Source organism: Falco peregrinus, chromosome 12 (assembly GCF_023634155.1).
Source record: "Falco peregrinus isolate bFalPer1 chromosome 12, bFalPer1.pri, whole genome shotgun sequence".
Lineage (NCBI taxonomy): Eukaryota > Metazoa > Chordata > Aves > Falconiformes > Falconidae > Falco > Falco peregrinus.
The window spans coordinates 8,199,459-8,271,547 of record NC_073732.1 but is presented as its reverse complement, the minus strand read 5'-3'; the positions used below and the strand labels follow the sequence as shown (position 1 = coordinate 8,271,547).

General features: G+C 41.6%; 1 protein-coding gene across 9 annotated transcripts; it reads right to left on the bottom strand.

The window, feature by feature from the left end:
* Positions 1-13,113: 13,113 nt before the first annotated feature.
* Positions 13,114-70,686, bottom strand: PXYLP1 (2-phosphoxylose phosphatase 1). 9 transcript variants are annotated; one of them, XM_027779501.2, is made up of 8 exons: positions 69,444-69,488; positions 68,927-69,089; positions 56,218-56,357; positions 53,258-53,389; positions 29,272-29,433; positions 28,257-28,383; positions 17,800-17,939; positions 13,114-15,449 (listed from the first exon to the last, which is right to left on the bottom strand). In XM_027779501.2, exons 4-8 carry the CDS (start codon positions 53,334-53,336, stop codon positions 14,518-14,520), a joined length of 1,440 nt encoding a protein of 479 aa, XP_027635302.2. In that variant the 5' UTR covers positions 53,337-53,389; positions 56,218-56,357; positions 68,927-69,089; positions 69,444-69,488; the 3' UTR covers positions 13,114-14,517. The 9 variants fall into 9 exon arrangements, with proteins under 9 accessions (XP_027635302.2, XP_055673299.1, XP_013150556.2 ...); XM_055817324.1 differs by lacking the exons at positions 56,218-56,357; positions 69,444-69,488 and adding an exon at positions 70,552-70,686; XM_013295102.3 differs by lacking the exon at positions 56,218-56,357.
* Positions 70,687-72,089: the final 1,403 nt, after the last annotated feature.

Below are 72,089 nucleotides of genomic sequence, written 5' to 3'. Positions count from 1 at the left end.
TCCTAAAGGAGCAGCACGGATTCTCTATTCAAACAATAAGATCTTTTTGCTGATGCTTTTACAAGAAGAGTTAACCTAAGCTCCAGGATACTGGATGTGTTCATATATTGATCATATGTATAGTGTATTTATGTTTTAAGTTTTAGCAAAACACACAAGAAAGCATAAAAATATAGGCTCCAAAAAAAGTTAACTCATCAACCAGGTTGACAAAAAGTCTCTTTTCAAATAGCATCTCATTTCTGCTCTGTATTTTATCCTGAGGAATCCTGAAGGGGCTTTGAAAAATGCAACAAAGCACTGTATAAATTACATAGATTATATTATCATTTACCTCTCAGATGAACTCTAGCACCAGTCTGACAGTGAGCAGCAAAGCTGCACAGCAGGCTACAGCTTGAAGCAGAACAGCTTTCTATACTAAAACTGCAGGTGGAGTTCAGAGCCGATGTAATTACAGAGTCTGGAATTTCATCAGAATGCTAAGGTTAAAATTCCTTTCACTACTTCTTGTAAAACTCTGTAGGACTTGAATTAATAAAAAGGTTTCCCTCTAGCCACTTGGACTTTGAATTTACATTTCTTCACTCAACTGGCAGTTTCAGTGGTCAGTAAAATCACAGAGGAATCTTATTCTCAGATAGAGCTTCCTGACAGACACTGCGTGTTGGAAGGAGTTCGGGATTTTTCAGTTGGGGTGCAGGTGAGCTTTTCAAAGTTTGGTTCACAGCTCTGAAGGGGCCACGCTCATTTGCCTGGACTGTTAGCATCCATCAGGAGAATGGCATGTGTCAATTTTTTAATGCAAATGCCATGCTAACACTTTCAGCAAGATTCATTTGAAATGGCTTCTTCTCTTGACACCAAGAAAGCAGACTTCCATGTCAAAAACATAATTTGGAACTTAGGCACCTGCTCTCCCTACATGCACTCTTCAGAGCAGATCAGCTGTCTGAGACTACAGGCACAGATCTGGAAATGCTCAGTTGCAGTACCTTTACGGACAAATGCCTATTGATAGAGAACAACAAAGAAAAAAAAAGAAGGTTCAGGATTTAAGAAGCCTGGTGTCTGGGCATTTTTATCCCATCTCTGATCAACTTCAGGGCCTTCAGAACATGCTTTAACTTCCCCTACAGATGGAGCAATTGGAGGATCTCTTTCCTCTGCCTGGTCATATACTGTCACAAAATCTGAACTTGGTGACTTCTGCATTCCTGTCAAAAGTTGTTGAAATCAGCCCGGGTTCAAAAGTTACCAAGGGGAGACCTCTCCCCAGACCAGTGCTGGGTGTGATTATAGAAAAGCCCTCCCTTCTGTGTTAAAATGCTAGCAGTAGGCCAGATACAGTCAAGTGCCAGATTAAAGCACCAAAGCTTTATGCTTTTCTCTCTTCCATACATCCAACAAATAGGCGATTTATAGAGCTGGCCTACCAGGCTAACAGCAGCACATTGACATTCCGACAGACCGAGGAAAACTCTTCAACAGAAAAGGCAGCTGCTAAAAGCGTTTGACAAGAGGCACCTAACTCTCCTGTACTGGCAAAAGTCATCTTCTGTTCCTGACATCTCAAGAAGGCAATGACTAGTATCTCTGTCTGGCTTTATATAGATAAACTATACACCTCTGAGTAGGTTTGGTAGGTACTGAATTGATATATGCTGTAACAGCTTGGAAATTTAGATCAATATTTAACAGGACAGACTGTAATCTCCTCTTGCAGGGAAGTGTTCTCATTACAAGATCTACTTTCTCTACAGAGAACATTGCTGGAAAAATCACATAATGAAATTTTTAAAATTCACATTTAGAAGGGCCTGAGGAAAGAGAACAGTACACACAGAGCAAAGTGTACCATTCAAGCCTGATTCTGACTTGACAGACTGGAGAGCCAGAGATAAAGCTTTTTTCCCCCATGTACTCATTTATGAGAAACCCCTATAAAGATCTGTATTTATATACAGACACACAAATGCACATGAACTCACAAGCACCATTTGGATTCCAGAAAAGCCAAACTTTGCAACAAGTTTAAATAAGAAGTTTAAAAATTTCTTAAAAGAGTGGATCAGGGATTCAATAAGCCCTTCTAAATTCTGTGTCTGGAGAAGAAACCTCCATACACACGCCAATATTTCGAAGTTGCTTGAGCTGTCACTGATTTAACAGAAAAATATTTCAACTTCCTTAGAAAGAGAGAATATGGGGGGCGGGGGGGGGGTGGGGGGTGGGTGTGTGAAGGGTGGAGGAAGTAGTGAAAGGTAACCGGTTAAGGAGATACAGATTTCTTCCTTGAAGATGTTTTTGGCAGGAATCTAGGAATGAAATCTACATTTGCACGCTCCAGTGGGAACTGAGAGAAACACCATCCCCGCCAAATTCAGTGCCTTTACTTTGATGGATAAGAAGTCATCATACAGCTAGCTGTACATGACTTGAAGACTTTGAAGAAGTGTACAACTTCCAAATATCCAAACTAATGTGTAGTTTGCCAGAGACTACCATTAATACATGCCAACAGTATTTTATGTGTTGGATATTAGGAACATATTTCCATAGAATCAAAGAAAAATAAAGGATGAAAGGGACTTGGAAGTCACCTGTTCATCTCCTAGTTGCCAAACAAAGTCAACAAATGCTCCTAGGGAGATGCTTGTACCTCCTGTTCCTAAAGACACTGAAGGCCTGTGACTTTATTCCCCTCTCACCAGTTCATTTCACCATTCCACTAGCCTTATTCCTGCAATTTTTTTCTTAAATATCCAAATTCAGCCTTTTTCACTAAAATTGGTTCTTATCTTAATCATACGAAAGAAGAGTTTATTTCCATCCTTTTCATAGTAACCATATTTGCACTTGATTGAATCCTTCTCCCCTTTCAGTTTTCTCTTCTGGAGTCTACTCTACTCTCAGCCTTTCAACCATATTTTTAAGCATCCTCACTGTTCTTGAGGTTGTGTGTCCAAAAGCGAACATGCCACTTGAGATAAATCCTTCACCGGTTCTGAGAATGTGGAAGGATTACACCATACATTTTGCAGGCCATACTACTTCTCTAGTATCCTTTTCTCCCTTTCACTCTCCCTCACGCAGTCCACACACAGTAACATCACTTGGCTCTGGTTCTCCTTCTCTCATATAACTCTTAGGGTCCTCAAGAACACAGCCCCATCCCCACTCTGCTAAAAAAAAAACCATTCCTTCCAAACTGTCCTTCCTTATCCATTTTATTGCAAAATATTTGTATTTTGCCTTAATTAGTAACATCTGCAGAGCCCTTAGCCTTTGAGTTATCTTTAGAGTTACTTTTAATAAATATAGATGAGAGAAGATTGCACAGTTAACATCTTTTCATACTGATAAAATAATACATTTAAATGTGCTCAAGAGTTTCAAGAGAAAAGGAATTGTGACTGTTTCCATGACAAATTGAAAGCTTAAGAAAATGAGGATGAAACTACAGCCATGTTTCATCCCATCTATATTCATTATTTAAAAGCACACAGGACTGAGAAAACATGACCTGGATTCTGTACTGATGAAACAGAATATCATTTTAAAAAGAAAAAAGAAACTAAACCAATATTACATCTCCTATTCCGGAGCAGTAAGTAAATTGCTCATAGTATATTTAGAGTTGGAGGTATTCATAATGAACCATTTATTAATCCATCATCTTTCCAGCCACAAATTAATCACAATCCAACTTCATATCTTAATTTGAAGTGCATCCAGAAGTATTCAAAAGGGATTCCATAACATATTTCAGTTCTGAGCTTTCATGCCAACTGTTCCCTGCACCTGCTGTTTCCAGTACTTAATATTTGACATTCTGTAGCTTTCTCATCTCATTCACATGCTATTGGTATTTCTGTTCCCTGAGCAGACAGGTTCCAAGTCCTCCATACAACTACCGAAATACCTTGATAATGGACAGAGCTGGATAAAATCCATACCCATATTTATAAGGAAATACACATTTGTACAAGAGCTGATTACTTTCTGTCAAAGCATGCCAGTGCTGGTTTACTCCCTTTATGGATACAGCATAAATACCCTCAAGCAATAAAAAAACATCATTTGAAGCTGGGGTACAACATCAGCACAGGACACAAATTCAACCTATACCCAGATTTTTTGGATGAAGCAAAAGGTTGATTGGGGTAGCATTCAAGTTATTTGGAAATACCTTCTGAGGATTTGTGGTTAGGGAGACAAGATCTTCTCTTTCTAGAGAACCCACTGGCTTGTACATTGCATCACAAATTATGGCTGCCAAGATTTCCCTGCACAGTGAGTAAACGTAAATACTCAGGACTGCAAATACAACTGCAAGGAGCACGCACCTTAGTCCATCATTCACCCACACGATCACATTCCAGTTTCTTTACTGTCACATCTTAAATGCCAGCAACTTTTTAACGTGCTCCATTAAGACATTACTATGATTTTTATACCAAAAAATTAAACCCTTGTTGACCTTAGCTTTGTTGCTGTTGTGCTTTTCGGCAAAGCTGTGTCAGTCTCTGCAGTGGTACTCCAAGTCCTGTGCCAGTCCCGGAGGTTAAAGCAGGCCTGGGTGATGCTCAGAGCCCTGGAGGAGAGGTGGGAGCTGACCAGGGGTCCCCCAGCCCACCTTCGCCCATGGCGGCTGGCAGAACCGTGAGCCCTCACAGGTCTGCCCGGGCCCAGCTCCCGCTTCACTCTCACAGTTCAGCAACAACGTGCCATGCTCCCCATGGCTTCACCTTTTGTGAGACCATCACCCTATTATTGCACATCCCACAGCCGCAGCAGCAGGAGGGACTACGTTTTATTCTCCTATTTACTTTCCCTACGCGTTCTCCACGTGAGGTGATGGCCGCCTGCCCACGGATGAGCCTCCCGGCCACTGGCCATGGCGCCTCAGGTGCCTGAGGAGTGGGGTGCCACCTCCCACCTCCCTCCCCTCCAGCCTCACCTCAGCACTTTCCAGCTGGAACTCGCAAGGGCCAGAGGCACCGGCAGGAGTGACGGCAATGGCGGGGCTGGGTGGGCGCCATGAGGTCCCTGCCCGCCAAGGGCCTGTGCCCTGCCCTGCGCCAGCCGTCCCCGCACGGCGCTGCTGGTGAGGTGGCACCGAGCCCTGTCCCCGGCGGTGGCGGGGCACAGCGTGGAGCCCCGTCACCAACAGCCCTGCAGCTGCCTGGCCTGGCACGGAAAGCCGCGTGGAAGGTGGCAGCAAGGACGAGGTCCATATCTAGCACTTCCCAAGTGCCCACGCAGACATCAGATGACGACAGGAATGAAAAGGAGGACAACCACAGGAAAAGCTGGAGCAAATAAGCCGGGTTTTAACCCTGGCAGCAGGAACCCAGTGGCGCAGCTGGTGAAGACACAGGGCGAGGTCCCAGCCACCGCTGCACATCACCACTCCGATGGCTGGCAGAGGGCCAGCCCTGTGGCAGGGAAAGCCGCCCTGCCCGGCAGCTATGGAGGGCAGAGAAATGCCGTTTTCCCTCCTGCCACATGCTTCCAGGATTTGCAGCATTTCTTCCATCTAGCGGGCTGCTGGCCCAACAGGCAGAGGTGAAGGTCTGCATCCCAACGGGCTGCTTTACAAAAATTAAGGAGAGCAATCAGTCAGTCCTTCATGAAATGGCAAGATTTGGTCAAATCCTGCAGTTTCTCGTGGCTAGCAGGACACACGGATACTGCTGTGACAATTAACTCCTATTCCATGGCAGCCCGAAGCAGCACAGACACTTAACAAGCCCTTAAGGTTAACGAGATCCTGCCTACCCCTGTGTTTAAACCGGCTGCCTTCCTCCTTAAAACCGCCACTTCAGAGCATGGCTGGCTGGCTCCAGTACCCTATTAAAAGCAAAAATATTTTTATCACTCTTCTACAGTCTGATGCATTTCAGCATTCTTTCTTACCAAAAATCCAATTACCACACTGCAGACTGAAGGAGAAGTTAATTATTAAGAGGTAAAACTTTCAATAAACCTACTTAACTGTGGGTTCACGTCTGAAGGGTTAGGAACACAGCTGAAAGCACAATAATTGCTGACAAATGCCCTCTTACACTAGCTCTATTACATAATAATGGACATCATTTAAACCCCTATGGAAGAGGTTTAAGCAAAAAGATACCTCTCTGGCACTTGAGATAGGAATAAGAACACACTCAAGACATTATTGTTGCCCGCTTGACAGCTAGCAATGTCAGTAGCCACTAATTATCCTTCTGATACCTGAACTGTGCATGTATAAATGTAGCAGAAAAGCACTGTAGCCTGCTGCTTGCAAAGGTTTTGTTTGGTTTGTTTTTTTGGTTTTTTGTTGGGTTTTTTTTGTTTTGTTTTTTTTAATGAAAGAGGTACTGAATTGGTCAAAGCCTGTTATAACTAGCATTGTCCAAGCATAGCATTAAGTATGTGACCAGTTCAAGGAGGAGAATGAAATTAGCAACCAGTGGGCCAATATCAGTTTGTCAGAAACTAGGCTTGGTTCCCTCTCTGTTGCTCACTGCTTTTGGGGTGGACAGACTTTTTTTCAGGAAGAAACACAGCTTTATCAGTATTACAGTCATCCCTCCCATCATTTCCATCTGCAGAATCCCCTTTTAGATGACTCTGTTTCTGATAACAAAACTGTTTGGAGCTGCCCAACCCAGCAGCCCTACAGAAGCAAGGCTGCTGCTGCTCTGCCTACCCCAGCCCCAACTGGCAGCCAGACAGCACCGCACCTACCCAGTAGGTGGTCCTGGACCCTTCGGTCTTCCAGTTACCTCACACACTATGTGCACACGCCAGCATTCCCGCGTACACACTATAGGTGCCCCTGTAACTGGCCTTGGGCATTCATTGCATCCCATAGCTGGGCCTGGATCCTCAGTCTCCTGGCCAGTGTGCTTAAAACAGCTGCCTGTTTGTACCTGCTCCAGGGCAGATACATGCAAGAATTTGCAACAGAAGCCACATTTTCTATTTGGGTTACCTATTTTTCTTCTTTTATCTTGTGTAGCCTTAAACAGCAACAACTTCAGCTCATAAACTTTTTCTCCCCACATTATCCAATGACCATTTTTCAATGGCATCTTAAATACCATAAAAACTATTCTTAGAGCAAGATCTGGACTGCTTTACGTTTCCAATGCTATTGCTCTTTTTTCACCCTTCTTTTTTACTTTTAATAGAAAAAAAACTTATAAGGATGACTTTTGTCAGGGGATCCTAAAGGAATAGCTTAAGAGTAGTTAGAAATCACTTTTGAAAATGGCTGTCCAGGACTTTCGGAAACAAAGGGCTTAATGGTATTTGTTTTCTGTTTGAAGGAACTTTGCAAAGTTCAGAGCCTGCCATAGCTCATCTACTTGAATAATGACATAGTACACACTTGTGACATGGCTCCTTTCATGTAGAAGAGGGGAAGCCAAACCACAAGACAAGCAAACTATCCGAGACCAAACCAGCAAACTGCCAGAGAAATAAATTATCTGCTTTATAACGCCATATACTATAGGCTTTGCTAACCTCAAAAATTGCTCTGCTGGAAAGCGCAGGACTGAATTTGGTACATAGGACAGCAAAGCTGTAACGACCTGGAGAACACACCTGTGTTTAGCAATGTGAATTACTTCAAACTAACCATCACAGGTGTCATCATTATTCCTACTTCACCCCACAAGATTTTAGGCATCTGCTATAAACAGCCAACCGTTCGTTTGAACCATGGAGAAGGAGGCCTCTTTTTCAGACTGCAAGATAAAATTCACCTACAGCTTACCTGGGTTTAATTCTACTTTTCCACAGTGTTGCAGTTTCAGAGCAAGTGCATAGTCTTCTCCAGTTTAATTCACACAAATCCATTTTCGTACAACAGAAATCCGCCACGAGAGGGCATTCTATTTTTTTTCTTCACATCTCTTACTCTCAGCATTTTCAAGAGAACCTTCTTTCTGTATTACTTCGCACCTGAGCATTTTGCATTTAGATGCCTTCTCAGCCACTCCCAAATACAAAAACGGGCTATGACAGCTCAAACTAAGACATTTGGCATTCTTAATGTTCAAGGAGCCTTTGAAACTAACGCTATTCTATCAGAACTGAAACAAATGGCAGTGGGGGAAAGAGACTGCCCGTCAGCACTGCACTGAGAAATAAGCTGAATTTTATGAGGAAACACTACACACATTTCACTCACACTACAAATACTCAACATGTTCAAACATCAGTACTGCAGTTCGCACACAAACAAAGCATCCCACTCCTACATCAGTTTCAAGGCAAGAACAAGATCTCAAGCAGCATTCCTTAAAGCAGCAGCTTCTATTTCTGCTCTGTCATTTGATTAAACTGTGCAACTGCACATGTCAACGTTTCCCAGACGGTAGGTCTAATTCATCAATGTATCCTTATAGAAAGAGTATTCATCAATTCCAGGATAAGTAAATTCCCACCAATTCCTCTTTCCATTGTTGAGGCAGTTAAATGTATTACCTTAGTCCAAATATAAATCCACTCACAACTGCAAACTGAATCAAAAATTAGGTCAAACTTTAAAACTCAATAATTAATCAAGTTTGATAATGCAGTTTGTGTATTTTTTCTCCATAGCCAAGTCAGAAGTTTGTCAGAAGGATCTCAGCCCCGCAGCTCACTCTTTTAGCTCTTTCAGTGGCACTGGAGAAGTATGAAGCATTTCGTATCCTCAGAGTATATGGCTTAGAAGAGACAAGCATATCTTAATGGACTATACATATACAGAAGAATAATTAGCTTTTTGGGTTTTGGGTTTTTTTACCTTAGAGATTTGGTAATGCCTGTCCCACTGACCCTCAGACATACAAGCAAGCAAGTCCTAGCAACATGGCAAGTTAGTTCTTGTTCACACCGGCTGCTGCAGGAAAAAAGGAAAATTACTTATGTTAGCACAAAAATATTAAAAGACAGGAAAAGATACCTTTTGCTGTAACTGATCTGCATCTTCAGCCATCTAAATGATATGAAGAATCCGACCCTTCTGTACCTTTCCAAATTTTGCTCCGGATACTCCTTAAGAGTCCCCACTCCAGGTTGTTTACCACTGCCCTGGCCAAAGTGGAAGACCACTTTGTCTGAAACAGCTTTCGTACTCTTTATCGTGCCCAGAACAAGAGAGATGGAGCTACTGGAGAGTCCCCGCTGAAGGGCCATCATGATTAAGGAACTGAAGCATCTCTTACGTGAGGGTAGGCTGCGAGAGCTGGGACTGCTTCTCCCAGGGAAGAGGAGGCTCAGGGAGAATCTCATCAATGCATGTATCTAAAGGGAGGATCTTGATAAAGGGAATCTTTTCAGTCAGTGGTGCCCAGTGACAGGAGAAGAGGCTGTGGGCACGAACTGAAACAGAGGAGGTTCCACCTGAAACATAAAGGAAACTTTTTTTTTTTTTTTCCCCTTTTTACTCTGAGGGTGACCGAGTACTGACACAGGTTGCCAAGGGAGGTTGTGGGATCTCTATCCTTGGAGATATTCAAAAGCTGGCTGGACAGCAGACATACTGTAATATGATAAAGGTATTAATTCTTGTGGGAGTTCTGGAGGAGTTTCATTAACAACAATGTATATATATGTTTAAAGTAAGCTAACCATAAGAATACACCAAAATGCTCTGCATTTCCCATAGGAACAAGAAAAGTTACTTACCTGTTAATTTTCATGTAACCTTGTTTCTTCTTCAAAGGAGGGACCAAAGCATGCAGGGAGATCAACAACTGGGAACAGTCAAAATAACTCGGGTGCCTTTTCACTACCCTGCAGGCATGCAGTACAAACTTCTACAGCCTGGATGCTACCAGGGAAACGGACAAAGACAAAACATCAACCCCTATTAAGTGCACTCCTCCTTTCACCTTGTTACAGTCTGTTATGGCCACACACCTCTTTTCTTATACTTTTCTCTATGAAAAAGGGTTTCATTCAGCCATTGCTCTTCCATTTATATACTGTATACTGGTTTGTTCTTTCTAAGTGTGGGAAAATTACTTGGGAGGGAGGGATTAGAGAAAACCGGGACCTAACAGAAGCATAATATTACAGAGCTTTTTTAGGGTAAAATCCAGTTATTGTTTTCAGGATGGCTGGCACGCATGAAAACTCCTTTACCACAGCTCGTTACGTGACACACTCTGCCAGCTTGGCACAGGCCGATAGGAATAACGGAGGGTGGGGAGGAGACACCGCGGCCGGGCTCTGCTGTACTCCCTGCAGGAACGGCAACTTGCTGGTACCACAGCTGGGAAGACGAGAAGGTGCCTGCTACTGAGCTACCAAGCGTGGTGAAACTGCTTTCCGTGGATGAGATGATCTCATTGTAACGCTAACACACGCCTCCATCCCAAAGTTACCTGCCTCCAAGGTACCACCACACCTCACTGGGCACGCAATACCAATCCGCAACAAAGATATGTACGACTAATCACTAAAGCTCCACCTAAATGTAACTGCTCTTGGGCCAAAATAACTCCAAAAGGGGGGAATTGCTGTCTACGCTCCCAAATTACCAAACTCCGATTTAGTGTTTAACTATGTACTAAACATTTCGGTGCACATAGTTTAGGTCAAGCTGATCCAGCCTCTAAAGTCATCGAAACTGATGACTGAAAGGGCTTCTGATCCCAAGGGAGTCAACCTCGGGAAAGCAGATAAATGGTGTTCTTTTCCCCATCTAAATTATGCAGAAAGAAGCCTCCACGTGAGAAAGTTCTGGCCAAGCTGCTAAGGTGGAAGTAGGACAAAGGCAAAAGTGGTGGTGGGAGACTGCAACCTCCGACTCAAACGGCACACGCACACGGCGGCCCCCCAGGGAGGGAAAACCCCGCTCGGAGCCTGTGCAGCGAGCAAAACACATCAGCAGAGCAGTCTGAGGATGTGCACTGGTTTGCGCTAGAAGCGAGAAACTTGTCACCAATCCTGTGCGCGGTGATGAATACGTAACGTACCATGAAGTGTAGAAAGTAAGGAAAGGAGGGGAGAAGGCAGGGTGTGGATAACTGACTAGCTGAAAAGGGTCACATAGACATAGTCCAGCTGGCTGGACAAAAATGCACATCGCTCTCAGCTTATCTGAAGTAAAGCAAAATACACTGTCTTTGGCTGTCCTTGTTATACAGTAACAGGAAGATTTCGGTGGGAAAAGAATGTTGCAGGTGGGAACAGAAAACTACAGAAGAGAAACTAGCGGCGGGCTTGGTATTTAGGCAACTAACCAATAATGAGCTTAACTTTTGTAATATGTATGAGCTAATTATAACAAGGCATAAAAGGTGACTGTAAGGTACAATAAACGAAGTCTGCTGATCACTCATATTGAGCGACTGTGTCTTCCCTCCGTCGCGACAGCAGGGGAGACTCCATCCTCACTTCTGGGATCAGTCGACGGGCTGAACCCGTCTTCTCCCCTACAGGGACTCCCGCCGGGCAAGAACTTTGTTCTATGGCCAACCATGCCAGCTGTTACCAGGTGTATTGCTTCAAGCTTGCTTTGCAGTCTCTATTAGCACCGGCAATCTCTGAACCTTATTCTGTCACAAACTTGCATTTTGCATCACAAAGATCTTCAGCTGAAGCTCATTTTGTGTAAGTTGCCAGAGATCCCAGTAGCTGACAGAAGGGACGTGACTCTGTGACACTGTCAGCGGAGGTCCCTGAACAGGTCAGTCAAGTCACCCTCCGATCCAGCGGGCTGCCAAAACGCAGGTAGCGGACGGGCTGGTCTGACACAAGGGTCTCATCTGTCTTGGGAGACTGACTGACAGGCCGATCAAATATAAAGGGTTTGAGGAAACCCCCTTCTTAACGTGACAGTAAGTCATACAGAACCACGCTGACTTTCATGAAGGCTGAGGAAGAGTTAACATAAATGAGGAATTATCCATTCCCATACCTCTCTAAGCATAAGGAGAACTCTGGCTAGACAATAGCAACAATTCATTTTCACCATTACCACTGTTATTAGGGACATCCTTCAACACAGCAGCATTGATTTAGATTAGACATCCAGAAAAGACAAACACTTGACATTCTGCAGCAATCTGAGGAACTGCAGCTATTAATAGAACCTGATGTTTCTGCATCTGTCTCACTTCCTTCTTGATGTATGACAATACAGATGAACGTATTTTCTGGCGTCCAACTTAACTGAGTTACCTAGGGGGATTAACCCCGTGGTCTACTTCAGACTTCAAGCATAATGCTTATTAGTTGACCAGCAACCAAAGGTCTATACAATCAGTGTATTTTTGCTGCTCTACGAAATAGTTAAGCTAGAAGTTTGGAAAACAGCTGCAATATCCATTAATATCTGGGACCTCAATGCTTCTTTGAGCCAAATAAATGAGAAATCCATCCAAATTCACATATTCTCCAATTCATGGCTACATTTCAGAACGCCTATAACAGACAAAGATCTTGCACGATCTCAGATCAATGGACAAGGAAATGAAAACACTTCTGTGGTCTGTCTTCAGGACAAAATGCAAGGTTAGATGATATTCTTAGCACAGGCTTTTGAAGACAGAAGACTGGCATTTGCAGAAGCTGTTAAGGGTTCAACGTTTCTAAATAACACACTTGAAACATCAATGATATGCCCGCAATAATGTTTTCTGCACTTCAGCATCATTCCTGCAAATGGTCACCAAACAGCATCGAAGCCCCAACAGGTAACACGCCGAAGAGCTATAGCTGCCTTCTGCTGATAGTTCGACAGCTCTTTGGAGTATCTGGTACTTTAATGGACAAACAGTCCAGTCACATCATTTATACCAAGTGAGCTCAGCTTTCAGATTCTCTCTTCCTGTTTGCCCTCCAGCACACAAACACGTACGATGACTAACAGAGCTAGTCCCTTAAAAAGGAAACGTTTGCAGAAGTTACACATTAGAATGTGGTACAACAGCCCCGGATTTTCTATCATTATTTCTACTTCAGTACTCACAAAATGTTTACCCGCTCCTTCTTAGACTGGGAACCAGAACATATTAAGAGCAGAAGTTACTAATGCAACAAGCTGCTTAACACCACAATACTTGACTTGTTACTGCAAACAGCTAAGGAAATCAGAATAAACGTAACACACAAGTATACAAAGAGTCCCCACAATTTTATTTAAAGAAACATGTCCAAATGCAGCATTGAAAGCAGAGAGAGTGGAATGCCAATAGTCAAAGAACTTATGCTGATTTATGCTTTCTTTGATAAACTAGCACCATTGAATCACAAGTCACAGGCTAAATTATTTCTAGAGGTATAAAAACCCTCCACCATTACAAAATTTCTATCAGTTCTATTAAAAATTGGTTCTAAATTTACTACTCCTAGAGATGAAAACAGTTTGAAGTACAAGTTTTCATATCTACTCATTGTTCAAGTTATCCATAAAAGACAGTTTATTCTTAAGTCTAAACGTCCTGATCAAGGGGAAAAAATGTTTAAAAGTGAGTTTCACAAGTCTTTACAAACTAAACAAGTAAGAAACATCTACTGTGTTATAAATACACACAGTACAATATGTACAAGTCTGATCTTACAAAATAAGATCTTCCTAGTCCATAAAAATACTAACTCAACTACAAAATTTTCTTAGTGTTAGACTCAAGCAGTCACTATATCAGATTCCTAAAACACTGATTTGTTCCACAGCACAGCAGTTTGAACATGTTCACAATGGGAAAGAGCCCAACACTTCACCGTAAGACTGATTTCTAATCCTAATTTCCCACTCAGGTCTAGTGGTAATGTTGGCGTTTGCTATCTATTTTAATGTCACAAGACCTTTACATATTTCTAGACTGTGTTTGAACTATTCAAAGTGCTGAAAGTGCGATCAAATAATAGAGTTTTGTATCCATTTTCCAGTACACCCTGCTCTGGCACTGGCAACAACAGCAAGGTATTTATAGGTCTGTGAGGTCAAAAAGGCACACGCTCATTTGTACATGCTCGGGTAAGTATGTACAGATACACACATGCACTTTGCTTTAAAGACGTGCCTCTAAACATTAAAAGGCTTGTCCTTCAGTAGGGAGCTTCAAGAACTCCTTACAAATGGTTTATAATGCAGATGCCTGGAATTCCTAAAGACCTTGATACAAACCGCTTAAAATGACTGTGAGATGGTGGTGAAAAAAAGAATGGTTTTGGTTTTAAACTTCTCCAAGTATTGCTCTGGAATACAGAGAAACAAAGTCTATGCTCTCTCACTTGTTATCAAGTGACGTCCAGGTGACAGTAGCCCACGTGATTTATCATTATAGTTAACAGAGCATATGTGAGCATACACATACACAAAATGCTTCCACAGTATTTGTTCTTCTATTGGAGACCATCTGCAGTCTGAATGAAAATATAATTATTTGAAGACCGTTTCAAGCAATATCCTTTTGTACTTACACGTATCAATACAAGAAATAACAAAACCACGCCTCAACCAGAATACAGACTTTCACCGATACGCAAGTACTATTGCTTCCATTTCATTTCCCTTCCCTACAGCGGTCTTCTGCGACATGCATCATAATAACTAGTGCTATTAAAAATTAAGAACATATCCCTCTTAACAAAGTTGACAAATTTTTCTAGTGGGCACATTGGCTTGTTGGAACGTTTATAATAATCCTTGCAAAATGAGGTCTGGAATGTGACATCAGCGCCATTATACAGGACACGGATAAAGTGTTCTTTGGGTCTCTTCCCATCCCGCCACAGCTCAAAAACTAATCTGGCGGCAAATCTAGGAAATCTGGCCTCTGTAATGCCCAAGGCACTAAGAACAGGTGACAACGTGACATCATGTGCCGAGTAAAGAACAAATACTTCTTCTTTCTTGCCTTCTGCAATACGCTGCAGCCGATTAACAGTCTGGTTGAGGAGAGGATGAGTAGCCAATAGTGCATACAAGAAATACAGTTTCTTCTCCTGTCTTTCTCTTTCATCCTCCAGCTGATGTCTTTTGATTACTTTGAAATGTTCCATACCAATGCAGCCAGTTTTGGTACACGGAAAACTGACATTGTGGCAAAAATAGCACAAGAGAGAATCTATTGGGTTAGAAGCTCTCAGCTGCCTGGTGGGAATGCCTACAATCTTTGCCATATCCACATATATTTTCTCCAAATCATTGTTTTTCACCCGTAAACTGTACTGTCTGCGCTGCTCCTCTTCTAGGTAGTGGTTTCGCATAGGACAGTCGCAGCTTCCGGAGCAAAAAATGGTGCTCCACTGATGCCTCATGTTAATTTTCTTCCAGTCAAAATCTGGCAAAAAAGTATAGAGCAGTGCCAGTGCACTCTGCAGGGTTCGACTTTTTCCTGTTGTCTCCAAGTAGAGCTGTTTTGCTGTCCAGTCACTCAGAAGCAGCTTATGTTTGTTTATATAAATTTCTCGTAATAGTTGTCCATTTCGCAAGTGTTGCACAACCCCTGAAATAGATTTTTTTAAGAAATTACAACACATGATTAGAATCTTCTTAGTTCTGCAGAAAAAAAAATACAGCTGGCAGTCTTACTAATAAATGAACAATTAGTTAAAATTGTTATTAACACCAAAACGGAACTTCACTTATGCTTGACTCTTAGAAAAATTGTATGAAATATGAGATACCTGCTATTCTTCAGTACCTCTCAGATTCTAGGAGCTAAACTGAGATACCGATAGAAAGAGCTAGTTCCACAACATTTGTTTAAAACCTTAGTGGTTTAATGTTTGTTCTTTGGACTAGGGACACAGACTGAATGGGTCTCACATGACTATAAAAGTAAGATGGTTATGAAAATGGATCCAGACTGCACCCAAGTCGGGTTTCCAGACAGGCAGCGAATTTGCAAATTTATAGTAGCCAGTAAAACTACCAGCAGTCAGGACATGAATACACAGAGTGTACACTAGTGTGTAAACTCACAGAACAGAGTGGTGAGGTGTGGCAATCGCATCGAACTTCCTTCTCCATCTTCCTTCAGGCAGTACTCAAACAGCTTGTTAATTCTTACCCTAACGTTCTGCCTTTACCTAGCTGGGAAGCAAGAGGGTGTGCATCCTGCTCACACACCAAAGCCTTTACTCCGGAATCCACCCCGCCTGCGTTATCCTCCCACAGCAGCAAAGCAACAGGCACAAACCGTTTAAGCACTAGAACATCTCTGTAACTTGCTACAGGCAACAGGAGCCTCAGGTACCAACTCGGTTACAAGCTGTGTGCACCGATGAACCCAGTTTCACACACAATGTGCTGCACTGGGAGGAGTTCCACTATGTCACACTCTTTCAGTCATTGGTATTTAAGACAGAAAGAGCAACACAGTTAAAAGCATGGTTTGGGAATAAAGTGGAACAGATCAATGCTTAAATTCGAAATGACACAGGAGAACGGAAAAGTATTACTAATGTGAATTTTCAAATTAAAGTAATGAATGTTGAAGAGAAAAATCCACATGTGACTAACCCTTTTCACAATCGTGTTTCTAGCCAGTTGTGCAACACTATGTTTCCACCTTTGTGGGAAAGCGCTTCTGTATGTTCATTTTTGAGGCACTGTCATGAATTAAGTGCAGCAAACACACACGGGGACTTGGCCAGTTCACCTGGCTATTCCGGCAGAACACAATTCCAAGAGCTGCAGAACCTGTGAAAATCTGTTTCTTACGAAGGGGCAACTTGTTTCTATACTTCTGTCTTCTTACCTTTTGTTCCCCTCCTATTTTCTATTGCCTGCTGACATCAGTCCCAGACCTCTTCCAAATGGCCCTTTTATCACTGCTCTGATCCAGCGGTACCTCCAGTTCCTCTCTCCAATCCCAAACCCTTTACCTCCTTCTAACATTTGCAATGCCCCCAGCACCACGATACTCCCAGCTCTCCACATACTTTCTTCTACATAGTCAAATCCCTGACTGCAACACTTCCAGTTACCTCCCATCTCCCCTACCCTCTTGGTACACATAAACCAAATAATACGTTCACTACCAGAGTTCAGCAGTCTTTCTCTCAGTGGTAGCATTAATAAAGTGTCAAAGCTTAACTTTTTAAAAAAGTTGGCTGGAATTTAATTGCTGCTAGTTCTACCTTTTCTCCCAAAAACTAGCTCAGCAGAACTGATAGATGACAAAAAATAAGTTTCATTTTCCTGCAGTGAAATTATACACAAATAAATACGCCAGAAAACATGCTCCTGGAACTTCATTATAAAGTTTGGAGCAGGGTGGGGGGAGAAGGAGAAAAGCACCAGACATATAAAGTTTTTCTATTTCCATGATACGAGCAACAAATTTGTCTGTAACATCTGAATCTCTTGCAGGGCACACAGTAGTTACATCGCAGGTAAAAACTGGCAACTAAGCCATTGTTCTTCAGTTCCAGGGCCACTCCGAATTACAAACCCATCAGGAACAGAGGACCAGAACTTCCTCAGGAGAGACTGAGCGATGCTGCTGTTGACAGGGGTGCCAAAGCAATTTTGTGGTGGGGAACAACACCAAGGAGAGGGGCTCAGACTTGTTACAAATAAAAGACAAAAGAGATGCCAAGCGTGATCAATCTGTAACAGAACTGGCAAGCTATAGGATAAAGCATGGTTTCTAGAACTGTTAGCACTTTCACAGTAGAAAGTCTAATACTTTATTCATATCCCAGCTTCATAACCTAGGCTATGACCAACATTATACGTTTCCCATAAAAAAGCATTTGTATCGATATAAACAAAACCAGAAGATCCCTTTTCAAGCAGACTGTATTTAACACTGCAGAAGTAAAGACGGAGCTGCTACAGAAACTTACCTGTCTGTGTAAGCTCTCCCATTTCGCACAAAGAATGACTCGGGTAGCGAGGCAGGCTGCTCAGGGAACCATCCATTTGGGCTGCAGACCCTCGGGACATGTGTTTAATGAAAGCTTCAAGCTCTGGATGAGAAGGTTTCCTAGAGAGATAAACCAAAATGTGAAAACTTCCAAAAGCATGTGGGAAAACGGCTCAAGAGAGTCAAGTATTCTAAGTATGTCAGCTCTGAAATTTCATGCTCTGAGGTTATTTCCCACTGAGACAACATCTGCTCTTACTCAGGGCTTTTGCAAGTATGCAAAAGAAATCTAACTACTTACTAACTACCAAAGAGCTGTAGGGAAACCGATGTCTCGTTACATTAAAATTACGATACCTTTCCATAAGTAATCTAGAAAGATTTTTTGTTGGGTTGTTTTGGGGGTTTTTTAATGCAGTCACTGATACTGTTGTGAATTTTTTTAAAAAACCAAATAAATTCCTTACCAAAAATACATTGTCTCCAGTTTCTGAAGTACCATTGCACTTTAACACCACAGCCAAAGGCACTAACAATCTAAAGGGGTTCAATTAACCAGTATTTTAAGTAGATGATCTTGAAGGGATTCTCAAGTTTTGTATTGTAGAATGCTGATTACAATCTCAGCCTTTACTTTTAATTACTCCAGGCTTCAAATCAAATAGCACATGTAACCTCAATTAAGTGGTACCTGGAAAGTAGTATCCAGTGGCCCCGTTAAAATTGTAAGTCGTTGTTTTGGCTATTGTACTATTGTACCCAGGAAGAAAGAGTCTAGCACTTAAATGGATCAGATACCCCCACAATGCAAGTAATGGAATACAACTGGAGAAGAGATATACCCAAAAATGTCTGAGTTAACTCACTGAAACAGAATTCAAGTCAGTGAAAAAATGCTTAGATCTCTTAAAATGTCCTGCAAATTTCAAATTCACTATAGACTTGTGCTGAAAACTACATATACAAGAAGTCCACAAACAATGTAATCGAAAGGGATTAAAACCTTAAAAAAAAATAAATAAATCTATGATCACACTTCTAAAGTAAGGATTTCTTCATTAAATGTCACACAGTCATCTCTCTACTTCAGTGCAGAATTAAATCTGAAACTGTTTGGCAACCCAACTCTGCCTCAAGTAGTTCTCATTTTAATAGGACTTTCAGCCTGAATATGGTAAATATTGTATATTGCTCACCAAAAAAAACCCCAAAAAAACCCCTCAAACCCAAACACAAAAAAGAAGACAGACAGATTTTGTCAGAGAACTTTTACTGAAGCCCAGAGGTTGTGTTTATTGTTCATATTTACACTTTGCTAGAATGATAACCTACTTTTGATACAAACACATCACGTCTAAAGAAAAATAATAATAATCTTCCAGAGTTGCAGGAACCACAAGAGGGAGCAATAACACTACTAAAGTATCAATAAGTGTTTGGAATCAAAGTTTACCAGGAGAAAGACGTTCAGGCTCACATAGAAGAGCCAACTAAGAAACTCTCTTAAATGAGAAAGCACCCCTTGCAGAGCTGTGCTCACAGCACGCATACAGGGGGCTCGTGAAAATCACTGCCTCCGTCATTAGAAAGGTAAGCTCATTGTCCTGTCATTTGATAAAATTTGAATTTTCCAGTATATTATTTACCGGGGGGTGTGGGGGGGGAGGAAATCTTGGGAGGAAAATGTTACAGTAAATTATGGTACAACTGCCAGTGAGAAAAAATGCCAAATGAGACAAAAAGCAAAAGGAGATTAAAATATCAAAAGAATTTTTCATTTTTACTTCACACTGAAAGGAAAGCCAGCCAATTTACAACAGTCTAAATCCACAGCTGCTTCTGTACCTTATAATTTTAACAACGCGAATGGAGATTAATATCTGAGAAGCAGAGGCACATCAAAAAGGCTTTGTTCCTTCCTGAAGCAGTGGAGCCTCCCTGTTGCACTAAGCATACATTAGAAAACTTCATCCAGCTCCAGATGTGGATTTCAAACAGAATTTTTTGTACGTTTCACTATTTTCACAGTCCAGCAGTGCAATCTATAAATGCAATCATCAAATTGAGAAAATCAAATTGAAGCCACTAGCAAATAGCTTTTTAAGCTTATTACAGATGTAGCAGGCTGAACTACCAATTTTCTAACCTTTGCACTTTAAGAAACTCTAAATATGAATAAACTGTCAATCACAATTTTCCTTAAATCCTTTTTACTTAATTATAGCAAGTTCTACAAATACACGTGCAGGAGAACGACAAGAACTCCACTCTGTTTCTTTTGCTGCTTTGCTTACAAAAACCTGAATACTAATGGAATCAAACCTATACTGATAAAACTGTCAGCAATCACTTGTGAGAAGGAAGAAAGGAAAGAAGAAAGAAAAAGATCAGGTTTTGCAAAAAGATTTATCTACAAAGTGGCAAGCAAGATAAACTAACATCCAAGATGAAATAATAAAAATGCATGATGGTGGATAAAGTTATATTCCAATGTATTAATATACACACACAGGTGCAAGTTACTTAACTTTGGATTATATTACTTCTTAAATGGGCACAAGTTCAGCACATGCTTGCAGAAGTGAATTATGAAATATGACTGTCAGACATAATGCTGAATTCAAAGCTTACTTCTCGTTAAATATATTGTAGGAATATACTGCAAGAAAAAAAATGAAGATCAAACAATAGAAGTAAGGGCCATTCTGCCTGGAGGGGACAGACATCTTCAGCTGCAATATGCTTTTATCCTGAATGTAATCCTCACGTATGTAACCAAATTCTGAACATACCAGCAATTCTCCTGATTAGCCCCGTACAACTGAGCAAATGAAAAATTCTTTTTCTCAACAGCAAAATTCACAGCACTGCTCAAGCTACTGGAAAACAACTGATTCCCCCTCCCTGCCCCAAGATCTGTCTTTTATTTAGAATATGAATCCCCCTGTTGAATTGGCCAATTTACAGATGCCGCAGGAGATGGAGTATCTAGGCAACACAGCTAAGACTGCTGGGACTGTTTGAGCAGGAAGCAAAGAAAATTACTCAGTTGTATAGTTGAAAAGATGGAAATATCCTTAAAATTTTATTTCTATAAAAGTAACCAAGAAAATAAAAATGGGCTAAAGAGATACCCTTCTGTAATTTGCTGCACATTATGAGGGTAAACTACCACATCTGGGAAATGTATTACTATAATAAATATTTCAAATTCTGCCAGAACGTGGAATGTCTTTTCATCCAACACCACTAGTAATAGCCACACTTTTTCCTAATTTTGAACATTCATTTCCCATGTTACTGTCTGTTAATTTGCCTTTTAATGGTTTTATTTTTGTAAAATAAATGTTATCTGTAACAAAACTGAGGATGCTTCTTTTCCCTCAAATAATGAATTCAGCTTACCTTTTTGTTATTTACAAACTAAACACTGGGATAATAGATCCTAGATCTAATACTGTAGTTTTCATGCACTAGCATTAAAACGGACCAACATTTAAATCCTTATTCAACATTTAAATATCTTGTTTGTAAAGATCTTAAAAAGCTTTAATACCAAAATGTCATCTCTTCATTGCTACACTGTAATAAGTGCACACAAAAGAAATCGTACTGTGCAATTACTTGAACAGCATGTGTATTTCTGCCATCAGCTGGGCTGCCATCCAGAGGGAGCCTGACAGGCTGGAGAGGTGGGCTTGTGCAAACCTCATGAGGTTCAGTGCAAGGTCCTGCACACGGGTCGGGGCAATCCCAAGCACAGACACAGGCTGGGCAGAGAACGGACTGAGAGCAGCCCTGAGGACAAGGACGTGGGGGTGCTGGCTGACGAGAAGCTCAGCATGACCTGGCAATGGGCATTCACCGCCCAGAAAGCCAACTGTATCCTGGGCAAGCATCAGGTCGAGGGAGGGGATTCTCCCCCTCTGCTCTGCTCTCGTGAGACCCCCCTGCAGTGCTGCCTTCAGCTCTGGGGCCCCCAACGTAACAAGGACATGGGCCTGTTGGAGCGAGTCCAGAGGAGGCCACGAAGATGGTCAGAGGCTGGAGCAGCTCTCCTAGGAAGACAGGCTGAGAGAGTCGGGGCTGTTCAGCCTGGAGAAGAGAAGGCTCCGGGGAGACCTTATGGCAGCCTCCCAGTGCCTAAAGGGGCCCGCAGGAAAGCTGGGGAGGGACTTCTGACAAAGGCATGGAGTGAGGGGACAGGGGGAATGGCTGGAGGCTGGAGGAGGGCAGATTTAGATCAGGTATTAGGGAGAAATTCTTTCCTCTGAGGGTGGTGAGACACTGGCCCAGGCTGCCCAGAGCAGCTGTGGGTGCCCCATCCCTGGCAGTGCCCAAGGCCAGGCTGGACGGGGCTGGGAGCAACCTGGTCTGGTGGAAGGTGTCCCTGCCCATGGCAGGGGGGCTGGGAATGGATGATCTTGAAGGTCCCTGCCAACCCAAACCGTTCTATGACACTCTTCAATAAAATTTTCCTTTTTCCTTGAAGACTACATGCAACTAGTTACATTTAGTAATTTACATGTTCATAAAAATTCAAGAGTGGCATCAATAATATACCTTCGTCACCACATAAAATTCTACAGACACAAAAATATGTTGGTCAAGGTTATGATTAAAAGAGGGACTGCTATAGAAGAAATACTTTAGTTGCTGAGATCAATTACTGAGAATCATTTATTTAAAAGCTAAAACCGAATAGTTAATCAAGTAGAAAACTAACAGCAGCTTACGGATGCATCACAGAATTAAGGACAGGTATATTTTTTATTCATCTTACCTATGCTGCTGCACAGTGCTGTCCTCTCACAGCACAGTACAGTTCTGCAGGAGATCTATATACTTCAGGAAAGAGCTTGTGGAGGTAGATAATGATACAAATGAGATACTGATTTATTTTTTCCCTTTACAAATGGGATTTACCTATGCAAATGTCACTTATGTTAGTGAATGCAGAACTTGCAAAAGCCAAAAGGACCAAACTTCTCACAAGGAGCTGCAGAACCTTCAGTGTCACTCGGTGAGTAAACGTGACCATGCCAGGCACACACCAAGCTTCTGACAAATTCACGTTACCTTTTTGTAACAATACCAGATTCTGTCTGCTAACTGTGCCTAAAAGCAAGTCCCTTTTCTCTTTATTTAAAATGCAAATGACTATTTTATTACTTCAAGCAAAAATAACGTGTTTTCTGTGAAGTTCAAATAGACCAAAAATGTCTCTGCTCAAAGAACTATACTGTTTCCTTTTTAGCAGGCAGATGAATGGAAAGAGCTACTAAAAACAACAAGAGATTATTGTAGCCTACAAAAGAGATCCCCAAGACAGCATTAGTACTGTTGGGGCTTATTTATTCATAAAGGTCTTACATTCACATTACATTCACAAAGCTCTTACATTTTTATAACAAACTCTGTAGTTATCCAGTCTACCTCACTGCTCTTCTGAGTCTTTACGGAAGGCAGAAGAGGCCTCAGGAGGCCTAATTCACTTGGAACTGCGTTTTCAGTTCACAAATTGTATAAAAATATTTTTGAAGTCATGACAGTTAATTGAGAGTCTGTTCTTCCTGTTTTGTCCCTAAAACTTTTGCATTTCCAAGTCATTTTACTAGCTATTATTTAGCTGATGAGACATAAGTCAACACCCAAATCCGTGCATATAGTAAAGATCTCAGATTTTTCTACAATATTGGGTGATGTCAAATTACGTAATATGTGGAACTGTATACATCTAGCTTAAATGTGACTTTAAAATAACATTCCATATAGTGTTTAATATGAATGATTCTTCACCTAATTCTTGTCTGGATCATGCTTTGACCTCGCTCGAAGTCAAACCCACACCTCCTTCAGCTCACAGTATGACACTTGCTTCCCCCACACTTTTCTCTCTCATTTTCCTGGCAGTTTCAAGACATGTGCATATTGAACCTAAAATTCAAGTATTTGTTAGTAAGCTGCTTATGATTAACATCAACACCTCTCAAAATGCCTTAAAGCATATGCTAATTAATTTAGCATACTATCACATTATAGCAGTCTCCTGAAATCATTTTAGCATCTTACAAAAAGCATTTCTTCTCTCTCTCGCATACAAATTCAATGAAGAAACAATGTTGCTTCTTTTTTTTAAAAAAACCAAAACTTTTTACACTATAAATGTAAGATACAAAGGGGAAAAAGAAGTGGGAGATAAATTATTCCCCCCCATAAGCAAACACTACAATGAAAGGATTTCCATAACATCATCCAAATAATTTTCTTGAGGAAAAAAGTACATATTATTCAGTTCCCTTTGGAAATTTGCATCCAGAACAATGAAAATAATAATAATAACATTAATTGAAGTTTTAGATGGAAGAAATCTCCAAAGCATTTAATCCATTTGTTTATATTCATTCCACACTTATATGTCACAATCCATAATTCACAAAACCGAAGCGTGACCACAAGGCTATTCTGCATACCCATTAGAAGTCCATGGGGCTGTAGCATAATCTGCTTAATTAATGAATTCCATCAGCTGAATGCCAAATCAAATAAAGAACAGACTGAATATGAGCAGCATACTTATCTGAAACTCAAGTCCAGAAAGCTTAAACAAGCCAGAGTTTCACTCAGACATCTCAACTTCATTATATAGCATCAAGAAACCTTCAGTCCAAAGGTAGCAATTATATACCTTGTAATACTCTCAATGTAGACATTTACAGTCCAGCACCAAATTTATATCACAGAGGAATATAAGCCTGACAGCCAAATGCAGCAAATAGCTTCCTGATGCTAAAGTAATAAATGTTCCATTCCAAGCTATGGCACACACAGTAGCAATTCTAGGTTTATTTAGAAAGGTCAGCATTAACACATCTGGACAGAATGGTACAGAGCCAGCTCCTCTCATCTTCCTGCTGCCCTTTAAGTCGGCCAGGAGATTCTATTTTACATAACCTTTGTTCTCAAGGACAGAAGGTCTTTTTGGATCTCCACTCATTTTTAGTGGCTGTGAACTGTAAGGGACGTATCAGCTATACATTGATGCTCTAACACTTCATAAACCAGTAACAGGCAAGGGTATTGACACTGCTGGCCTCCTCGCGTCCCGACACTGCCCTCTTAACCGCTTCACTTGGTCGTTCTGTTGGCAGTGGCAAAAAGCTGCACTACTCTCTTGCCTTTTACCGACAGTTTTTGTGACTCCAGGGCCTTCACGTCATATTCCTTGCCTGAAACTGAAGTGGAAATAGCTATAAAACCTTCTAAGACAAACAGAAAACTGAGGCCTCATGTGGTACTGCAACACTGAGAAATACTGCTACTCATCCAACATTGCCACTTGCAGTTAACGTCTTTGCAATAAAGTTTTCTCACATTCATTCTAATGTGACAGATATTGAGCAAGATCAAGAAGATCAGAGCCTTTAAGAACTCCAAAAGGAATCTGGATCATACTTTACTTAGTATTTCATGCTGAATATACTCTCACCCCTTGAAGGCAGGTCATCATAAATGTTATCAGAGCCATTAGCAAATGATTCATTTTTCATCTTGTTAGAGAAATTAATTGCCCACTCAGTTCTACGGTAGAAAGAACTGGAGTTTGGTCTCCTGCCTGCATATCTAACCTCAGAAAGCCCGTCAGCTTACAGCAGGCACAGCACGCTGCTGGGCTTGGGCACCTCTCAAAGAAATCTCACTTCTCGTGGAGGATGTCAGGTAAGACCACTGAACGCCACTTCTTAACAAACCAGCATTTTGGTGGAAGTTGAATTATGACTACAGAAAAGAAGCAGCCCACAGGATAGCAGAGGAAACAATAATAAAAAAAAAAAAAAATCGGACTATTTAGAAGTTGCCAGATCACTATCACTTGTAAAACAGTACAGTCAGAAAAGCGGGTATTTCAGTTTGTACTCACAGAGGCATTCCAAAAGAGTGGTCTCCTTTCAAAAGAAGGAGGATATGGTTTTGCTCAGTTTTGGATTTTGATACCTGTACCAAGCAGCTAAGAAAGGTGTGGGTACATATATACACTCTAAAACCAGTGAAATTTGAAGTTATTTGCATCTTCTACATTCCAATGGCTTTAGCTATAAAAAGCAGATTCCTCGTATCTAGCCTTCCCATTTTCCTCTCGAAAATGTATACATAGGTTTTGGTATGTATACTTCTGTATGTTGTAGACAAAAGTGTACCTACGTGGAATACTGTACTTTTTCCTCTGTTTAGAGGGGAAAAATATTGTAAATTTTCCTCCGTTTAGATATTCATACAAAATGTAGGCAGATAGATAGGGCAGCCTGAATATAACTTAGGAGCTCCTAAGCCTGTTTCCTACGAACAGGCAGACACATGGATGGGCTACAACTGATGATGGTTTCAAACTTTCATAGGATTACTCCCACCACCACAACAGTAGCTTGATTCAGCCATAACATTTACTTTTCAATTACTCACGCCAAATAGCATTACAACACTGGCTACAACTGAAGACACCATTGCACGACTTGTTATTAGTAGGAGTCCTGAAACTTGCAAGGGCAATTTCTTTTATGCAGCCAGATATCTGAAAATAAAAGCAACCTATTTCAGTTTTCTTCAAAGAAAGATCCAATTCGCTGATCATTTTCTGCCAGCTTTCGTGTCCACTACCGTATCTATCTAGTTAGCAAGCCTCTTTAATCAAGCTTCCCATCACCTTTACAAGTATGAGATGAAGGTACACTTAACTAGTTTCAGGTGTTCTTTCATGTCATTTCAGCGTATTTTAGCAACATTCCTACTGTGTTTGCGTTTTAATATACTTGAGCCAGAAACTGACAAAACTGACACAGGACCAGATATGAAAACTGGTTCGGTTTTTAAATGCAACTGCCCCAGACTAGCTAGCAACAAACCTAAAAAGCACACCATAACCCATCTTCTCCTTCAGAGACGTTATTTTGAGTCAAGCCCACTGAAGAAAAGCTGAAAGCACAGAGAATTTCAGATTTAAAAGATAAAATCATAAATGCTACTGATGACAGGAAGCTACAAAAAAACGTAAGGAACACAGCCCACGAATCCATCAAAACAAGAAATGTGCATTTGATATACCCAAGTCAGAAATATACTTTCAGTGTGCTGTTAGCACTTTCAGCGTAACAAGAGTAAAAAGCCAATTCTGAATAATTCTACACCAGAAACGCAAGAACGTTATTTCTTTAAAGACTGAGGAAATTCCACACTGTTCTGAAAAAAGGTATTTATTGGTGTATCTACCCTGTTTTATATACCAGTAGATCAGAAGACGTACTATGCCTCTTCTCCCAAGTAATTAATGTGCAGGCACACAAAGCAGACACAGCCCCCAGTCCCTGAAATCGCCACATCTGACACTGCAGAGTGGGCAGCAGCATTAAGGCGTAGATTTTTCTAGAGGATCTGCTAACACAACCGATAGAAAATATAAAGAAAAAATTTTAACTGTAAGTATTCAGTAAGTTCACTGGGAAGTACTCAGTTGGAAAGAAAAAATTAAGTAATACCACAAATCCTACTTAACAAGAGAAAAAACATGTGTAATCAAGCAAGCTAGGGTAAAGGTTAGTGATTTACATCATCAGCGATCATTTCTGGTGCTCTGTGCTAGCTCTACACCATAATTCACCTTCAGTGATGAGTAAACTCTAAACAGGAAAGAAAGGCTCTTCCACCAGGAAAAGCAGCAATTCCCACCATGTCTACAGCTCAAACTGGCTCAGGTATGAAGACAAGCATCAGCAAGCTCCAAAGACATGATGTCAGGCAGAAGATCGCTATACTGAAACAGAAAGGTCAATGATGCTTTAATGGCAGTCAGACAGGACTAACTTCTGTGGGAGTTTTGAACGGCGAGTGGTAGCTACAGGAAAATGGTAGTTTTCAAGCAGCAAACAGCACACTTTCTGTTTAACTTGTAATTTAATAGTTAAATGTGCAACCCCCATTTTTTCTCCCAACTTTGAACCAAATCATTAAAGGGAACCTGATAACCTATATTTCTGAAAAGTCAAAGAAAAACAACAGTAACATAACACACAAATATCAATTTTCCTATGGTAATGATGAACGGGGACCTTTCTGCATTCACACAAAAAGGAAGCACGCTTACATTTTGAAAACGTGTAGAAATTTAGACAAGAGGAACGGTAATCTAAACATTTGAGTAAACAGCTTCTGCTTTTTCAAGAAATACCAAGAATTTCTTCTGGTCTGAACTGGTAACAGGTAGTAGTTCCTGTTTCAAAGGAAATACTGTAACCACTGATTTTATTTTTTTTCTTAATCCACGACACCACACAAAGATTGGAAGTCTCGATGTACTTCAAGCAACACAAATTATTTCCTGAAGAGGAAAAAAATAATTATCAAGCAAAACACAGGCTTAATAATGATAAAAGCAAAGAATCTTACCTGCTAGGCAACAACATACAGTCAATGTCAGGTCTCTTTGTCTTGGGAATGGCATATAGTGGATACCTATCACCATGTCGAATCAACACTTGAACTGACACTAGCTTAAAATAATGAGGTGCATGACCTAAAGTGAAGAAAGAAAGAAAACAATAAAAAAAGAAGGAAAAAAAAAAAGTAAAAATTTAAGTAAATTTTACCTAATCCTTCCCCTGCACACGTTTTCTTTAAGAAAAAAAACCAGGTATAATTAGCTTGATAGCTTTGGTATTGCTAGGAAAAAAAAAAATCAGAAACCATAAGAAATGGTAACTTACCATCTTAAGAAAGATTTTACTTTACATTCCAAGACAACCTATACAAAGACTCAGGTTCTTAGCACATTCTCCATATTACATCTAAAGTCCAACAAGCATACAAGCCATTACTCAAGCACTGAACTCTGCCAACACAATAAGGTTACCCTACTTTTATGGTGCCTTTCTTCCGGACCCCTATCATAACGGCAGATTTTGAAGCATGCCTAATGTGGAGGTTTTTTATATACTACTTGGTAATTCATTTTATATGCATTAGTGGGATATGCTAATAAGGACATTCATTCAGACTAACTTGCTGCTGTATCCACTACAGGGTGAAGAATGCAAATGCACCTTCTAGCTGACTACATCTAATGGTCTGGAGTCCCAAAATTAATTACTTCTGAGATTTTTATCAGAATTCCAAGTCAACTCCTTGCAATGCAGCTCACTTGTAATAAGAATTACCATTCAAACTCTCTCTCTCCCCCATCCCTTTCAAATAGGCCTCCAGTTGACCACTGACTAGAAACAGAACGACTTCCAAAACTCAGACAACAGCAAGGAAACAAAGAATAGCATATTTTGAATGATTTAACATTATTCAGCAACCAGTTGGTGTTTGCTGTACGTCCTCCAAGCACCAAAGAACTGACAACGCACAGTTATTGTTTCCAACAATCCACTAAACTGTCATTTGCATTCACAGAACTTACCTTCCATGCTGCGTTCAGCAATGGTGGGAATATTGCAGTAAACATGAGCTTCATAAACAGGATCTATTACAGGAGGCTCAGTCAGCAAATCAGGCATTATTCTCTTTCGGCTCTTTGGATTCAACCCATCTTCCCTGACGGGGTTCACTGGGATTAAATGCACTGAAAGATACAAAACATATACCATATACCTTTAGAATTATGGTGGGGGTTTTATTATTTTTTTTTAATTGTGCACAAAGACTATGTTTTTGATGAAAGGATGCCACTCTACAGGATAGATCTCTGTTGCGAATTTTTCATGATTTACATAGTCAAGGAGGCAAAGCCAGAGAGCTCTTTAGCAAAGTCGATGCTTGGCTAAGACTCCAGAAATACATCTGGATGTAGAACAATTCTGTCTTTTGCACTCTTCCTGAAGCTGCTTTGTCTGTCAGCCTCTCATGAAGCTCTAAGAGTGTGAGCAGCAAGAAAAGGGCCATAAGAGGCACAGCTGTCTCTCATCATTTTAATTTAAAAACTGATGTTGAAACACATCAGCCAAAGACAGAGCACAGTTACGATGATAGTACTACATACCACAGGAAACACAAAGTAGTTCAGATTAAAAGGGCTTGACTGTCCATCATTTTCCTTACTAATCCCCACCCTTCCATGGCTACCTTGCCAGCCTTCAATAGTCTGACTTACCCAATAAAAAAAGCACACAGAATATATTCGTTGAAATGGAACCGAGACCACCACAAAAAATGTCAAATACAAAGAAAAGCAGTTAATGCTTACCCACAGCTGGGAAATCAACAGAAATACCACTACTACATCTTCTGACATATAGAAACATGCTGAAGTATATCTGAATTTAAGGCCAGGGTTGTATTGACAGCGTCTCTTTACCTTGTCTTGATGTGAAAGCACTAGTTAATTTATAAGCCTTACAAGACTACACTTCCATAACAAATGCACATTTTTTTTTCCTATTAGTATTTTCTGGTATTTGGACCAGAGGATTCAGAGATGAAAATGAGGAAGAAAAGTGTTCATATTTTTACCCCTATTAGTCTTCTGTGGTGAGAAGAAAAAAAGAAAGAAAAGACGAGAACAAATTTCGAAGTAGAATTTTATTAATTCTGCTGGCTCAGTTCCTTGGTTGCATCTTGACTCCCAGTCCTGATTTTAGCAGTGAATTTGTTCCACAATACAGAGTTGTGCGGACAAAGAAAACAAATGAAGACAGCAAACTGAAGTGAAACACAGATTTTAAGAGCATGTAGCCGTTAATGTAACACAGGCTCTTCATTTTTAAACTACAATACACTACGCTTTAAATATTTTTATGTGGTTTCTCTTTGCCTGCCAAAACCAGAATTCAAGCATTCTCCACACCCTTGCTAGTGCTGTTGACATGGGTCATACCCACGAAGTGCAGCGAATTTAAACTTTTCCTTAAACCGTTTCAGATTTTGCATGACTGCCCACAGGCTTGTGCAGAGTGAAAATATTAAACTGTAATTTTGATTTCGGCCACTTAAACTGAAGAGCTCAGCTGCCATTCCAGCACTTAAATTTATCAGTCATTTTTAAGTTCGTTTTGAGGCTAAGACTCACATTATTATGAGACATTGCAAACCACTGACCAAGAAACTCTTGCAGTGACACAAAGCCTCGGCAATTTCTATCAGAGGCTGGTAACTCTGGCTTGAAGGGGGCTTGTACAAATTTGTATTTGGGGTATATACCCCAAACCTAAGAATTTGTTACAACAGTTGCTGGACCCTCCAAATAAACAGCATTACTAAACTACAACCACCCTGTCCACGGTCCAAGTATCTCAGATAGAGACTGGGCTAAAAGATGTTCTAACTTGGAACCCACCTGGGACATAACTGTGTCTCTGGATCTCTGAACATATTTGAGCAACCTGATCTGGTGAAAAAGGTCCCTGCCATGGCAGGGGAATTGGACTAGATGATCTTTAAAAGGTCCCTTCCAACACAAATTATTCTATGATTCGACTGAAATGATTCAAATTGGTTTTAGGCTGGACAACAAAAATTACCAAGGTCAAAAAACTCCAGTCGCCTCAGTAAGCACTGTCACAACAAGTAGTATTTACTTTTAGCACACTTGAAATAACACATATTGGGTGGGGAGGGGGCAAACGTCAAACCCCAAATCAACGAAACTACCAATGCAAATACCTGGGTCTTCTATTTAACTATGTTACATAGAAAAAGAAAAAAAACCCTGTATGATCTCGGCACCAGTCTAGGCAGTGTACTGGAAATTTCCACAGAATGTATGCACGTTGCAAGTATTTGGGGGAAGACACGACACAGGACCAAGGACAGGCGAATTCCAGTTGGAAAGCTGTCTTCTGCTTGCTCATCCTTCCCCGCATGGTGACCCTGAAGAGCTCACCCAGCGAGACTGGTCCTCCCCTCCCCTTGTTACAGCTCCTCACCAGCTGTACCAGCCCTGCAGTTTCAGTGCTCTGGGATGAAGACCCCAAGTGACGCAGCCCCTCTTCGTACTTCTGCCTGGTCCAAACCACGACAGAGGGCTTTTCCATAGCGGCAACCAATGTCTCAGTGGCATTTCAACTGTTTTCTCATCTTCTGCCATTCCCCAGACGTTGTTAGTGCATCACATATTTGTTTTCTCCTTTCTCCCTCCCTTTTCTTTTCAAGCGTTTGGGCTTCACTCCCTGTCTTCATTTATCCCGCTTCCTAGCTGTCATGTCCTCCTTTGCACACCTCATCCACTCCAGCTTTCTACTGCACAGACAGGTCAATTTGTTTCTCCATTTTGGTAACCCTTATACCACACAGAGCAGTTATTTAAAGCCCTTTGAAGAGCTGACTGTCCCTCTGTATCCCAGTGTTTCATTACTGAATGTCCTCCTCTGCACTGACAATCCCACCTCTGTCTCCCAAGTGGGTTCTCTGGTCCATATGCAACCAGCAGACCTACAAATAGTGATGGACACAACACAACTCAGAGACAAACAAAAAGAAGAAACACACACAAACAAAAAGAAACACAAACAAAAAGGAAAAGGAAAAAGTCCCTCATAGGGAGCTGAAATTAATCTTTTTTCCAAACTCTGTTCTGCTCTTTCAGCTGTAAATCATTAGAAGTCCAGAATTCTATTATGTAGTTTTCACATGACTTTTTATAGCTTAGCACTATTTTATATGACTTGCTGTACTAGTTCACAGTAACATGCACTTGCCCAAAACAGAAGTCTGCCAATGTGTATATAGTCATATTTAAATCTTTGATTAAGGGCGTTTTTGAACAGGATTTTTACACTGCTGTGCCCTTCAAAGCTCATGTTTTACTATGACAGGAATACGACAATGTAAAACAGAAACGAAACAGATGATTTTGATGTGCATTTCCTACAGCCAGGGCAGTTAATAAAATATATCTGGAACATATTTGGTGATCTAACTGGAAACTTTGCGAACACTGAAACTATAAAGAATATACATATTATTATAGAGGTAGTTTGACAACAAAAAGGGAAAAGAAAATACGTTTTATCTCCCAATATTCATAAACCTATTTTTAAAACCAAAGAAGCTACGTAGAAACTACTTTGAAACATTTGTTTTGAGAAAGTTATACCTAGGAAAAAAAGTAGAAGGCTTACAGAAACAATAAAATGAGAGAGACCTCAATACAACTGTGCTCAGTGTCCTACCAAGTTAAATTGTTTAAAACATGAAGTAAAACTAAACACACAGGCTGGTACCAGACACAAGAAAGACCTGGTCCAACAGCAAACAGCAAGTGCTGTCCTGCGAGAGCTGGGCACTGGTCACACAGGAGAACAGTTAAACTGCTGTAGAATCATTCCTTTTTTGCAGCTCCAAACTGAGAGATGATTTTTTTTTTTTAAGACAACAAAATTCAGAGAAAATAAAATCTGAACCCTGATACTAAGTTTCATTAAACAAAAAAACTCCAGTAATTTTTAAGTCAAACCACAAAACCTGAAGACCAAATTTTAAAATTAACTGTGTGACTATGAAATGTCTTTATGAACAAAACCAATGGCATCTGAAATACTATGACGTGTGATTTTATTCTCAAGGTACACTAAATGTGGCCTATTTAAAGACCAAGAAGTTAATTTGTCTGACTTCCATACCCCCCGGTTCCTGAATGCCACAAAGTCTACCAAAAAAGACAAATATTAGACAAGTAGTTTCTAAGCAGGAGAGACAATCATTGAGAAGTGCTTTCAGTATTGTAACATTTACTACATAGCAACTAATCCCCTCTGGAAGAATGTCAAGTTTATCAAATCAACTATTGTACTCAGAAGCCCAAGCAGGGAGCCAGGCTGATCTGAATTAGCGCTACAAAACTGACATGAATTTGACAGAATTCAGTACAGCAGAAAAACAAACACAAAGCAAAGTGCAGTTCATGTAGAAGAAACACCAAATTAGATGTTAATCACTCCATTATCAGTTTCCCTCCCTCCTGCAGTCCTAGTTTCAGCTTGAAAAATAAAAGGTATCACCACTGTTTACCAAGGAGAAAAAAGATTTATCCATGAAAAAAAGCACTAACATTTACCTAAAACCAGAAAGACAGGCAATAAAACCATTTTCCAGTTCTGTTTTCTCTTGTAGCTCCAACCAGCCTGAGAAGCTGCTGCACAAGTAGCCACGTTGGTCTCAATTTTCTGACTAAAGAGACCTGAAATTTTCATCTTTCCTAAAACAGAAGGCTCTTTCAGCCCCATGCAAACATACTATTTTAAACAGTCACATGGAAATGAAGCCACACAGCAGAAATGGAAGCAAAACCCAAAAAATCCACCTAACCACCAAAAAAACAAACCACCAAACCAAACCCACTGTAGGTAACCTTATGCTAATGGATTAAGAGAAGCAAATGCGCATGTCAGAGAGCACAAAAAAGTTATTTATACTTCTTCCACCTTCTCCCTTCCCCCACCCCCCTTTCTGCAACTAACAGGGCACTAACAAGGCTGCCCAGCACAGAGGAACACTCAGGATGCTGAAATTCTCATGGTGAATAGAGACTTCTCCCCCAGCTGAGCTCTCTCTGAAAAGAATGGAAGCCAGAAAGGAGAAGCGTAGGGAAGAACCACCAGAAAAAGGCAGGAATGCTTCAAAACAACTGAGATGGGGAGAAGGGGGGAAGGTGAAGATGGGAAGATGTCTGCAGCAAGAAAAAACACCTGGTACGAGACCAGGCACACGTGGGCTGAAGGGCACGTAGTGCCATGCTGGGGTACCCACCACCGGTGCAGAGGCAAGGCAGCCTGGGCACACGCCTGGGCAGCGCATCCCCGGGGTCGCTTCCAGAGCTCTGCTTCGGCTTATAAATGCATATTTGGACATCAATGCAGTTCAAATACGCCTGTGCCACACACAATCCACCCGTCTCATTTTATTCTTTTGTACAGCTAAATAAAGGCTTCGCAAGTCTCGGAGGTAAGATCTGTATTAACAGTGGGGGCCTTCATCCATAATGCACAATGCCACAATCACTCATATGCTGCATTTCAATGCTGAGCAATCACACAAACAAAAAAGGCTTATTAGCCTCACACTGGTCAAACTATCAAATACTATTAAGAAAAAAAACCATGAAAACCTTTGAAAAGGCTTTCTAAGCCTGTGAACATAAACTTCTAAGCTTCAGATATCACATTTATATAAAAATATAAATGGGGCTACTAAATGTTTACGTAAGCTTGTCTTAAATTTTCACTGTCTTTTAATTTATTAAGATTGGCCCATCTAATAAAAAACCCAAAACCCTTAGTCACTTTTATTCTAAATCAAACCACTTGCCCTAAAGAACCCAATGACAAATTTCATATTTACATGTAAAATCTGTCCTCAGAGAATTTATGAAGAAGTGACAGCCCTCAGTATCTCTGCAGTCTCTGCTCCTTAACCACCTCCATCTGAACCTACCTCCTTCACCACGTACTTGCTTTCCCTAGCACGTGCCCTTCCACTTTCTCCGCTTCTGCTGTGCCTTCTGCCTGTCCAGGAGCAAGCAGGGCAGGGCTCCCCAAAGCACCACTGTGTTCTCCACAGACAGCTCCCTCTGCCATGGCTGCCCTCTCCTCTGCAGAGCAGGCTCCAAGCGTCAAGGTTTTCTTCCCAGAGCCCTGCCAGCTTCTCTGAGCACCACTCCGAAGTCAAAAAGAGCAAACGGAGCTATGGGGGAGGTGGGTAACAGAAAGAACAGCGTGGGGCCGGAGGGGACACACTGGAATTTAATCTAGAATAGCAACAACAAAATGCTCCACCTTGACACGTCCCTGGCAAGCTAAAGAAGATTCCTCCGAGTGTCATTTCTCCATTATACTTCAACCTAGCAATAGTACGCGTTTCAGGTCACATAGGTACAGCTTTCAGATTGCAACTGTAGCTGGGCAACAGAGGTAAGCACTTCCCTTCTCAGACACTTCAAAATGTTACCAACCCAAAGGTCCAAAAATGAACCACCCAAAGTACAAATTCGCCACAGCCTCACTGCAGAATTGAGCAGGAATTTCCAACCTCACAGTATTCACTGAGCAGTCAAACGGGAGTGAACAGACACTACAGATCCCTTCCTCTGAGTTTCCAAGAATTTGCAAACATTCAGCACTAGTGCCAAGTTACGGACCGAGACGTGCCCGGACACTCACACCTATTTCACATACGTTCAGTTTCTGGATTGCTGCTACAGTTCTCCCTGCTCTAAGAGAGATCACGGTAATCTTCAAGGAGTCTGTTGACTTACAGCACAATCCTATTGCCAGCACCCTATGTTTCAAGTTCTAAGACAGACTTTAAAATACACTCACGAGAAGTATTTATCAGTGTAGTAACCAAGTAGCAGATACTGCTGAAAAAAACATTCTTTTCAAGCCAGGCTTCTAATCAAAAGCCCTGAAAAATGCTTGCTATGGCAGCCTTGAATACGTGCATTTCACACTCCAGAACTGCAGATTTTGGCAGTATGCTTCTTTACAGCATATTCTGACACCAGAAGATAAAGCGCACTAGAATAGTTCTTTTGATCCTATCAGGTAAACAGAGACATCTCTCTTCCAACAGCAGTAATATCAATTACTTGTGAAGACGAGGCATGCTGCAACAGACTTCTGGAACAGAACATTGTATTTTGAATTCTTACATGTAACCATTAACCTGCCAAGAGAAACTGGCTAAATTCACAAAGTTGGAGGAAAGTTCCATTTTGACGCACTGATCCTTGTAGGGTGAATCTCTGCATTATGTGGGTCAATATTAGAAAAGCGCTGCTTTAATGTTTGTTCCTTGATGCCGAGCTTGTATTTCCTCATGTTCTTTAAACTACATCTTCTGTTTCAAAGTGACAACAGAGAAGTTGCAGTCCCATTTCCTTCCCAAATTACTGCTTGGTAATGGTAATTACTCTTTTCTTTTCCTCTTGCAGACCCAGACATCACAAAGCCTGAAGATTCAGTTCCTTCACTACCTTCCCTCCACCTGCAGAACTCACTCTTCATCGCCAAACACAGGGGGATGGGAGCAGGGCAGGTGACATGAGGAACCACTCGCTTTCCACTGGAAAGATACTCAACGGGAAATTTGAATTAAGGTTTAGCAGAAACAGGTACTGTTTTTTCACCCTACGCACCCTGGGAATGGGAAAACCTAGACAGCAGCTTGCACAGCTCCACGCTGCCCACCGGAGCAAGCGCATCCTTACTGTGCCAATGTTACTCAACATCAGTATTAAGTTACCATCATCAAGCTGACCACTAGAAAACACCAGCCCAAGCCACATTTGCTGTTAATTGCTGTTGCCTTCAAAGTAAAGGCACTTCAGCTATCTATTAAAGACTGTCAAAAATATTATTGAGGAAAAATTGCAACAAGACCTGCAGCTATAGCAACTTGCTATTATTCAGCTCACTGAAAATAAAACAAATGCTCTTTTTGGCTTGCCTGCTACGTTTTCATTTGTAACCCGAGGAAAATCACCTGTTCTTTCTACCGGAATAAACAAACAAAAAAAAAGACTAAAGAAAAGCTACCTAAAGTTTTCTATTTTCCATTAATTTTTTTTCTAGTTCCTTAAGATTTCTTTTTTTCTTTTTTTTTTTTTCAGTAACTTTTCTGTACTACAGGGCAATGTTCCCCTTAGCAGTCTGAGCCACTTTTAATTAAAGTAAATAAAAATCCTGTTTCTCAGTTTAAAAGGTAGGAAAAATAAGTTTTTAGAACCACCCTGTATGTCACAGGTTTACTGGCAGAAAATGGAAACTCCGGAAGGCTAGGAGGCTGCAGATGCACCTCAGCTGATCTACTGCAAGTCAGATCTGATTGCAGGGGAATGAGTATGAGGAGTAAAGTGTTTGGATTTTTAATGTGTGTGTTTTTAAGAAAAACTAACTTATACTAGCCTGGGGGGGGGGCGGGGGGGGGGGGGGGGGGGGGGGCAGGAAGAGAGACTTCACAATGGTCTCCTGCCATGCACAACCTCAAATACAAGATAAGCTAAAGTTTAGTTGACCAGAATGGAACTCTATCCATGCACTCCCCAGTATGAGCTTTCACAACACAGCCCCTTCGTTCCCCCCAGAACAATCAGAATGATTGCAGCTGCAACTTGTAAGTGCATCCTAACCTCACCAATCAACATTGACATAATTTTACTGCATGAAATGCAACCACAAGCTTATTATTTGGTCTAACGTTAGCAGAGTTTTCAGCCTTCTGGGTTTTCAGATCCCTAAAGTTTCCCACTGGAGATGCAAATCCCCTTACGGACAACTGAGATCTACGATGAACTGGCTGCTTTTCTTAGCTGTTTCTCACAGCCTTGGACAGAAATAGCCAAATCCCCAACCCCTTTCCAGGAGTGGGTCAAGGCCTATTTGCCTATTTTGTGGATCACAAGTTGGGAACTTCTGTAAAGCTTTTCCTCACCTTGGGTTGATTGCCCCGGGCAGCCTCCCACAGCGGACCAGGCTCAGGCACAAAGGCCAGATCACCTTGGCTGTGTGTTCCAGTTCAAAAAGAAATAGAACAACTACACACGACCACCATGCATGGTAGCCCTACCAGCTTTAAACGGCTCGCGCCAGGGTTCCACAGAACAAGTTTCTTATTTCCAGCTGTATTAGCTGCGTGCTTTGTGATTTATTTTTTTTACAGGGTCCCAATCTGACTCACACAAGGAAAACAAATATGTTAAGAAAATCTTTCTTGCACCAAAGCACAACGTGGCAGGCCTTGTCGTGTTATGTATTTGAGACCAAATTTAATCAGACATGTTAAATTATACAATGGGCGCTTGCATTTATTGAGTCCAGATGTGGCTCTGAAAAGAGCTTTATAGTATTAGGGATTTCCCCCCCCCCCTTCCCCAATTGTTTTTCAATTGACAATTCAGAAGGGCATATGGCACTGCTTAAATAGCTTCCAGGATTTTCAGCCTGACAGCAGTAACACAGCAATGCTGACTGCAAATTCGAGCCTTTTCAAGTTCTGGAGAAGACAGTTATTTTCCACTTCCCAAAGTGAAAAATTACTCTCTGTATTTTATTCTGTTTTCCTACTACACTGAAACGCTACATTGTTTAACATGGAAAAGATGGATATTTCCATCAATTAAATGCACTCCTTTCTTTAAAAAAAAAAAAAAGCGCCATAATAAAGCTTTCCGTTGCCAGCTTCGTACTAATTACCTTACTGCCTGGCTCTCCAGTCGATCTGACAGGGATGGGGGAGGTTCCTACTGAGCATCCAAACAAGCAGACAAATCTCCTGCTCTATGAACACACTAAGTCAGGTATCACTTGTGCTCCAGCTTATTTACAAGATACATAAAAAAACCCAAAAGCCCCACCACTGCTTATGGTGAAGCAGTTATGTTGATCCCTTGCCTCCCACGGGCTCATCAGGATTCACAAATGAGATGTGTTACATCAACTGCACCGCAATGCTATAAATGAAGCCATTCCTATAGACATACCTGCAATAGCTGCCACATCTCATCTGGCTGCGAGATGGCTTTGACTGTCTCAAATCAGTGTCCTGAGGGCCACCAAACAAGGCTTAAGTATACAAAGACTAAGTAGGAGTTTTTTTATGGCCTGAAAGCATGCTTTTAAAAAATACAGTAGATCCAGCCATTGTTACTTATCTAACAAGATTCATGAGCACTACAATAAGATTTTAAGGCTCCGTCCTGCTTCTCAGGCTTTTTTTTTTTTTTTTTTTTTTTTTTTTTTTTTTTTTTTTTTTTTTTTTTTTTTTTTAAGGCTCAGTCCTACAGAACTCAGCAACTGGTAAATGAACTAATCCAGCTGAATTGTCCTGGAACAGATTTTCAAAACAGCTTTTATCAGCTGCGTTCAGGAACTGTTGGCAACTCTTCCTATTTCCATAGTACTGTCTCAAAATGAAGGTCAACATAAAAAGGTAGCTGCAGGACACAATATACTGAATGCCACTGCCACAGTTTCCCTGTGGGTGGTGACCTTTGTTAGTTTCTTTTTATCCCGTATATTTTTTGGATGTGATAAATACTAGAGTGGGAAGCTGTGCAGCAGTGATCACATCATGACTGAAAGAAAGGCGCTTGGCAGATTTCACATGTGAACCAAACACAAACATAGAGGCTGGCTACACCGAGTGTTCAGCACAGCAGAAGAAAACACGGCAAAAAGTATTTTCTCAGGAACGTGGACTGCAAATCCTCTGGCTTCAGTGATGTTTTCATCTACAGCAGCTGAGATTGATACAAAAATATGTTCCATATAGTAGAGTTCAAGATAGTTCAACAGTCACTCCTGTTCTGTTATCTAGCAAGCTGTCGCTAACACTTCAAGTCTTTGACACGGGCTCTCTGCTGCTGAAACATTCGTGCTCCCCTGCACGTATTCTTTAACAAATTCACTAACTCCTGCTCCTAAGCTCTTGCTCCTCAAGTGGATATAAAGAGCAAGTGTGCACAACTGTTTTCTATCATCCTAGATAAAACGGGTGTGTCCCCCCCTTTAAAAGACTGGACGATAGGAGCATATAGTCATCTAGAGCTTCAAGGGCATGTCATTGCCTCTTCGCCTTAGGCCTCTCCTTAGAGAGCATCCCAAAATACTCTGAATGGCTTTTTAGATTCAAGTCAACTTTTATTAGGGTGTGTACCAGAACATCAGGCTATTGAAACAGAAATCACAAAATAAACAAGTAAAACTAAAGAAACAAAACAACTTAAACACACACCTTCGCACTCTGCCCACTAGACCTTTACAAGTAGTGTTGCTCCGCTGGTGTCGTGACACCAAGTCAGCAGCTTTTCGGGCTGCAACAAATTCTGTACATCTGCTCACTGGTAACATCATCTTTCTGTCACCTCTCAACACCAACAAAGCCGCTTTCTGCACTTCTCAGCAGTATCTGTGTCTGCACACCTGGGCCTGACAGAGTAATCCCTCTTCCTCTCAAAGGGCTGCCACCCAAAAGGCAGGAAAACCCACCGTGTCCACAGTTCACCAGTAGCCTCTGCAAAGGCGCAGGACACAAACTCTTTAATATGTTAATGTCATCAGCCAAATACAATCCACAGACATCTGGCACTTCTCTACATCAGTGTCCTTCCAAGATAAAAAGCCTTACAAATTCAAATCAATATTTTAACTACTGCATTGAATTAGCACCTTTCTGTTTCACATCTAATCCCAACTGTTTTCTGTCCACAAACTGACCTGCTCGGGGAAGTGATCTCAACACCATATGCCACTGCTTACCCAAGCCAAGCCAGCTCGCTTGTCTGTCCTTGTCAACACCAGGGCACAGAAAGCTGCCACGGATTTGCTAGCAGCAAACCCCACAACAACTTATTTAATACAGTACAGCCTGACAGATTTTTGTGCTGGGGAAGCCTGTAATGACAGACGTAGTCATTAATCTCAGAAATGCAGAACAGTGTTCTCTAGATCAGAGAATTATTTGTATCTTTAGGACACTTGCCTTAAACCATCTTCGAGGAAGAAGGCGAGTCTTATTTCTTGATTTCAGTATTTATATGCAGTTAGTAAACCCAAAATTACACCACATACCTTGGGATTCCAGCTCTTTTAATCCAACCATCTCACAAAAATCATAAAGGGCTTCCGAAGACTTCATATTTCACTGCAGTAAGTCCACAAAAGCCTCAGTCTCTTAAATAAAAAGTACTTAGACCCTACCTCATTAACAGATAAACCACAATACCATTTAGTATGTGCAAGCACTGCTTTTGCCTCAGTGAGCGAGCTTTGAAAATCTAAAAGGGAAGTAACTTCTGGAACAAAGATCAACCTTTTTTTTAAAAAAGCGATAAAAAACTGCTTGCAGGCTTTAAAATCTTCGAAATCAGTACAGCATAAGAAACCTTATTGATCACAGAAAATACACAAGCCCAAGAACACGTAATATTTTTTTTCAAAAATCTTTACAGTGAAGTGACAAGACACTTTGGATTGAGCAAGTCACTGTATCGTTTCAGCCATAAAAGCCCAGTAAAAGCACAGATAAAAGAAAAAAACTGCCCAGAAGATAAATTGTAAGAGGAAAATTAAGAGGACTAGGAAGAAACACGAACAATAACTATTCAAAGAATATTAGGTATTTCAGAAACAAATACATACAGGAGAACTAGCACATCCATAAAACCTGTGGTCTTCCACCCAAATTTGCAGCAGCACAGTGGTGATTAAGGCAGGCACAAAGCACCACGCAAAAGAACAACCCTATCATCAAATCTAAAGTTTAAGTAGTCATCCCTGCTTTTCTGAAGACTGCACATGGCCTATAAACAGGGGGAACAGGACTGCATTGTACCCACTGACGTTAAGATGGTTTTCCTGGCACTCTCCAGTTGAGACTGTGTCTGCAGCCTGAAGCAGGAGAGGAGGCAGATTTGGGTCAGAACACTCCTCTGATGCAGATGCAGAACACAAATCTCAAACAAAGGGCAACAATTAACATAGGAGGAATCCATCTGCAATTAACAGATAGCATTGTCCTAAAAGCCCTGATAAAAGTAAAAGAGGGATAAAGCTCATACAGCATGAATTGATTGTGAATTCTCAGAAAACGGGTCTGACATCAGAGTAGTCAGCAAAGGATTAACAAAGGGCTTGTACTAAAACAAAGCAGGGTGACAAGGCTGGCTGTACCTTCTTCTTAGTTTAAGACACCCAGGTTTTGTTTTGATGCCATCATCTCTGTAACAAAACATGAAAAAACCAAAGGAAGGCAGCCCACAGCAAGGAAAGGAGCAGCTGAGAAATTGCACATGGAAAAGAAAAAACCTTCAGGGATGAGAAGCACTTCCCACTGCCCAGCCAGCTGGACCAGGACAGCTTGGCAGGGAGAACCAAAGGGAGCCACAAAGTCAGACCCAGGCAATCCCTGCCCTCGCCTACAGGCCAGCAGAGCCCAAAGCTCCCCAGAGCACGTCTCCCTGGCAGCTGCGAGGGCTGGATCCACACAGCTGCCACCACAGTGCTGCAACTTGTCACCCCAAAAATCCCAAGCATGAGCTAGACTGTGAACCCCATGCAGGGGGGCTGTATTCCTGGGAGAACCGAGGGCTTACGTTGTGCAGACTCCACCTGCTGCAACTAACCCTCGATCACCAAACCAAATTCAACATTTCTGAAGAACGTAACAGCTGCATGTTAGAAACAAAACTAACCCTCTTTACCATTTCAACAAACAAAATAAGGTGAATTTCAGGGTTTAAAAAGCAATGTTAGAAGTGTTAAAATAGGGTTCGGGTCTGTATACAACTAACCTGTGGAAAAATCCTAAGAATAAGTTTTTTGAGCTTTAAAAGACAGGCATGCCAATCCAAAACACATCTGCAGCTACCTGTAAGGCAGCCTGACTCAGCATGACAGAGCTATGAAAAAGGAACAGCAGAGAACTGGATTAACGAGGTCCTGTTGAGCTGATAAGAGTAACACTCCTGAAATACCAAAAAACAAAAAAAGAATTTGCTAATAATAATAATAAAAAGAAGACACCTGATCTTCTGCCACACAATAAACTAATCATTTAGGCTTGGAAGGGACCTCTGCAGGTCATCTGCTCCAGCCCAGCCTCAAAGCAGGTCTAACTCAAATCAGGTCGCTCAAGGCATTGTTCCGTCAATTATAAATGGTTTGAAAGTCACACATGTTGGTTAAAACCATCTACAGCTTAGAATGATAGTAGACAGACTAAAGCTTGGGTATGACTAAGCAACTCTTAAAAGAAAAAAATAAATAAAAGTCCAAATTTCTTCACTGTCCTTAATGACAAACTGAAATTGGCCATCACCAAACTGATACACGCTGAAGTACAAGATACTCAATTGACATAAAGAGGCAAGCAACTACTGGCTCACAGAAGGACAAAAAGGAGGGAGAAAAAGTGGAACAGGATCAAGAGGCATACTCCCTATCAAAAAAAGAAAAAAAAAACCCCAGCACTCTTTTAAAGCTCTACAGAAAATCTGGGCTACTTACTCTATGCAGTCTATCTCAAATTCTCTGCAAGTGCAATGCCAGACAGTCCCAAGCAACGGTTCCAAAAAAAATCCCTATTGAATTCGTAATAGAATAACACAACATAAACTCACAGGACTGTCAGATGAACGCAGTATCTGAAGAGGTAGGAAAAAAACTATAAAAAACCCCCTGTGAGTCACCAGAAGAAAACACGGTGCCATCATCTTCTATCAGCTCCCCCAAAAGTCTATCACATGCCCACAGACCTTCATGCAAGGAAACTGGCCGCGCACGTGGCTGCAAGGGTTCAACGGCACTGGAGCTCCTGGCAGTTACACCAGCACAACATTGATTTGCAAGAACCTGAGCAGTGCAGGTCACTAAGGAATAACCCACTCCTCGAGGAACCACCTGGTCTAGAGATAATTCCACCTTTTGGGCCTCCACAAGAACAAGACACAAGAGGGCCATGGCCTGAAGAGGAGCTTTAGGAGAAGCAAAGGCCTGACTCACACCTTCACAGAAGAAACCAACAGGTCTCTCTCACAGTCACAATGAACACAATTTATATCCTTCCTCATGTCATATTTCACCCTCGTTTACTTTTACAACCCCATTCTGGTGATAAACCCAAGTATCTCAAGACAGCTCCATAATAAATAGAATGACAGAGGTATTACCCACCTCCTTGAAAGAAAGGTAGGTCAAATTCACTTAAATAACATACAACTACATATAACATACAAGTCATCTTTCGGTGGATCCTATTTGTATCGATATCTGCAATCAGTGCAAGAGTCCAGTGTGGCTGGAAGCACGAACAGGAAGGATTTAACTACAGCACAGGTATGCCAAAGGTATCTTAACCATTAGCAACAAAACTGAGCTCACTCCCAGGTTAAATATACAGAGCGGGAATTAAAATCAATGCATTGGTCTCTGTAAAGACTGAGAGAAATATTAATAACTGTAAGCATAACATTTTCTCCTACTAGGACTATGCATTTTCCTTGGTTGTTTACTATCCATTCAAAACTCAAACAATTAAGGACAGGTACGTACCTACAAGACTGCCCCTATAACAAGTTGATGACTTTTCATATGTTTAAAATAATTGCAGCATGTATCACTGTAATTATTAAAGGACTGGAGCACAAACTTCAACACTTTCAAACTTCCTTGCAGGTTTGAGGACCAAGATGTGTGATGGATTTTGAGAGAAATTATGTTAAAATGCTTATTACGTCCCAGTCTTGCTTCATTCCCTCTAGGATTTAACTCAATACTGTGGTAAGGATTTGCAGACACCTAACTAATAACTCGCTGTTAGTTTTTCTGAAGTATTGGGCTTTTTTTACAGTAGCCTTCAACCATGTGTTTTAACAGCTAATATTAATCTCTGCTTAAATGCAGTTCACCTAACCATTATGGATGAAGCAGAATTGCATATTTAAAGGCAATTTATGAAGTTCAGTAGCCTGCCAAGTAACTTCTACTGGTCAAATCCTGTCCGAAGCAACTTAACCTGACCTACATTTAAAGCAAATATTTTAAAAAGATTGCTCTATTTTTGTGGGAGAAAATAAGAATGTCCCATAATATAGTTCTCAAGTATTCTTCATGTGTCCCCCTTCAAGGCTTAATTTCTGGACTGGTACATTGCACTACCACTTTCAAGAATAATAAAAAAAATATTTAAATCTCCAGTTACAACAGAGCAAGCGTCTTTAACAAAAATCTGTATATTTACCATTACTTTTCTTCATTCACTACTCAAATGTACACAGCCTTGGATGTATTATTTGTGGGTTGTTTTTCCCTTTAATCTTAAATTCAGATTAAATTAGTACTTTCAAAAACCCAGAGAGACTTCTCACTAGTGGAAAATCTGCCATGCTTGTGAGCTTGAAGGCAAAATTCAGGAAGGGAGATATCTGGTCTGCTTTTAATCTCCTATGCTGGTAACACATGACAAAAACAAGTTCTCTGCACCAAAAATTCTACAGTTGTGGCTTTTCAAATGCAGTTAGTTGTATAAATCAGCAAAATGCAATAGTTTAATATTTTTTTTCTTTCACTGAAGAAACTATATTCTTAAAATCCAAACCATGAGGAGTTACTGTTTGTTGGTAAAGAACTGTAAGAGATGGTACGGAATTCACCTGAGAGAGATGATATGTATTCTGTCCAGAAACAGCCAGAAGCTTAAATTCCCTTTTTATTTAATGCCCTGGGGGTTTCTCCCCACTTCTCCTTCAGAAATTAAGTTCTGGAAAAACCCTGCTCACCTACTCTTTTTCCACAGACTTCGCATATCCCAGCTCCTCCCAGTGCCCCACAGGCAGTCTCTGGGCAAGGGGCTGTGGGTACAGCTCGCACCCCCGTTCTGGGTCGGGGTGAAGATCAGGAGCTGGTGGCAGCTCTGCAGTGCCACAGCCACAGCATCCCAAGTTGAGGAAGCCCATCCTGCTTTGCAAATGGCAAGGCTGAACAGGGATGCAACACCCCCTCGGCTTCCACCTCTGTTCCCACCTGCAAGCCCCGGCTGAGTGTTCGGCACGGGCTCACGCTCCCCAGGACCCCAGATCCAGACCCCCAGACCCCCCCAGCACCCACTGTCCCGCAGCTTCTCCTGCAGCAGGAGCTCAAGCGAACAGCGGGGAGGATATGGAGCTAAGCCCCAAACACCTCAGCGTTGCTCTTGTACAGCTGTGCTGGGCCACCAAGCAGGGGTGCAAACAGCAGCAACCACACCAGGGGGGCTGGCATTTAAAAATAAACAGGCTTCCAAAAGGACCTGTGCAGCAACACAGCAATTCCCTCCTAAAGGCAACACCCGGGGGGGCTGCATACGGTGCCCACAGAGTCCTCATAAAATACGAGCAGCCCGCAGCACTCAAGTCGATAAAATAAAACTCTACTGCTATGCCTTGTGGAGAATCCTGATTTCTGTTTCCTATGACTCATCTGTAAACCCAAAACCTCCAGTGCAAAACCAGATGACAGATAGCAGAGGGAAATTATTACTCGAAAAGTAAAATGTCATCTCCAGACATGCTAAAACACCAAACACCCAAGCCCGAGCCATCAAGGCAGAGAAAGTATTTAAAAGAAAAAAAACTCCCCACACTTCACACAGGAACCAGCACCCTGCCAGGGCTGCAGATGACATCCTAAAAGTAGTGGCAGAAACCAAAATGCATTCAATTAAAAAATTAAAATCCACAGTCACTGCCAAGTAAACTTTACAGTGATTACATATGTCACCTTAACAGCTAGCTTTTACATTTCCTTTCAGTTTGGTTTATTCAAGGTAATTCAAAGATAAATAGTTGAAACATCCTAAAAGGACCCACCTTCAGGCTTCCACACTGTCAGTCACAGCTGTTCTAACAGCTTGGAAGGTCTGTGCTTGCCCAAGGATTGAGTTCTCATGCACTACACCAGTCTTCCAAGGAAAAAAGAAAGCAGCTCTTCAGGCATACTTGCAACCTCCTGCTCCTGAGCTGACCTATGGGCTAACCAATGTAATTAACATTGACCGGGTCCTGAATTATGCCTTTTTCCCTCAGTGTGAGGCTGCAGGGCCACAGCTGGAATCTGACACATCCCTTACACCACACTTGAATCCAGCTGCACTGCCATCCGCCATCTGTACTACAGCAGCTCTCCCAACCACCGCACTTACAGTCCCTCTGCACCACTCTGGGCATTTTATACAGCACACAGGAAGAAGAAAGACCTCAACCACTGCAACCCTTTCCTCTGGCAAAAAAGAAAAAAGTACCTCAACATGCATTCACTCTGCACAGAAGCAAACTGCCCAGTTTGTCAACAGCATTACAGGTAATACCGACAGAGACAAAAACACAGCCCACAATCTAGCACAGGTTATTTTTCCATTCTGCATATTATTATTTTTTTGACAAAGCAAAACTCTGAAGTCCTTTAAAAGAAGAACAATGTACTTCCATTTTAGAACAGTTTAACTGAAAAGTCTATTAAAACCAGTTCTCCCTTTTGTCTCTAGTACTGAAGTTTTAAATTGTTTTAGAACCATGACCATTTACATAAACAAAGAGGGGAAAAATAAAAACATGTATGGAGTGATAAATACTATAAGGAAAATACATCACCACTCCTTTCCATCTGACCTCAAACATAAAACAAGAGGGAAACAATGACTAGCCCCAATAAAACTTTAAGCTGCCAGTCATATTTGGTTTGGAAGTCAACCAGTCGCCCTACCCAACGGGTTTCCCAAACAAAAACTCTCACCGCTATAAATTATCCAATGGAGACATCACAGCATGCTTTCAGCAAGCAGTGGAAAAGTTTAGGAGTTTCAGCTTTTTACACTGTCATTTTTCTATACTATTTGAAAATTAAAACTTACGAAATTCCGGGGCATTTGCCACTCAAAGAAAGCTTCCCTCTGTTGCTGATCCAGTCCATGTTTCACACTGTACAATTAATTAATAGCCAAACTGAATTCGAGAACACACCCAGCTCCCAGTTTTTTGCTTCAAAGTCCAGGCCACACAATTATATAAAGGATGCTTAAAACCTTTAAGACTTGTATGTTTTCATCTAGCTTAAACTTTTTATAAAAAGTGTTCTATGTGCCTACTAGAAAAGGTAAAGAACCCTGGCAAAACTATGAATACATTTTGAGATATTCCAAAAAGTTTTCAAACTTGTTTCAAGTCTCATTCTCCTGCCATCCACCAGATATGTTCAGAAATAAAATGTGAGGCATTATTTATGTAAATAAATGCCCACAGCTTGAAAACAGTAGGACTTCCTGAAGAATGTTCCCTTACCCTACTGCTCCAAGTGAAATACCCAGGGAGCCAGCTAGGACCTCAGGCGGACAAGCCTGGCAGTGGGAAGCAGCGTACGAAAAGACCACGCTCAGACCCCGTGCCCCTTGCTCCTGTGCAAGGGCACAAAGAGCAGAACTGGTCGAGTCCCCCATTGCCCAAAACCTATGTGACAGGAGGTAGGAAGGAAAGCAGCAGGAAGGAAAGTATCATATGGGATCCACAGCAACTGCATCATCTTTGAAGAATGACTATTACAGTTTAAAAAAAAAAAAAAAAAAAAAAGAAGTCCTTTCTCCAACTGTTTGGCAAAGTGCAGTCTGCTTATGTCTCCCTCTTCTCAGGATAAGGAAATGAAGAAGATTCAGCTGGCATTTGATCCAGAAAGCCAGTCCAGCACACAATGTTTGACAAAACGTGAACCGACTGCTCCACAGAGCTGCCTCCTGTACCTCTGGTACCGTGGCACTGCAGATGCAAGGCAGAGGGTAGCTTCTGCTCTGGTTTAAGCGATCCTTGCCAACTGGTCCATGTCCGTCCACTGCAACTGCTGGTGGGACAGAATATTTTTAGCATTCGGAGCTGTTATTTGCTGTCAAAGAGAGACTGGGGGGGAAACTTTCTCAATGATTTACCCTGTAAGTTAAAGAGTGCTAGTATCCATGTAAAGCACCAGCCTTGGGGCAGAAAACAACACAGGAAAGCAGACTGGAACTCATGAACCACAACAGAAGAGAAAGGGACCAAGAACAAACATCAAAACAGGACACAGTTTTCTGTCGATCCTGGGTCCATCCCCAGCCTACCAACACTAAAGACTCTGAAGTCCAACAGTGGTGGTTTCCCCCAGCATTTCTCTCCTTATGTCTAAACCCACGATGTGACAACTGCTAGCTCTGAAACAGCTGCCTTGGGAGTTTGTCTTAATGGAAGGACAGACTTACATTAGGACTGCTGACACGACACCCACCACCTCCACTTCGCCGTGGCTGCAGCAATCACTGCTCATAAAGCAGTTCCAGACTCTTCACAGCATAGTCTGTTAAAGTAAACCAGCATTGATTTCTGCCTGACTAAGCAGCAAACTGCTGCAAGCAATTCCTGAACCCTCACAGCTCAAGCGTGGGACAGACTGATCTGGTCAGCCACCCCAGTGTGGGCTGTTTGCAATACTGAGTCAGAGCCTATGGAAAACCAGCTGAACTTGGCCTTGACTACTCCCTTTGCCTCAGAGTCAGCTACAGCTCACACGTCTGGCTTCAAATCACCACAGTTCCATTTGTGGACTAGCAGGGATTAAATATCAGGCATTTACAGGAGTGATGCTCTGCCCTCAAACAGGCGTTAAAAAAAGGAAGATACGTACCATTATACATACGGATAATTATGCATTTAATGTTACAGCTTCACTTTTCTAAACAAATTTAGCACAGAAAGGAAGAGACATTTTCAACATTCACTGCTCAGAAAAGCAGTTTAGAATTACTAGCCCTCCTCCACAAAGCTGTGCACTGCTTGCTAACTGGGAATCACAATCTCACAACAGCGTAAAACACCCACTTTATTCCAAATGCTTCAGGAGGTAACCCCCTTCCAACAAAACAAAACAGAAAACAAAACCAAACCAAAACCAAACATCAGTGGCTTGGGCATTTTGCCGAAGTCTAAATGTATAAACTCTCATTATCATTCCATGACCTGATAGATATTATAGAATCATAGAATCATTTAAGTTGGAAAAGACCTTGAAGACCATCAAGTCCAACCGTTACCCCAGCACTGCCAAGCCCACCACTAAACCCTGTCCCTAAGCACCGTGTCTACACGTCTTTTAAACACCTCCAGGCATGGTGACTCCACCGCTTCCCTGGGCAGCCTGCTCCAACCCCAACCAAAGCTCAACAATGCTCTTGGTGAAGAAATTTTTCCCAATATCCAATCTAAAACCTCCCCCGCTGCAACCTAAGGCAGTTTCCTCTTGTCCCATCACTTGTTACTTGGGAGAAGAGACTGAGCCCCCCATGCCTACAGTCTCCTGTCAGGGAGATGCAGAGAGCAATAAGGTCCCCCCCGAGCATCCTTTTCTCCAGGATAAGCAGCCCCAGTTCCCTCAGATGTTCCTCATGACACTTGTTCTCCAGACCCTCCACCAGCTCCATTGTCCATCTCCAGACACACTCCAGCACCTCAGCATCTTTCTTGTAGTGAGGGGCCCAAAACTCAGGACAGTATTTCATTATTGTAAAGCAGCATAACCAAGCTTTTTTTCTCCAGGCATATCAGAAGGGATCAAAATTTGGAAACCAAATTTTACAGTCTGAAGAAAAAGAAAAGCAGCATCCTGCTCTCAGGAAAAAGCTTTATACATAAAACAAGACTACAGTGCAACAGTGAAAATCAAATTGCAAGGGATGCATGCCTCTGAACTGTCACGTGTTAAGAGGAACAGATTCACTGCAAGGAAGGACCTTCAACATGGCAATAGGAAACAAATTGTAAATACAGATCTGCTAAGTACGTAATGTCTATGTCCCATGGAGCTGGACACTCAAATTTTCTGTCCTTCAATGCTCTATTGCAGTAAAGTGCTCTGTATCATGCAATATCAGAGGGGCTGACAGATGTTTTCTGAAAGATATTCTGAAATTTCAGAAGGCGGGGGTTAATGCCTTATTGAGTCAGCTTGTGGGTCACCATGTGCTAGTCCTTGGCCCACTTTTACCAAAACAGCTTTTTTATGTATTTATATTATCACGGACATTGACTAAACACTCTGCTCTAAGACAGTACTAAAACTACGCTTCCATTAACATCACATTGCAAGTATTCCCTTAAATATTTGCATGCCCATTGCATTAAAAGCTCAAGTTCAGAATCAAATGTTTTCTTATTTAATGTTAAACTAGTCAGGAACTATAATTTGGAGAAGACTAAAAATTTACAGCTAGTTTAATTTGAAAGCAGCTCATCAAGCACTTGTAGATGCTAATGTAATTTCGCAGGTGGTGGATTGTTTTGCAGTTGGAGAGTAAAAATTGGTTTTGGCTTTAAGACTTCAGTTTTTAAATTCTCCAGACTCCAGCTGGTTTCCATAATTGTTTTATACGATGACAGAAGAGAGTTTTGTCTCTGTCTTGGAGATGGTCTTCCAAGTTTTGAACTAATTGCTCTACAAGCTGAGGCTGGTAGAAATTAAAATATCGGGCTACCTGTATGTCTTGAACTACTTGGTTTGTGCTACACTGTATTGCAGTTCACATTATGTAAAAACATCTATATGCATTTTGGTATCGGCACTAAGCATCACGGTGGCTGCTTGCTGTAGCTTAAGTGCTTTTTAAAGCACCCCTCAAATATCTTTACCTCCTGGAATTCCTCTTGCACAAATGTTATCTCTTAATTAAGTGGAAAATACTTCCTCTTTTGATGAAATGCGACTTACTCCTATATGCCTACCTCCTCATCTCCAAATAAAGCTCATTTTTTTTAACAACTCAGTTTCGTATTTCAGCTGAAGTTCCTCTACAACCTTCACCCTATAGACAATCCACAACCAACCCTATAACATCAAGGGCAGAGCCACAAAGAGCCTAATGGGTTCTTTGCCTAAAGGGCAAAACCAGCTGCAATCAGACCCACTGGCATGTACCCACAGCAGGCTGGGAAAGCAGTTCAGAGCCACAGGTCCCAGTATTACACGATGAGTTCAAACACACACAAAACAATAACATAAAACCACAAAGTTTCTTTCCGCTTCACTCCCCTCTTTTTTTGTTGTTGTTGTTGTCCACCATATGCAAAAGACATATTCTAAATCCTCTGGCTTGGGGATTTTTTTAACACTATGCAAAAACAGACGAGAGGGACCACACTCTTACATTAAAACATGATGCAAGACAAGAACAACACAGAATGTTATCCTATAATATGGATATGCATTTTTCCTTGCCTTCTAAGAGCAATTAATTCCATCAGTGTGTATTAGTATGTATTAGATTTACACAAAACATCTCTTTACCTAGCAAACATTACTATTCCTGAGCTAGGTGATAAGCAGTCATGTGGCACAATGCTCCTTGCATTCAGCACCACCTTCCTGCTTAGTCATCACCAAGTGAGGGCCCTCTGGACTGACCTACAATTACTTGATCTGAAGCACAAAATAATTTATCTTTTCTTAAACAAACCGGCCACTTGTGATGAGCCAATTCAACTGTTCACAGTTTCCTAATGTGAGGGTATAAATAAGAAGTTCCAACACTCAACCCTCACAGCAGTTTTCTCAATCCCAGCTGGTCTGATGCAATGTAAAATAGGAATTGCAGCAGCTTTTACCCATACCAAGTGTGTTTTGGCTACTCTCATGGAAGGATTCAATCACATTCAATTACTTAAGTGCACTACAAAATTAAGATTTTTTTCTGAGATAACCTGATTTGAAAAGTGTCTAGATTGTATAGATCCCTATATGGCACACTCAACTATTGTTCTTACATTCATTTTCCTACTTTTTGAGGAAAAAAAAAACCCAAAAAACAAATCCAACAAATATTTAAATACAGAAAGAATGTTTAAACAACATGTACGCACAGTCCACACACCTATAGACTACTATATATATAAAACAAAAGGGAAGGACACTTACAGAATTGTAGACTGAGGCTCAAAAAGGCTAGTAAGGCTGCCAAAGCCAGCAAGAACAGAAAACGATTTCGGAAAAGCATTATTATTCGTTCTGCTTTCTCTTCATGGTTTCATCTTCATATATCAACGGTTCCTGCAAACAACAAAACATTGGCATATGTATTTCAGCTGTGGAAGCATCAGCTACAGCAAAGAAAATTCAAATACCCTTCTGACAGTGTCAAGTTATTTCTTAAAGGAAAGCACATGAGGCAATTCAAATTGGCAACAACAGTATCAATAAGTTATCTTCACCCCAGTTACGAGAATAACTATATTTCCACAAGATAGAACTGTCAAGTAAATTTAAAAAAAAAGTCACCATTTCCCATAACATTTTATCCTGATAACACAGGGTTAATGCTTACGTCACAACACTGTCAGCAGTTCTTTAACAAAAGTCTCTTGCCCCTATGCAAAACAAATCACAAGAATATTATTACTTAAGGGCTCTCAAGAGCAATGTGGTAAATCATCCCCAGAAACAAAATAATCCCATAACATGTTAAAAAGGTACACACACACATGCTTTTAAATAAAAGTTAAAAAATAGTTTCTCTAACTGGGAGCTCTTTTACTGACATGAAGTTCATAATTCTTACTCAAGAGAATAAAGAGTAAGAAAAACTAGAAAAACTACCAATACCACTACAGAGAAAATGGAAAAGTATATTGATTTAGGATTAACACCTGGAATAATTCTGTGTAATTATTTTTAAACAACTGTTTTGACAAGAATCAGGATAATACATTTCAAATCAAGAGTATTTAATAAAACTTCAGAACTCAAATAACTCAATACAAAAGTTAAAAAAGGATAAAAAAAACCCAGCGCTCTCCTGAAAATACCCAAACAAGGGGCAAGCACCGTTAGTAGAGAACACACTTCTCCTTGCAAAATGACATCCCGAAGTGCACAGAATTTGCTGAGTGCCCTGTTTTTACAGATGTCCTTTCTCCATTGGAAAGTGGCTCTATATAATGGGTGTGTGTGTGTGTGTGTGTGTTCTTTATCACTACACACTATTTGTTTTTTTTAAACCAACCAGCTGCTCTTGGGTGCAAAAGATGCCTTTTCCTAGCACTGACAGCACGTTGCAGGAAATTAGTTAAGTCTTGAAAGAAATCTGAGATTCCCAGATCCTTTGAACTGAGCTCTGTTTATGCCAGCACATTCAAACATTTTGACAGAAAATAACTTTTTTTCCCTACCACTGTTTCTTTTTGCCCCAGCACTTATTTGCTTACAGAAAGAGATCCCTCAGGCTTCTTTCCTGCTTTTGAGAATGAAAGGCTTACATATACATGTAATAAATACATACTTGCTTATCAAAACTCTTCTTTGTTAGTTTATCAAAAAATATCTTAGCAAGATTTTAACCTCTGTCTCTGACCACTGATAAACCATGTAAAAGCACAATCTCGAAATTCAGATTTTTTTCCCAGCCATTAATTTTCTCATTGGTATTTGAAAATGTCTCATGAATCACTGAGCTTATTTTACCTATTGGGGTTAGTCTTAAGAAAAGTTCTGGGATCTACAAGTTGTCCCCAGGTGACTTGTATATTAAGAAGCAACGGGACCCAGAGCATAAGTGGTGATCGTCCAGAAATAAAGGCAGTGGGACTTGCCATAAGTGAAATGTATTATGCATGGACATTTTGCAGGATTGAGGTCGTTCCATTTCATTTTACTTGGAGAACTACCTTTACAACTTTTGGAATTTGTGGAAAAATGGAAAGAACTAGAGATTCTGGGAAGCAAGAAACCAGAGCTATTACAGTATTTTTCCAAAATGCCAACAGCACCATAAATGGCATGTGCAAGCAGTCATAAAAACAAAGTTTTAAAAAGAGAGAGAGAGAGAAGGAACTATTTTAACAGTCTCAGTTTCACAAAATCATAGCTCATCCTGGAACATCTTCGTGAAAGTATGCTGAAACTAAACTGAAATTAAACAAAGCTGCAAAGGGGAGAAGGTATAAGGATTAATGTATATAAAACACCAGGAGAGAATAAAGCAGTTAAACAGATGGCAGAACAGAAGGGGAACAACAGGAAAAAGCAAAGTTAGACTTAGCAGGGAGGAGAAGGTAAAATCTATTAAAAAGCTCTCAGGAACAAGAGGTCTTGTGCACAGTCTACATTCATTAATACTGTTGTTGCATTAAAAAAAAAGTTGCCACAGAAAAGGAAAATTTACAAGACTGGAAAAAGGCAGATCATACACACCTCATATTAGCAAAACACTTTAAAGAAAAAAATTAAATCGGCTTCCAGCCCTATTTGCAAGATCAGAAGCTTTAAAACATTCAGTTTTAAATGCAACACTCAAGAAATTATAAACCAGGTGGAAATATTTTTCTTTTAAATATACTTTGGCCTGTTAACAAATTCAGAGCTGCTGTGTTAGAAGTTTTGAGGCATAGGAACAGCTCCCGTGGAGCAGCTGCTAAAGAAAAGCCTGTTGATAGTTTGTCATCAGCTCCGACTTGAGGCCAAACTGCTGGGAATCAGGTGAACGTACATAAGACCAAGCACTGAAGCCTCTGCTCCTCAGCGCTGGCACATAAGGTTCTCCCAGGGCACATAAGGTTCTCCCAGGGAAAAACAGCACTTAGCCAGCACGTATTAAGTGAAGGCAGTACAATAAGCATTGTAAGCACTCACTGAAGTGAGCACTTGTAAGCTGGAAAAGATAAAATTGAGCCGGGGGAAGTGTGGATAAAAAGCTAACCAACCTTATCTCCCCACAAAGCTATTTTTACATGCAGACGGAACAAAAAAAAAAAACAAACCACCACCAAACCACACAACAAAATGCATATTGGGTCTCCAGAATGTACTACCACCTAGCAAGAGGCTGCAGAGCATCTGCCGCTAACGTGGCATTTAGAGCACATCGATCTTCACCCACTTACTCTGCGCAGGGGCCAGGCGCAGGCGGTGCCCCCAGCCGCGCCAGCTCCGTGCCCGTAAGCTCTCGGTCCTCAGAGATCAATTCTATCAACTACTGACAACGCCGCCTCACTCGTCTCCAGAGATGGGCCTCGGCGCTTTGCTTCAGAAAGAAATATGTAGTTATTGCTTTTAAAGGTGAGTAAGCACCGAACCGCTGCAGAAGAGGAGCAACTCAGCCCTGAGAGCAGCAGCGTTCTGGCAGCAGCATCTGACGCCTGTCAGAAGGAAAGTGATTTATACTCATCCCTGAGAACAGGTCTTCTGCTTAAGACCAAAACGGCCTCAAGTTGTGCCAGGAGAGGTTTAGATTGGATATTAGGAAAAATTTCTTCACTGACAGGGTTGTTGAGCATTGGAACAGGCTGCCCAGGTGGTGGAGTCACCATCCCTGGAGGTGTTGAAAAAACACATAGATGTGGTGCTTAGGGACATGGTTTGGTGATGGACTTGGCAGCACTAGGTTGATGGTTGGACTCAATCTTCAAGGTCTTTTCCAGCCTAAATGATTCTATGAATCTATGTTTCTATGAATGCAGGACTTGATAAAGACCATCTACAGAACCCCAAAATTATTTTGGTAACACTAATTATAAGCGTGGCACACACAAGCAGTCCAGACATCCTGAAGGACAGTTATTAATAAAGCATCCTATATATAAAATGCAGATAAACAAAAGGCTACTTCTGAGCTACCTATTGCAGCATACCTACCTACGCACAGAATTTATCTTTTTCTTTTAAACCTGATCCAAAAGTCTCAACTCATCAAAACATGCCAGAATGACTCACAGCATTTAGAGCACCTTCAGCTCCTACCTGATCTCACAAGACAGTGCCGACACGTGCTAGGGTGAGCTGCTAGGCTATTGCGGCTCACGCAAGGGTAACCACAGCCTTACAACTGAAGGCCAAGCCAGGGAATCAGGAAGGCAGCCAAGCCTCTGCTAGGCTCTTGGAAAAATTTGGTCAAGTCACATTCTCCGTTTCAGGCCATTTCACTGGAAGAGTTAGTAGCTACCTGGAAATGCTGGGACACATCTGCTAAGAGCCCAGGCTAGGCACCCCGCTCCCAGCAGCCCAGCTGCCACGACTAACCTACTTCTTGCCCAGCTAGCTGGGTATTGCTAGCTAGTGCTCCCCAGGGACCCTGCCCCCAGCAAGCCCTCCGCCTGTGTAAAATACAAAGATGATGGTTTTTGCAGGGCTGGCTAGCTAAGCTGTTTCTTCTGACTATTTTAAGTCAGGTCCTGCAAATAAATTGACATCGATGCTTCCAAAGCACTTGTGACGTTAGACATGACACTAAACCACCACTGCCAAACTTCTGCGCCGACTGATACTGTTCCATCCTCCAAATCACGCGCATCCATCTAGAATACAAACCTACTGTCTAGCATGAAGCGTAAGCACATTATTACACTGACTCACCATGACAGCTTAAATGAATTTACTTGATTAAAATAGCATGTCTCCATAAATAATCAATAGTACTCTTCAAAGTCTGCCTCAATAAAATTACTGTATTTATCTGATGTGGTACATCAAAATGACATTGTCTACTGAAAACACAAGCAAGAAAAAGTGGTTGCAAAGGAACAGGAAAGAGAAATGGTGACTTTGCCCAAAAAGGAAGGTAGCATTAAGTCTGTACCTAACTATATGCCAAAGGCAGACAGAGGTATATTTTCTAGCAAGTTTACAGACCCTAGGAGGGAGAGCAAAAAGCCTACAGACAACATAAGGTTTGGTTTGGAGTAACATTCACAGATAATTTTAGAAAAAGTCACGTAAGAACACTGGGACCCACTTACTCGTCTGCGGTCTCTAGATTGCAGAAGACAGTTTTTAATTGTAATTGCTGTTTGATGCATCTTTTATCTTTCATCTACAAGCTTATTTTCTGAAAAAATCTGAAGACATCTGAAATGAAGATGACAGCTCCTGATACAATTACAATGAAGACTTCTGCCTTTACTTTTTAACTCATGATGCTCTATCAATTATTTCCCAGACATTTGGCAGCAGACTACTGGGCAGTACATTTTTAATCTACTGAAACCCACAAGTCCAGCCGTCTGAGAATGTCTGGATGCTGAAGCACTTCATACTCTTGAATTGGAAATTGCAGAAAATAGTTGTGTCAGCAAGTGGCACAAGCCAAACCTTTTCTTTGGTGCTTCAAAGAATTTGCTTTTTTTCCTGCAGAAATGAAAAATAGTGGCTAGGATTTTGTGGTTTGGAACAAACTGACCAGTGCTACAGTGATCTATGGCAAGCACCAGAACAGAGAGGAGACAGAAAAACTCGGCAGAACCAATTCTCCAGTCAGCACGACCTGCTTAGTTACTCATGCTTGTAATCATCACATTAAGGAAACCCTCACAAAACCCCTGCAGACGACTGAAATGTCAGCAATTTGAACTGGACATATGATTTCTGCAACACCGAAGTTGCATTTTGCATAGCATCAGAAAGTAAAAAGCTAGCCTCTGCAATATCGTTAATCATAATTCTTCATTTTTCTATCAGAAAGAAACAAACATTCCCCTTTTTTAAAAAAGCATTTATGAAAAATAGGTCACTTGGCATTTTTGGAAGAAGTAAAACCAGCTCATCATCGAAAAAATTAAATAAAACCTGCTCAGTACTGTAACTTATGTTAACCCACCCCAAGACTTAAACTGGAAGTTAGCAACCACAGGAAACACGGAACTTAACTGACAGTACAAACAGGTCAGCAGCCTCATATAACACAAAAAAAAAAAAAAAAAAAAAAAAAAAAAAAAAAAAAAAAAAAGAGAGAGAAGGAAAGCCATGGTAACAGAAGTTGACACGTACCACCCCATGAAGGAACAGCAGGAAGCAACACCTATCCAATAGAGCATATCTACATGTTGGTATGTAAAAACTAACAGCTACTTATAATTTTATTTTCAAAGTACTTAAAATTTTAGCAGCAAGCATCCAATTAAAAAAAACACTTTTAGTATTTAGAACATTAAAATAGTTACAGCTACATTTCTTTTCTCTCCTGTTCCAAGTTTCTTCCTTATCTAGGCAGTTCTAAAATCCTCATACTAGCACATCTGGTCTGGAGATGTGCAAAAGCTATTGAAAATGGCACAGCTGTATTGCCCTGTCTGTCAAAGCAACCAACACAAGCTCTCACTTCATAAAGCTAAGGGATGAAACAGAGCTCTTGCTCGAACAGTTTTGTCCCTCTCTACAGCACTCATTATTTTCACTGTGCAGCAAACCTACCACTGGATTTAGTAAGGGGAAGAGTTGCTTGGCGTTCAGAAGTGATGAAGGGACCATTAACCATACCAAAATTTGACCACACCTTGAAGATAACCCACTCTTCTCAAAATAAATGGTCTGCTTGCCTCTCTTAGCTTTTAAATCTCAAGGTGTGCAGGCAGATAACATAGCGAACATTCTGAGCAACTTTCTCCTAACCAGCTCTCAGGTTTGAGCAGGACTGCCATACAGTTTTACGCTGGAAATTCTGGGACAGCAGCCTTCAGCTTACAACTTCAGCCTACATCCTTCAAGGGACGTTCTCCAGCTTTTCAAGTCCTACTCAAATCGCCGTTATGAGTTGCCTTCTTTCAGAGATCGGCAGCTAAAAGACACAAGCAGACCAAGTTTTTACATAGTTTAGGCTTGCATTTGATTTTTGTCAGTCCAAGTCTTTAAAATATAATTCTTTTATTTAAATTAGAACCTACAAGTCTATGAATCTCTTTACACTGGGCAATAAACACAGTCATGCAGAGACATAAATATTCAAGTTGTGTTTAGTACATTAATGTTGTAGTTAATGTAATGTAACTTTATAACATTACAACTACACTTTATGGGTTTCCCAGCATTAGAAGTCGACTTATTTTTCAGACAGAGATCTCCCGGTTTCTGGAGTCTCCTTCAACATATCAATTTTCTGATGAAATTATGCCCATGGTTTCTTGAACAAAGATAACTGGGGGAGGGGACGGGACTGTTAAAAAGCACGAAAAGCTCATGAAGTGTTTGATTCTTTTATCTTTTCACACTTCTGCAGAGCACCGTTTAGGTGCACCAGCTTACCTCCCCTGTACTACGACCGCTAACCACCTTGCAAGGAATCACTTCTAAAAGCAAATGCTTCTGACAATTCAAACAAGAATTTTTGGAAGAAATACCGTAATTGTGACCTGTAAACATCCTTTTTGTACAGAAACATTTCAAAATCACACTTAAATACACTTGAACACCAAAGCTATTTTTTTTAAGACTAAGCACAGTAATTTTTGGTGTGTAGTCACTAAAGGGCATCAGTACTGCAGTTCTTTCTACATAATCAATAGTTTCTAGGCCAATTAATAAGGAAAAAAAAAATGCATGAACCAACAGAGATTATAGAGACAAAATATAAAGTACTATAAATACATGATTCCTTTGTGATAATGCCATTGCCTTAGACCCCTATTTTGCTTCTCCAGCCTCTCTGCTATTCCTAAAATTATCAGTATACAGCTGCAATTCAAATATAATTTCCACGTCCTGCACATCCTTCCCATAAAAATAAATAAATAACTAGAAACATTTTAAATTTAGTCTCCCCCTCTTCGCAGAACACTTAACCTTTAGAGATTCAGCCTGGAGACAGTTCACTGCCTTCGTGCCCAGGCTCTGGCAGCATTCTGACAGCAAAGGCATTTTTCCTCCTACCAGCTTCCCTAGTTTGTTTATAAAGAACATGAAGTGTTCCCATCAGCCAGGACACAGAGATGACATTTCCCTGCCTGGAGGAACTTACAAGAGTCCAAATTAGCTCTGACTGTAAACAAAGAGGAAACGTAGGATTGCACATAGAAACAATTACGGACCATTCATTGCAACCTGTCTGTAATCTCCCTGATGTTCTACTTTGTGCCAGATTTCGAGATCTGCTCAGATCAGAGGACAACAGGATGGTCAGCATCAAAATTCATGCTTGCCAGCTCATGCATTCTCTCTCTTTTGATTAGTGCTTTTAGTCATACTCGTTAGTCACTGATGCTCTGCTGTATCACTTCACCCCAGGGGGCTCAGAGCTGAGACAAGCACCCCTTCTGCTGAATTCTGCTTCACGTCAAGGGGAACACGCAGGTAAAGCTCCACACTGTACTCCCAGGAACCTGTGAACTCCAGCCCTTCAGCAGAGACCTACACTGGTGATGACTGACTACTGACTTTGGGGTTCCACATGACAGGTATGCGGATCCTGCTTTCCACCAGCTGTAGAGAAGTATTCCTTTACTTTAGTAAGTGCCACACGGTTCTTCCCCTCCTTGCTAACTCTGTCATCTATCACTGCAAACCATCTCCACCCTTTAACCTGGTCCCTTTTACAGTCTGTACCTCCACATATTTTCAAGTCCCCAACTGATTACTGTCTCCTCACCCTTCCTAGTAGGTTTTGGATAATCTCAATTCTGTCAGTACCTATATATTAAAAGAAAACATCAAACCCACACCAAAAAAACACAACAACAAAACCTACATACAACATGTACCTATGCCAAAGGTACATATAACACACAATATTTCTCTTTCCTTGGTTATTCACCAAAATTGCTGTAAGTGTACAAGTTGGAAAGAAATCTTAATCTCTTTTGGTCAGCATTTTTTTTTTTATTTAAGTCTGTATTTATGTCACTGCCTGCAAATACTAAATATGACCCAAGCTTTAATTTTGCCATTGTTGGTTGCATCCAGCACAGGACGCACAGGACTGCATTTGTAGGATGCATCCAGGAAAGACCTGGTGACGGATGCTGCGATGCCACACGATGTATCTGGGTTACCTTGCTGGGCTTGCCTCTAAAGCAGCATGCTGCCGAGCAAGCCATCAAAACATAGGGACAAAAACACACAAGCACAGGTTTCCATTGGCTTTTCCTGCTTCAGAGTTTACAGAGATCAGGTGCTAACCCCAAATACGCCGCCGCTACAGCTTGTTACAGTCAACTTACACTGCTGCAGTTGTTTTTTAAGTTGCAATGGACATATAATCAATTTCTACAAACATCAGAGCAAATTACAGGCCTTCACACATCCTTGGGTTTCACACCTCTACATTTTAATAGAAACAAAACTCTGAAGTCAATATGCAGTATCTTTCAGTTTTCCTAATGATGAATACGTAATTAAGATGTCTTGAACTCCTACTAGGTAAAAAGCCTACGAAGTAACAGGAAAAAAGCATCACTGAAAGTTCATTAGCAGCATCTCCTCCTGTAGGAAGTAAAAACAAACTGGAAACAAATTGGAGTATTTTGAACAAATACTTTTGTTTTCTGCCTGACAATACAGAGAACCTGCATGTAAATACAAAACTTTATAGTTTCTAGGTTACACACTAGTCTGCCTTTGACCACTGCTTTGAGGACAGGGTTTATACAGAAACATATTTGCTGCAGATTGATTCTCTGATATAGATAAAAGATTTTAGAATGTGCCCTTGCACCTCACTAAAATAAGAAAAAGAGCCCCATGAAAGTTCTACTACTAACAGCATCAAAAACAAGCACATGCTGCTGCCATGTGCATTTTCGTTACACTTCAGAGTTTCTCTTGCTGTTGCCTTCCCAAACCTCCTTTCCCTCATCTCTGCCTATCAGGACTACTCATTTTATGCTACACCTGCTACCAACCTGCTCAAATGAATCGAAAAGCTAAAAAAAATAAAAAAATAAAAAAAAATAAAAAAAGTCCCCAGCCCTAAGGAACTTACACTTACACATTTTAGATTAGCAAAATGAAGACTGAGAAAGACCACTTCATTCAACAGGAAGAAACCCGCAGTTCTACCACTGCTGTAAGGTCTCTCCAAGCGCAGCAGATCCTCTGAAGATGGATGTGGTTTTGAATTTGAAGCTGCATTTTGAAGAGAACATGCTATAGCATGTGCTACTTCTTGTCAAACCACCGAGAAGCTTCACCGCTGTGTTAAGCCTATCAATAAAATCCAGTCTATAATAAAATCTGTCCAATTACAAAGATCTAAAAAGTCTTTACATAACTTTGGAACACAAACTGTTCCCCTTTTTAAAAAGTCAGACTTCATGGCATTCCCAAATCATAAGTACTATGAAGACTACTGCGATTCCTTTGCTAGCTGAATACCTCCTCTCTCATTTTCACATTCCTTCTAGGAATTTTTGAAAGTTCCCACGCTTTGGGCTTTGGTTTTCCAACTATGGTGATTTTATAGGTCTCATTTGGTTTACTTGTTTGAACAGCAAATGTATGAGAGCACGAAGTATTTCAAGGAGTAGGTGTCCTTAGCCTCAGTTTCTTTTGGTCCATTTAAACCCTTAGTTCAAGAGATCCTTCCATTCAGACCAGCTTCTCAGTCAGCGCTTTGATCTGGCCTTGACCACCTCTTTTTGGTCGGACATAAGGTCAGTGTCCTACAACTATATACATTACTCTCTAGAAAACTGAGAAAAGTCAAAGTCAGTAACAACCCACCAGTCCAGCACATCACTTTGAAGGCCCTGTGGAAACAAAATTTTACTCTCCAGGAAAATCTGTCACAAGCCCAACTCTTTCGTCATCCACTTCAGGATATTCCTCCTCGTTTTCCTATGCAATAGTAGGTCATACATGTCTCTGAACTGCAGGGAAAGTAAAAAAAAAAACCCAATAAAGGAAGTGCTTTTACTTCCTTTAAGGAAACTGAGCAACCCTTTTTAAACATTACGATGAAACTTGAAAGAAACCTTATGAATTTGATGGCTCCAGGCCAGAACTGAATCTTAATTGGCAGCAAAATCATTTCAGAACATACAATTAAATAATTCTTAAAAAACAGCAGCAGAATGTAATTATTTTAAACTTACAATTTTAAAACAGTGTACCATATGCTCGTAATTGTATAAGCATAGATCCTAATCGCACACAGATCACAGCCAGTGGCTGATCAGATAACATCACAGTTCCAAAAAGCATGCAAAGGCAAAGCAGTTAACATATTTGAATAGTTTCACTTTTTTTTTCTTTTTTTAGTTAAACAGTATAAATTGTTAGAACTCCTCTCTCTCCTACTCTAAAACTCCACACACCCCCCGCGTGCATTTCCAATACAGCCCTTTGAACACATCTCTGAACAGGAACCGGCTTCCCCCTGCCCGGGTCAGGGGTGTATTCTGCTGCAGATACCTTCTTCTGGCACCAGCTATGAAAGGAGACATTGCAGGGATGCACTCAAAACCAGTGATCAACCAGTGAAGTCCAGCTGACTATACGGATCAATGAAAAAAGCTCATAAACATAGGAAAATGTTTCTTTTCCCACACCAGGTCAAATTTATCCCATCCAGCATTCGAGATTACGTTAGTATGAAGGACAATATTTTCCTCTGCATCTCTGCCCTTCCACTCAGGTTAGACTGATTTGAGAATAACACCTGAGCTCCCAAATCTGCTCTTATTCTTTTAATTCCAGATGATCTTACACTGGGTCTGTTTATAAACTGTCTGCACACGTATAGATTCTAACGCTGAAAGGCTGCACGCCCACAGTTCTCAGGGCTTCACACAAGTTGGTTTTCTCGCAGTATGTATATCGAATGGGTTTGGGGAGATTCTAGTTAAGTCACAAGAGCTTGCTGATTTAATTACTCCAAGCTCTTCAGCCTACTCGCCATCCCATCGTGATCCCCTCTTCAACTGGTTCTTTATCCCTCACGCTCTGGAAAACTGGTAAAATCTGAACCCACCAAGTTCCCCTGGCAACTCACCCATGGCTTCACCTGTAACCAATAACTAGTCATGTCTTCGGCTTATCTAAAGCCACAGTGTTTTACATCTGGTGATGTGGCCATTACTGAAAGCTTTCCATGAAGTAAAACACAATTGTACTAAATTATCTAAATTATACACGTGAAAAATGGCAGTGCAACAACCTGATATTAGAAGCATTTGTGCAAGAGCCATGGAAGGACTGACATTTATTTCCTTACTGACTACATTTCTATTCTAACCTTGTGATCAAGCCACATTTTGGCCCTCATCTCAAAATATTTTTTCTCCTGACTGTGGCCGTGCTATGAGATCTGTTCCATCCTATCATCATATGCCAGGTCACCCAACACTTCCATATTCAACCACCTCTACGCAGTCACAAGGATTCACAATTACAGGGTTGATACACGCTTCTGTTTCCTGTCTTCCAAATGGAAAACTTGTGTTTCTCTCCGCAGGCGATACCATTACCCGCTGCAACACCAATAGCTGGCCGCTCATACTGGAGAGGAAGGGGGGGGGGGAGGGGAAAAAAAAAAAAGGAAAATAAAAGACTGAACAGACTTTATTCAGCACTTTTGCCATCTTCCTGCAATCTAACCCCAGAACGGTGATTACACAGATGCATTAGCAGACAGTCAGCATTTTCCGCTGCCCTTTCTTTCCTGCAACACTTCGTACAACTGCCAACTTGCCTGGCTGCTGGAAAGCTGAATGGGGAATAACACAGGCAACACACTGGGAAAACTGCAGTGCTGCTAGTGAAAGGGCATGCCTGCTTTTTTCCTTGATCCTCATGGCAGCACCACAAGCTAACCTCTAGAAATATGCCACCTTACAGTTAAAGGTGGCTTGAACACAAAGGTACGAGCAGACAACTTATTTCTTCAAGGGGAAAAATAAAAATACGTTTAAGTAAATGGAGCTAGCATTAAACATGATATCATTTGAAAGGCTCTTTGCCCACATTTGTGTTGCTTAGTTCCACAAAGTTGTGTTCACGGTGTACTGGCCCAACAGAAGTTCCTCATGAAGGTATCTATGAAGTCCTCGTGGACAGAAATGTAAGCCTGTGTTCAGGCTTCTACTTCAGAGGCAGTTGGTAACCCAACAGCATAGCCACAGATGTGAGGAAGATGAACAAAGCACAAAAAATATGGCAATGTACAAGATCCAGTGTCAGCACTGCTTTGTCCTTTTGAAATAATCATTAACAACAGGGTGTACCAGGTATTCACACGGCCTCCCTTTTTATCGCCAGAAACTATCAGCATTAGGAAAACACTATACGGTATCTTCCACTGTGTAAGTAATTGTGGAATTTATCACAGCAATCAGTTAAAGTTATGATGTCTATTTTTTTTACTCACAAAGGAAGCCATGAATCACGTGACAACTTTCCAGGGGAATGGGACTTCATTCCTGGTACATGAAATAATTTAAGGTGGCTGTAGGAACTGAATCAATGTCTGGAAAGGAGTCACTGGCTAGTATTTCCAAACAGCATTTCTGAACAATGTCTTTACCACGTGGCACAAATAGGTAAGTCTAATTATTTCCGCTTTAAAAAATCAGTTACTTGTAAGACATCTACCAGCTATCTGTCTTTTCAATGTCCAGTTTACCTCTCTAATCAATACGAAAGAACCTGTCAATCTTGCTCTGAATCCTTAGCCTGTCATCAGAACCACTCAGCGCATAAGCACACGTTTACCATCCACCTTTGTAGCCCTCCTGGCAAATGTTCCTATTATCACCTTTCACAATAAAAAAAATGCTTGTTTGCTGCTTAGAAGAAATAATTACATTTATGAATCAGGCATTACCTAAACCCTGGAAAATGACATTATCTGATTTTTTAAAAGGAATCATAAACACTGATTGTCACAGCACACTTTCCCACTCTATTTCTTCACTGAGCAAGAACATGTCACCCAGCTGTAATCAAGAGATCATCTAGTAATTTCATGACAAACACAAACATTACTTTTGAATTCTAACCTAAACCCAATGCCACAAAGCAAGTCATGTGGGCAAAGCTCACGTGCCCCTGTGCAGACATAAGTCAAGACTCATGTGTCCTCCACTACCATTTTTTGACAATAAAATTTCCAAAACTTTCTGCCCTAAATGGTTTGCAAAGCCAAATACTAGCTTAAGGGGATTCCATTTGGGTTTCACCAAAGTGCAGCCTGATTTTAACAGAACATGAAGCATGTCATGGTCTGCATGACACTTCTACTATCTTTCTGGAAAGCTGCTACACAAACCATCAGTCATCATCATCCTGTATGTAAGCTTTATGATCAACTGTTTCCAATTCAATTTCTGTGTAATTTATACCATACATCAGCACGCAATCATTATGGAAAGCATTTCAAAGGAGAAAAAAAAAAAAAAAGAGATGTATTTTAAAGCACAATCTTTTGATCGGTACTGCAATGTTTTAGTACAATTCCAGTAAAATTACCACGACACTAAAACCCATGCAAGTAAAAATCTTGCATTAAATCTACATTTAAAGCCTCCTCCCAGGCATTTGGCATTTCTTCCCTTTTTGCTACACAATTTAAGTTTTCATTTTTATATATAATTTACCACCCGAGCTAGAGTATTTTTAAATACAACCTTCTGAATGTGAATCAACGCACAGCTCACTTATTGACTCCCTCCCCCAGTGAGTCAAGATTAAAGGCTACCTTTGAACTCTTCCCAAATGTGACGCACCACTTGAACAGTGGTTTTGACCCAAATCACACTGTTTGTCCAACATCTGGACCATCAATGCTCTTTTTAGGCAATTCTTTCCTCACCCTTGAGGCTGCTGTCTAGCAGTATTTATGCGTGCTGGTAAGTAGCTGCCGGCACAGCTGAGCTGCCATGCTGTCTTTGCATGCATCTTACCAGTAACTACCTTGTGCATCTACCAGTAACTCCCAAAACCTTCCTGTATTACCTGTAACAAACTTCATGTTCTTTAATCTTCTCACACTTCCTTCACTAAATGATTTCTTTAACACCTAAAGCAATAGCTGTATGTCTTCCGTGTGCTTCCCAATGCTCCTTGAGAGGGCACCTTCATCATTTTGGTAGACACAGATGTGAAGACTCCACCCTCTCAAGCTATTAAGGTACCACCATCTCCTTTGTAGTATCCATCATAAACCACAAATCTAATCATATCTAAATCATAAAGCATATGTTAGTAGGTGGCTTAACATTTAATTCCTACATTCACTTGATGTATGTTTGTGAGCAGCACGCATCTCAATGGTGGTTTTTTGCATATTAATTGCCAATATTTTCTATTAGTTAAAAGAGAGTAAAAACCTTTGGGAGAGGAAGAGAATATACAACTAGAACTGACCATAAATCCAGATAAAAGCCACAGTTAGGACCACGTGAATTCATCATTCCTCTTCCAGGCAATAATATGCAGGTACACTTAAGATACAAGCCTTTTTTAACTAAGCAAAATTAAACTAAAATAAAAACTAAAAAAATAATCTGCAACTTCAGCAGAAAAAGGACGCAGAAAAATTCAGCCGAAGTCTAGTTTCAAAGGTCTCCTATGAGATTATGAAAACGAACAAAGACCTACATAAGAAACCTCACATGACAGTCAAGGTTTCTTTCATCTAAGGAGTTCGTGAGGGAAGATAAATATGTAAAAATATACATCTCATTGTGCAACCACTGGAGAAAGCAAACTTCACATGAGATAGTAGTTTTGCTAAGCCTGGAGCATTGCTTTTTGTGTGCATTCATTCCACAAGGCCTGCTTTTTAAACAAAAAAAAAAAAAAAAAAGCCCAAAAGACAAATGAAGGCAGTTAGACACAAGCAAATTCACAATTACGAAACTGAAAGAGTGTAACCAAGGGCCTGAAGCCTACCCGACGGCACACCTCTGTGCAGGGACGTGGGGACACACGTCGGTTTAGTTACAGCAACCTGGGTTTATGGCTCTGTTGTGGTCAGACCTTCACATCAGACCTTGCTGTTCTCCAGCACCTCCTTTTCTGCAGAATGGGGAGCTCATTCAGTATGTGTCGAAACCTGCAAAAATTAATGTTTCGCCACTACTGAGTTTACATAAAATATTTAAGAGACTATAAATAAAAGCCATTAGAGAGATGAGTGCCTGTGTTTTAACCATGCACACTACTTTTAGTTACCTTTTTGAGAAGATTAAAATAAAGCAGCTTTTGCTTTTCATCCCACTCACACCCTCCCACTACAAATTCTGTCTGAGCTAATCCTCCTTCTACAGACGTCAAAATAGGGCGTAAGTATTACAGCTACTTACTGCCAAAATGTGTTGGTTTAATATCCCATTACCATTGTAATACTGGCACAATAACTTATTATATGCGACAGCTTTTGCAGTTAGTCAAGGATAGAGCCACTTACTCTGTAGTTTTTTCATCCACGTGAAACTATCCTCGTAAAATTTGTAAAAGAGAAAATTTAAGGTCTGAATTAGATGCTTAGCTCAGACTATAATGCCAGACAAAATAAAAGGCTTATAAGGTCCTCAAGCACACTCCTCCCACCCTGTCATTTCCACTGTCCCAGCCTTTGTGTAAAGTGATTTGTCCAGAAATTCTGGTTTCAGTATTTACAAACACATTGCTTAACCCCTTGCTTCCCAGCATTTTAAAAAATACTTTCACTGATTTTTTTATATATATAATTAATTTTTTTTTAGTGCAACTTTCTGCACGAAGGCCAAGACAGTCACCAGGTCAGAACATGCTTCCAATGAAGACTCAAGTGTTTGTCAAAAGGTTCAGGATAATCCTTCAGGAACCTGCAGCACAGAAATACGCAGAAGAAACAGACAGCAGCCTGTTCAAGGCTTTAAAAATATGTAGGTTAAAGTGCACGTAATGACACGGGCCGCTATCAGATACACTGAAGTCAACGGGCATCCAAAAAAATGGTAAATTCAAGTAAGCTCCTCCACTCCAGCGACAGCAGATCGGCCAACAGCAGAGGACGGGGTTCCAGGGGACGCCCCGCCGCCCTGCCACGGCGCTGCTTCCCCAGCGCTGCCGCCCGGGGCCGGGGCACACCGGCCGGGGGAGGCGGGACGGGGGCGGCCAGCGCGCTGCAGGCTCCCGCCCGGCACGGGGCGGCCCCGCCGGCAGACCGGGAGCCCCGCCGGCAGACCGGCAACACGGCAGCCCGCCCGCGGGCACCGTCCCGGGGCAAAGTTTGTGCCCGCCGAGGCCTGGCGGAGGCGGCCGGGCTCCGTGCGGGGGCACCGCCCGCCGCCGGCCGAGCTGCCCTCCTCCCTGCGCCCGCCGGGCCGCTCCGGCCAGCCCGGCCGAGGCACTTCTGCTGCCCCCGCTCCCCGCCGCGCCCCCACTCCGGCCGGCCGGAGCCGCCGAGTGTTTAACGGGGGGAGAGCAGCCCCGCGGATACAGCCGGCTCGTAGAGGGGCGCCAGCCCCAGCGCTCCCCGGCAGCGCTCCCAAGGCACCGTCCCACCTGCCCCCGCCCGCCGCGCCCCATACCTGCCCCGCCGCGCTCAGCGCCTCCTCCCGGGGCCGGGGCCGGGGCTGGAGCTGGAGCCGCTGCCCGCCGCCACGCCACGGCTCCGGCACGGCAGCCCGCCGAGCGCCCCGGCCCCTGCGAGCGCCGCCCCCGCGCCGCCCGCCAGCGCCCCCTGCCGCCCGCCGCCCCGCAGCGGGGGTCCCCGCCCGCCGGCTCCCGGCACCGCTGGCACGGCGGCACAGCTGGCACGGCGGCACGGCCGGGCGTGGGGAGGGAACGGGGCGCCCGTGGCGGTCCCCGGGCCGGTCCCCGCCCACCGAGCGCCCCTTTCGGGACCGCGGCTGCACCGGAGCCCCGGCTTTCAACTTGGTGCAGCCTCCAGCGCCGGAGCAGCCGGCCGGCGGCTCCCTGGGAAGCCAGCACAAACAGCGGGCGCCGCGCAGGGAAACGGTCGCTGCCGAGGACTCGTCTGGCAAATCCCTCCCATACTGCACTAACCGAGACGTACAGCTGGAGTTGACGCGGCCCTTTGTAAGAAATGCCAGTTTCAAGTTCTGGTCAAAGGAGAATTCCACGAATGTGGATCAAAAGATAAAACATAATCCCGTATATAGCTGATGCAAGTGAAGTCATTTCGTAACTCACAAAGTACTCACTAGTTTTATTGCCAGCACAGCAGCTCCCAGTTAATCAGCATTTCCCCTCGCAGGAGCCGATTCTGCTCTACCAGCAGGAGCACTTCTTTGATCCCACAAGCTGATCATCTTCCGGATGACACCAATTTTTCATGTATCCCCAAAGCAGATACTAAAACCAATTCTGCAGGTTTGGGGAATGCCTTAAATCCCTTTACACACCTACTTCGACATGTCTGTGCAGAACCTATGCAAATACTGGGCAATCAAAGCAGACCTGCTGACGGTAAACATTTGGCAGCAGTGTCTATGGCAAATGGCTGTAAGGTTGGTCTTGTGGCAGTCAGGAGTCACCTCGAAGAGCATATGTTCACGTATTCCTGTGGTTCCACTTGCAATCCTGGATACTTCTGCCAGTTTCCAGCTGCATTGTCACGCTGCTCTACCAGCCAAGCTACTTATCTGCATGGCCTCTACTCTTGGGTCATGGTGACTGGTGGTCGCTGCCCCACAAACAGCAGCTTGGAGCCAAATTTTCTCTCTTTGATATTGCACATCCACAGAGCCAATGTACGTGGCAAAAAGATTGAGCTTGTTTTTCTAGGTAGATTAGTACTTTGGCCTGACTAGTATGATTTCACCTGGAAATATGCTGAGGTTCTCCATCTTTCCATTTGGGGTAAGAAGTAGCAATTATTCTAGTTTTAACCAACAGACTGCACAGCGGTGTGCCAAGGGGTCGCCCAGCTGCAGATCAGAGGACTGGAGCCTTTGCCAGCTGCTGTTCTTTAAAAACCATACCCAGAGATGCTCAGCAGCATGGTGGCTGGCCCGCCAACTAACTGCTGCACATCTAACACACAGACACTGCTGTTCTTCCCTGCTACCAGCATCATATCACATCAGATTGACCACAAAGGTGC

Bases quoted from the DNA above. Each gene is read 5' to 3' on its own strand.
- PXYLP1 (XM_055817323.1), bottom strand. From the start codon at position 34,030: ATGGGGCTGAAAGAGCCTTCTGTTTTAGGAAAGATGAAAATTTCAGGT. The intron at 28,384-29,271 runs GTAAGTTCTGTG...TCTTCACTTTAG, and splicing joins TGCTGAACGCAGCATGGAAG to GTCATGCACCTCATTATTTT. The intron at 15,450-17,799 runs GTAAGTTTCTGT...AATCTATTTCAG, and splicing joins GGGAGAGCTTACACAGACAG to GGGTTGTGCAACACTTGCGA.